The sequence below is a fragment of the Polypterus senegalus genome, chromosome 11, assembly GCF_016835505.1.
Source record: "Polypterus senegalus isolate Bchr_013 chromosome 11, ASM1683550v1, whole genome shotgun sequence".
Classification (NCBI taxonomy): Eukaryota; Metazoa; Chordata; class Cladistia; order Polypteriformes; family Polypteridae; genus Polypterus; species Polypterus senegalus.
In genome coordinates this window covers 45,664,953-45,737,041 of record NC_053164.1, presented here as the reverse complement: position 1 = coordinate 45,737,041, position 72,089 = coordinate 45,664,953, and the positions used below count along the sequence as shown (strand labels likewise).

General features: G+C 40.2%; 1 protein-coding gene and 1 long non-coding RNA gene across 3 annotated transcripts; one reads left to right on the top strand and one right to left on the bottom strand.

Annotated features, from left to right (window-relative positions):
• Positions 1-21,732: 21,732 nt before the first annotated feature.
• On the bottom strand, positions 21,733-52,427 carry anxa4 (annexin A4). 2 transcript variants are annotated; one of them, XM_039768505.1, is made up of 13 exons: positions 52,321-52,427; positions 43,430-43,473; positions 40,880-40,967; positions 37,263-37,357; positions 33,786-33,899; positions 31,630-31,720; positions 30,311-30,390; positions 30,150-30,206; positions 29,978-30,071; positions 28,537-28,632; positions 25,894-25,952; positions 25,203-25,325; positions 21,733-21,936 (listed from the first exon to the last, which is right to left on the bottom strand). In XM_039768505.1, the coding sequence occupies exons 3-13, from the start codon at positions 40,890-40,892 to the stop codon at positions 21,877-21,879; spliced, it is 882 nt and encodes a 293-aa protein (XP_039624439.1). In that variant the 5' UTR covers positions 40,893-40,967; positions 43,430-43,473; positions 52,321-52,427; the 3' UTR covers positions 21,733-21,876. The 2 variants fall into 2 exon arrangements, with proteins under 2 accessions (XP_039624439.1, XP_039624440.1); XM_039768506.1 differs by lacking the exon at positions 52,321-52,427 and adding an exon at positions 47,037-47,046.
• LOC120538909 lies at positions 51,075-71,886 on the top strand. The gene is made up of 3 exons (XR_005635533.1): positions 51,075-51,917; positions 64,862-64,958; positions 71,847-71,886. It is a non-coding gene; the product is annotated as an uncharacterized LOC120538909 (long non-coding RNA).
• The last annotated feature ends 203 nt before the right edge of the window (positions 71,887-72,089 follow it).

Below are 72,089 nucleotides of genomic sequence, written 5' to 3'. Positions count from 1 at the left end.
TTCACAAACTCCAGCAGCAGCATACTAATAAAGAACAATATTAAATTAAAGAGTGATAACAATGCAGTTAAAAAGGACAATAACTTTGTATAATGTTAACATTTACCCCTCCATGTAGAATTGAAGAGTCGCATAGTGTGGGGGAGGAATGATCTCCTCAGTCTGTCAGTGGAGCAGGACGGTGACAGCAGTCTGTCATTGAAGCTGCTCCTCTATCTGGAGATGATCCTGTTTAGTGGATGCAGTGGATTCTCCATAATTGATAGGAGCCTGCTCAGCGCCTGTCGCCCTGCCACAGATGTCAAACTGTCCAGCTCAGTGCCTACAATAGAGCCTGCCTTCCTCACCAGTTTGTTCAGTCGTGAGGCGTCCCTCTTCTTTATACTGCCTCCCCAGCACACCACCGCGTAGAAGAGGGTGCTCACCATAACCATCTGATAGAACATCTGCAGCATCTTATTGCAGATGTTGAAGGACGCCAGCCTTCTAAGGAAGTATAGTCGGCTCTGTTCTCTCTTGCACAGAGCATCAGTATTGGTACTGCACCCTCTGCACACAGTCACCTCTGATGATCACAGGGTCCATGAGGGGCCTGGTCCTACTAAAATCCACCACCAGCTCCTTGGTTTTGCTGGTGTTCAGGTGTAAGTGGTTTGAGTTGCACCATTTAACAAAGTCCTTGATTAGCTTCCTATACTCCTCCTCCTGCCCACTCCTGATGCAGCCCACAATAGCAGTGTCATCAGCAAACTTTTGCACGTGGTAGGACTCCGAGTTGTATTGGAAGTCCGATGTTTATAGGCTGAATAGGACCGGAGAAAGTACAGTCCCCTGTGGCGTTCCTGTGTTGCTGACCACAATGTTAGACCTGCAGTTCCCAAGACGCACATACTGAGGTCTGTCTGTAAGATAGTCCACGATCCATGCCACCAGGTATGAATCTACTCCCATCTCTGTCAGCTTGTCCCTAAGGAGCAGAGGTTACAGGACATGCGTGGCTGTGGTTATGGCAAGTTACTGAGCCCAAGGAATCAATTACTTTTTAGATTGCATACCATTTTTTAAGCTGGCTTCTTCTTCTTTCAGCTGCTCCCGTTAGGGGTCGCCACAGCAGATCATCTTCTTCCATATCTTTCTGTCCTCGTCCTCGTCCTCGTCCTCTTGTTCTGTTACACCCATCACCTGCATGTCCTCTCTCACCACATCCATAAACTTTCGCTTAGGCCTTCCTCTTTTCCTCTTCCCTGGCAGTTCCATCCTTAGCATCTTTCTCCCAATATACCCATCATCTCTCCTCTGCACATGTCCAAACCAACGCAATCTCGCCTCTCTGACTTTGTCTCCCAACTGTCCAACTTGAGCTGACCCTCTAATATACTCATTTCTAAACTTGTCCTTCCTTGTCATACCCAATGCAAATCTTAGCATCTTTAACTCTGCCACCTCCAGCTCTGTCTCCTGCTTTTTGGCCCTTTTTTTTACTTAGCATCAAGTCAAATTGTTTTGGAGTTTGTTAGCTTTTGATTAAATTTGGTCTGTAAGTTTGCAAGAAAATATAGGGGGCAAATACTTTTTCACTGCACTGCAAGTAAGCTTATTAATTCTATGAAACAGCTCGGCTCAATTTAGGGAACGCTATTTAATCCAACATGCACATATGTTCCTGCCCAGTTATGTGAGTGGGTCTCGGGGGCTCAAGACCGAGGGGCTCAAATTTGTAATACAGAGCACTGTGTGTTTTTATCATTAAAACTCTGTAGTCTGACTACTCTGTTCTGTAGTCATAAACTGAGGGGCACGGATTTGTAAAGTGCATGTATTTCCTTTGTCCTGCTGACTAATTACACGGCATTTGATGAGAAGACCCTGAAGAGCTCACTGATCGTTCACACAGATGTACGTTACTCGCACACTTTTGGAGCCCCATTCCTTTGCCAGTGTTTTTGGTGGTCTCAAACACCTCTTCAAATCACCCCACCCACATTCACAGTTGAAAGAGCACCTCACAGATGGGAGCACAGTTGGAAGGTGGTTGAGGCAAGTGATGAGATTAACAGGAAATTGGGAAATTTGATCTAATGTTCCACTGAAGGGAGATGAAAAACACAAAATGAGTCCAAAGTGAAGGTTAACATCACTTAATTGTGACAGCAGCTTAAAGTGAAGAGGGGGATCAACAGGAACTGGGTGGGTGGATTTGTTTCTTGTACTAAAGAAGTTGTTGAACTATGAATGTTGGGCCAAAAGCAGCTCCAATTCCATTGTAGACCTGATTGCTAACAACCACAAGACAGCTTACAGAGTAGACATTGTCCTTCTGACATTATGATGTCAACCACATCTTTGATATAAGCAAAGCTAAAGAGGCAGATCTCACTCTCATCTACACCAAAAGGGCTGGGACAGAGGAGGTCAACAGCTTCAAATGTCTTGGAGTCATCATCATTGACAAACTGAAGTAGGCTCATAACATCCTGGCTATTGTCAAGATGGTTCCTCAACAACTTTACTGCATTTGACGTCTGAGGAAATTGAGAAGGATCTGGCTGCAGGCATCCACTGTCAGGCCAGAAGTCCACTGTGGTGACAGAAGTGACGTTTGATTGTTTGTGGAAATTGGGCCACTTCCATGGTTAGGATAGAAGTTTAGCATGGTGATGAAAGTTATTCCTGATCTTTTCAAATAGATAACATTTATTACCTACAGTGGATTCAGAAAGTACTCAGATCCCTTCACGTTCTGCACACTTTATTGTGTTGTAGATTTTATTTGAAATGGATAAATGTGCCATTGTTACCCATCAATCTACACTCAGTAACACATAATGACAAAGTGAATATGCATTTTCATGAACGTTTCCATATTTATTAAATATCAAAAACTGAAATCTCTCAATCATGCAGATATTTACTATGGTACTCCAGATTGTGATCTGGTGTATTCTGTTTGCTTTAATTAGGCTTGAGATGTTTCTAGATCTTGATTGGAGTTCACCTGTGATAAACTGAATTGTGGGGACATAGTTTTGAAAGACACACACTTGTCAGACTCCACCATTCACACTGCATGTGAGGACAAAAACCAAAACAAAGTCCAAGGAACTCTCTGTAGACCTCCGTGATCAGGGTGTAGATCTGGGCAACGGGATGAAACTATTTCTAAAGTTTTGAGTGTTCCCAAGAGCACAGTGGCCTCAATAAAAGTTTAGAACCAGAAATGGAAGATGTTTAGATCCAATGAGACTCTTTCTAGAGTTGGCCCTTCGACCTAACTGAGTAACTGGGCAAGAAGGTCTTGGTCAGACCTTGGTCAGGAAGGTGAGCGAGAACCCAATGGTCACAACGCTTCACAAGACCTCTGCTGAGAAGGGAGAAGCTGATGGAAAGGATGACCATCTCAGCAGCACTCCATCAGTCAGGTGCTTATTGTAGAGTAGATCAAGGTCCCCAACTCCAGTTCTGGAGGGCCACAGTGGCTGCAGGTTTTCATTCTAACCCTTTTCTTAATTAGTGACCCATTTTGGCTGCTAATTAACTTCTTTTGAATTAATTTTAATTGACTTGTTTTTTAAGATGTGTTCCACTGATTGCTCCTCTAAATTGCTTCAATTCTTTCCTTAAATAGCACCCAAACAGAAATGAAATGTGACATGATTGAGCCAACAGAAGACCAACTAAGTCAGGGTCTCAAACTCCAACCAGTTGCTCACTTAGGAGCCGATTCTTGTTGTTAATTAATCCCGTTCTTTAATTCCATGACTTGTTGCTGCTCTCATTCTACAATAGCATACATTCCCAAAATTTTTGATTTTCTCTATTCTAAGAGCACTGTTTAAATGTTTTCAGGACCTGAGCAGATCAACATTCATGAGACCTTCTTATTTCTTTATTTTCAGATATTGTATGATTAACACACTTTGCTTGACATGTTTTGGCTCATTATGCTCACTAGGGTGATTTTAAGTTATGATGTATTGCTGTCTTAATAATGAAGCAATCCAAATAAAATAAAGATCACAGTATTCCTGGATAAAAGTACAAATGATTCAGACAAGGCTCTCTTTTTGACTTATTTTTGAATGAACTGGATGACTGTGAGATCGGTGAAGGTTATTCACAGCAAGATGAGGCGACCTGTCATGCTCGCAGCATGGCACAAATTGAATCGTTTTTTGGCAATCGGGTCATTTCAAAGGGATTTTGGCCACCTTGTTCCCCGGACCTGTCTCCTCCATTGGGTAATGCTAAAAAGAAAAGTCTACAAGAACAAGCCTCATACCCTGGAACAATTACAGCGAAACATTGAACAGGAAATTGCTGCCATCACCGCTACAATGCTTGCAGATACTTTTCCCAATATGGAGTGCTGTGTCGATCTGTGTTTGCAAGAAGAAGGTGACCATTTCCAACACCGAATGTGATTGGGTCGTTTACACATCTAACAAGGTATGCACTGTATTTATTTTGTTTCACTCGCTCATTATTACATGAGTAACACATCATAACTCAGGGTCCTACCCGTTAGAATCTCCCTCTACTTGGTAGCTTATTCCAAGTGCCTATGGTTCTCTGTGTAAATAAAAACTTCCTAATGTTTGTGTGAAATTTACCCTTCAGACCTGTCCCTGTGTTCTTGATGAACTCATTTTAAAATAACAGTCTCGATCCACTGTACTAATTCCCTTCAAAATTTTAAACATCGATCCTATCACCACTTAATCTTCTTTTGCGTAAATTGTGAAATAAAACAGACTTGACAGACTCCAAAAAGGTTTGGGGCAGCCACCTGTATAATATTCCTGGCTGCAAAAGGTTTTCGAATATCACAGAGATGTTCACAATACTGAGTCCAAAACAGAACTGCTTAATAAAAGAAGGGAGTGTGGTTTTAGATAGATAGATAGATAGATAGATAGATAGATAGATAGATAGATAGATAGATAGATAGATAGATAGATTGATTGATACTTTATTAATCCCAAGGGGAAATCCACAAACTCCAGCAGCAGCATACTGATAAAGAACAATATTAAATTAAAGAGTGATAACAATGCAGGTAAAACAGACAATAACTTTGTGCAATGTTAACGGTTACCCCACGTGTGGAATTGAAGAGTCGGATTGTGTTCGGGGGAAACGATCTCCTCAGTCTGTCACTGAAGCTGCTCTTCTGTCTGGAGATGATCCTGTTCAGTGGATGCAGTGGATTCTCCATGACTGACAGGAGCCTGCTCAGCGCCCGTCGCTCTGCCACAGATGTCAAACTGTCCAGCTCTCTGCCTACAATAGAGCCTGCCTTCCTCACCAGTTTGTCCAGGCGTGAGGCGTCCTTTTTTATGCTGCCTCCCTAGCACACCACCGTGTAGAAGAGAGCGCTTGCCACAACTGTCTGATAGAACATCTGTAGCATCTTATTGCAGATGTTGAAGGACGCCAGCCTTCTAAGGAAGTATAGTCGGCTCTGTCCTTTCTTACACAGAGCATCAGTATTGGCAGTCCAGTCCAATTTATCATCCAGCTGCACTCCCAGGTATTTATAGTTCTGTACCCTCTGCACACAGTCACCTCTGATGATCACAGGGTCCAGGAGGGGCCTGGGTCTCCTAAAATCCACCACCAGCTCCTTGTTTTTGGTGGTATTCAGGTGTAAGTGGTTTGAGTTTTTTTGAGATTTAACAAAGTCCTTGATTAGCTTCCTATATTCCTCCTCCAACTCACTCCTGATGCAGCCCACGATAGCAGTGTCATCAGCGAACTTTTGCACGTGGCAGGACTCCGAGTTGTACTTGAAGTCTGATGTATACAGGCTGAACAGGACCGGAGAAAGTACAGTCCCCTGCGGCGCTCCTGTGTTGCTGACCACAATGTCAGACCTGCAGTTCCTGAGATGCACATACTGAGGTCTGTCTGTAAGATAGTCCACGATCCATGGCACCAGGTATAGGGAGGTTTGCGGAAGTGATGTAGTTCTCGGAGCTGGGACAGGAAATGCTGTAGTCCTCAGAGTTGATGAGCAAGTGACGTCTTTGTATTCCGGTGGGATTTCCCGTGTATGGTCTGCGGGGACAAAATAAGAGGGCTGAATGCACCCCACCACCCCCTGGCCTGGCATGGATTTCCCTTTTTTTGGTCCCTGTGGCTGGCTCCCAAGTGCATGTGTGTGACACCGTAAAGGCTCAGCTCTTTTAATCTTTCCTCATAATTCATCCCCTGTAGCCCTGGAATCAGCCTAGTCGCTCTTCTCTGGACGTTTTCTAGCGCTGCTATGTCCTTTTTGTAGCCTGGAGACCAAACCTGCACACAGTACTCCAGATGAGGCCTCACCAGTGCATTATGAAGGTTGAGCATAACCTCCTTGGACTTGTACTCCACACGTCAAGGCGCTATATAACCCAACATTCTGTTAGCCTTCTTAATGGTTTCTGAACAACGACACCTTCATGGGGTGGCTGCAGCTACCATACAAAAATACTGCCCCCACCACGTCCCATCCCACTCCAGTTTGCTCCCTTTGATAAACTGACTGCGGTGAAACTTTCGAGGGTGTGGAAGCGGTTTTACTGGTAACTTTACTGGTAACTCACTGGTGTGAGTCCTGCTGCTCCTGACAATACTAGATGGTTCATCTTCAAGGACGGTTGTGATGATGGTGGCTACTTATGATGCCAACTACAGCTACAGAAGAGCTACACTAAGTAACGTGACGCTCGATAAGTTAGTGTAACTGGCAAGCAGAGTTTATCTGCATTACGTAAATGACTGTGGTGTAGCCGTAATTAACGTTCATTTTTTTGTCCCGGGACAAAGCAGGTATGTCACACTCGTAGCTCAAGGCCATGCTTGTATGTATTTTTTTTCTTTTGGCCATGGTGATCTCGGTGTTTTCCGCTGCATGCTTTGCTGTTTTGTTTCATCAGCCATAATAACCCTGTTAAACGTTTTCATTCTCAGAAAGATCAGTCGCAGCTTCAAGCGGCCACTTCTTCTACTCACCTTCTCAAGATTGGAAGGACCACAAGGCCATTCTGGGAAATAAATTGTCACGGCTGTACACTTCCACCCTGTAACATCATCACACAGCCACCCAGACGTCTGGGTTTTAATTTCCAGGAAAGTCGAAATTCTCCATTAAAGGTTTTTCACAGATCTTGTGCTCAGCTGTCCATAAGCAGTTTACGTGTTCCCTCCATGTCTACATGACTTGTACTCTCACACTCCCAAAGACACACAGAGCGCAGGAGTGGGCTTTGGAGTGGGCTGCGTCCCGTCCAGGGTTGGCTCCTGCCTTGTGCTCTGTGTAGCTGGGATCGGCTGCAGCTCCCTCCAGCAGAGGCTAGCTAGAGAATACCCTGTTATCATCTAGATTTAGTGTCCTAGCAGCCTGTCACCAGTTAAACCAGTTTAGAGTCACAAGAAAACAAAGCGAAGTCAGGAGCTTCTTATTAAGGAAGTGCTGCTAGTGTTTGTTTCAGCGTGCATTGCTTAAAGCTCGGCAGGCCTTTGTTCCTCTTCAGTTTCTTAGCGTGCCATGATGTGTCGTTTGACATGAGACTGACTGCCTGAACATTTCCTAAATATTTAGTCACTAAAATTGAATGTTTGACTGGATTACAATAACTAATGTCAATGGTTTGTCAGCTTATTTACTTCAGACATGACCATTTACTTTACGTTATGTAAACTTCAGGCACATAAACCATTTGTTTTTGGCTATATTTCATTTGCCTGCTCAACTATTTTAGGAATCCCATTCGGCGTCACAAAGGCCTCCGGCAGGTGTGAGGACCTCCCGCACCTGAAGAGAATTTGTGAAAATGTGAAACTAACCTCATAACACAAGATTACAAGCAGTAAGAAGCAAGTAGTTGTGCGGCCAGCAGTCAACAGGACAGACACCCCGTCCAGGGTTGGTTCTGCTGTTGTCACTCACTGGGCAGATTATGAGGAACAACCTGCTTGTTGTCATGTGGCAGCAGTGCAATGCATAAACTCCCACAGGTGAAGGTCAGGAGCTTCAGTTCAAGTTCACATCAAACCCCAGAATAGGGTGACGATGATCTCAGTGATTTTGACAGTGTCTGTGATTGTTTGTGTCAGACGGGCTGGTTCGAGTATTTCTGTGACTGCAGAGTTTACTCAGAATGGTGCAAAAAACTTCCAGTGAGCGGCAGTCCTGTGTGCAGAAACGCCTTGTTGATGAGAGAGGTCAGAGGAGAATGGCCAGTCTGCTCTGAGCTGATGGAAAGGCTACGGTAACTCAGATAAACACAACCGTGGTGAGTAGAAAAACATGTCAGAATGCACAACATGTCAAACCCCGAGGTGGATGGGCTACAACAGCAGAAGACCACGTCAGATTCCACTCCTGTCAGCCAAGAACAGAAAGCTGAGGCTGCAGTGGGCACAAACTCAAGGCTGGACAGCTGAAGACTGGAAAAATGTAGCCTGGTCTGATGAATCTCAGTTTTTGCTGAGGCACACAGATGGTGGGCTAAGCAGCACAAATCCATACACCCGACAGGCCTCGTGTCAGCTGTCCCTGGTGGTGGTGGTGGTTTAATGGTTCAGGGAATGTTCTCTTGGCACACTTTGGGCCCATTAATACCAATCAGCTTGAATGTCACGCTCTATCTGAGTGTTGTTGTTGACCGTGTGTATCTCTTCATGGCCACAATTTACCCGTCTCCTAATGACTACTTCCAGCATGCTAATGCACCATGTCACAAAGCAAAGGTCATCTCAGCGTGGTGGAACGGGAGACTCACAGTCTGAATGTGCAGCTGAGAGATCCACAGAAATTATGTGATGCTATCATGTCAACATGGACCGGAATGTCCAGGGAATGTTTCATTGAACCTTGTGGGATCCATGCCATGAAGAACTGAAGCTATTTTGACAGCAAAAGGAGGCCCGACCGAATATTGGTACAGCTTGCATGCTGATGTGCTCTGTGAGTGTAACCTCTGGGTCCTTGTAAAACTATTATGAGTTGAATGGATGTGGAGTTGGTAAGAATTACTTCTGATCGCCTTGAAACATTGTGAAAGAAGACACCAGGACACAAGGACGTCCAGACACACAGAAGTCCAAACACATGTTTTTATTTCATTTTCTCACTGCAATTTCTTTGCTCCTCTCACACAGTGCACAACCCACCAGCTCTACTGCTCTCAGTCTTTTCTTTCCTTCTTCTCTGCTACCCTCACTCCTCCACTCGCAAGCTCCGACCTCTGATTCCCAACTCCGACTCCCTGAATGGAGTGAGGCGTCCCCTTTTATGTTGCCCCCGGATGTGCTCCAGATGCACCCTGATGAACTTCCTGCAGCACCTCCTGGTGTAGTGAAAGTGCTACCATCCAGAGCTCTGAGATCATCCAGGTGCCCCCTAGAGGTGGCCATGGTGCCCAACAGGGTTGAGCTTCAAAGCACCCAATCCGTGACCCTGATGTAATCCAGGGGGGCTGCCCTCTTGCGCCCCGTGGAAGATATTGCCCCTCTCCCGGTCCTTCCCTTCTCCAGGTGTCCCGGTTGGGCAAGGTCCCCGGTCATCTGCCATAACATCTTCAATTTGTTTCCTGACTCACAAGTACAAGAAAGCCCCCTGCAGCACTTTTGAGCACAATGGACACTGGCCGGGGAGCTTAGGGGTCCATGATGTTTCTGATGCCTATACAGTGGTATGAAAAACTATTTGCCCCCTTCCTGATTTCTTATTCTTTTGCATGTTTGTCACACAAAATGTTTCTGATCATCAAACACATTTAACCATTAGTCAAATATAACACAAGTAAACACAAAATGCAGTTTTTAAATGATGGCTTTTATTATTTAGGGAGAAAAAAAAATCTAAACCTACATGGCCCTGTGTGAAAAAGTAATTGCCCCCTGAACCTAATAACTGGTTGGGCCACCCTTAGCAGCCATAAATGCAATCAAGCGCTTGCGATAACTTGCAATGAGTCTTTTACAGCGCTCTGGAGGAATTTTGGCCCACTCATCTTTGCAGAATTGTTGTAATTCAGCTTTATTTGAGGGTTTTCTAGCATGAACCGCCTTTTTAAGGACATGCCATAGCATCTCAATTGGATTCAGGTCAGGACTTTGACTAGGCCACTCCAAAGTCTTCATTTTGTTTTTCTTCAGCCATTCAGAGGTGGATTTGCTGGTGTGTTTTGGGTCATTGTCCTGTTGCAGCACCCAAGATCGCTTCAGCTTGAGTTGACGAACAGATGGCCGGACATTCTCCTTCAGGATTTTTGGTAGACAGTAGAATTCATGGTTCCATCTATCACAGCAAGCCTTCCAGGTCCTGAAGCAGCAAAACAACCCCAGACCATCACACTACCACCACCATATTTTACTGTTGGTATGATGTTCTTTTCTGAAATGCTGTGTTCCTTTTACGCCAGATGTAACGGGACATTTGCCTTCCAAAAAGTCCAACTTTTGTCTCATCAGTCCACAAGGTATTTTTCCAAAGGTCTTGGCAATCATTGAGATGTTTCTTAGCAAAATTGAGACGAGCCCTAATGTTCTTTTTGCTTAACAGTGGATTGCATCTTGGAAATCTGCCATGCAGGCCGTTTTTGCCCAGTCTCTTTCTTATGGTGGAGTAGTGAACACTGACCTTAATTGAGGCAAGTGCGGCCTGCAGTTCTTTAGACCTTGTCCTGGGGTCTTTTGTGACCTCTCGGATGAGTCGTCTCTGCGCTCTTGGGGTAATTTTGGTCGGCCGGCCACTCCTGGGAAGGTTCACCACTGTTCCATGTTTTTGCCATTTGTGGATAATGGCTCTCACTGTGGTTCGCTGGAGTCCCAAAGCTTTAGAAATGGCTTTATAACCTTTACCAGACTGATAGATCTCAATTACTTCTGTTCTCATTTGTTCCTGAATTTCTTTGGATCTTGGCATGATGTCTAGCTTTTGAGGTGCTTTTGGTCTACTTCTCTGTGTCAAGCAGCTCCTATTTAAGTGATTTCTTCATTGAAACAGGTGTGGCAGTAATCAGGCCTGGGGTGGCTACGGAAATTGAACTCAGGTGTGATACACCACAGTTAGGTTATTTTTAACAAGGGGCAATTACTTTTTCACACAGGGCCATGTAGGTTTGGATTTTTTCTCCCTAAATAATAAAACCATCATTTAAAAACTGCATTTTGTGTTTACTTGTGTTATATTTGACTAATGGTTAAATGTGTTTGATGATCAGAAACATTTTGTGTGACAAACATGCAAAAGAATAAGAAATCAGGAAGGGGGCAAATAGTTTTTCACACCACTGTATGTGCTTCTATTTTGCTGTCAATACAGGGGCCCTGGCACACTATTGCTGTTACGACAGCCCTGCATGTTATACCATTTGACATGTCATGATGTCTACTTAGACAAGCTTTTTGAGGTCATTCCCTATTTTTGGCCCTCTATGCACAAAACAGCCCTCATTTGTAGGTCACTTTTGAACCATGCAGCAAAAATGTTTAGCTGGACTTGAAGCTGTGCAGACCACATCAGCTGACCCCTGAGGTTCACCCCCTAATGGAATACGAGGGGTCAAAGTTACTTCTTTTTACAAAACTGGGGGCATGTCAGGTATCAGTTTATGCCATTTTGAGGTTTCTGATCATTTTTGATATCTGATTTTGTACTGGTGGTCCTTTAAGAGTCAACCCAGAAGCATGTGGTGTACCATTTTAGACTATTTGAAGGTCAATGATTATGAATATAATGTTATTTTTGATTTTTGATCAGTTACTAGGGGTCTAGGCCGCTGTGGACCTCAATCAGAGGGAGAACAAATGACACATTTCTGTTACAACAGAGAATATTTAGACTTAAAATGTTTAAATATTTCAAATATCTTGACGCAGCTATTCTTGTTTAATATGTAGGTCTTCGTCTTGAAGTAAATTACTGCACTTCTTACGAGGACCCCCAATTAGGGCGGCTGAGTGTTTGGGGGTCAAATTCTCCGTTTGTTCCTGCCTGGAGAAGCTCTGGCCGTTGGGAAAAGTGGGCCGAGGAAATGGACTGATGGATGGCGCTTCTAATTGTTTTCAAATGCACGAGAGCAAGCAGCAAGAACGGCTCATTTTCGGAGATTATTGCCACCCCCCTCCCTTAAGCACATTCTTTTGTTGAATCCTCACAGGAGTACAACAGCATGTGCAGAATATGCTTTAACGTTCGCTAGAGTGGAGATTCCCCAATTCACACAGGAAACTTTCTCAGCTGTTACTTAATCCACAGATCCAGAAAGAAGTCAACAAGCTGGTTACAGTTAAATCGGTAGAGCGCCCGGACTTGAGAGATGTTATAAATTCTACAGCAAGGCCCCTGACCTGTGCCCTCAAAACCAGATCCCAAAGGGATCACTGGAAAATAAACCAAGTTAAATAATGAAGAATAAATATTGGCATGTAACTGTTTTTAGATAGAGAGAGAGGGAAAAAAATTACGCGCTGCACCCCGCAGGCAGCGCGCACCGTGTAACATTTGGGAGAACAGCGCCATCTGCTGGAAATGACATGTACAACCATTATCGGTATAATGCAAAAACCAATTCGGAATAAGACCTTAACAAAAGTTTCATCTGTTCTTAATCACGCGTACAAAGCATCGGTAACGTGGTAATTCATCTCTGTGTGGCGTGTCATATTGTACGGCAGTGTATTAGGGCCACGGTGGGAAAAATAAATACGGACACAGTGAAGAAAAAAAAATCTAAATGTCGAGATTAAAGTCAACATGTTGACTTTATTCTCGACATTTCCACTTTATTCTCGCCATTTATGTCGAGATTAAAGTCCACATTTCCACTTTATTCTAATAGTTTATTTTGTCAGTAGAATGTCGCAAACTAAACTTTATCTTAAAAAGAATGTTTAATTTACTAGATTTTCTCAAACCCCGTCATAAATTGATGTAGCACATTAAATGCTTTATATTAAGCGTTCCCCGACCCTGTTGTTAATCTCTACGGGTTTCTTAAACAGACTTCCTCTTGCACTGAGAGGCGCAGACAGCGATCGCCGCACATTGACTTCATGATATTCCTGCATATGAACATTCAGAATACTAAGATAAATATTTGATATCTTATTCACGATGAAATGTATTAAGGGTGGCGGGGGGCGCGGTGGCGTGGCTGTAGTGCTGCTCCCTTGCATTAAGGGGTCCCCAGGTGTATGTTCAGTGTAGTGAACTTTATGGCAGGTGTGAGGAGGCTCCAAAAAACTGGAAAAATGAATGGGTATCGCACAGGTTTAACTGGATTATCGTGTAAATTTTGGGTTCGTGATGTGGTGGTCGGAGATACGAACGCAGAATTCAATGGATGTTCTTCTGAGCGGTCTTTCTTTATTGCATGTGTGCTGTCTGACGTACTAAACCACCACTTCCTATTCTTGCTTTTTCTTTCTGCACATAACCAATCACCACAAGATAAACGTCTTTATGAAATTAAAACAAGTTACAAATTTAGACCTCAGAGTTTTCAGAACTTTAAATTATTAAAGCATGTGGGGGCACGGTGCTGGCTGGGATGGAGTTTTCAGAAATTAAAAAAAATCTTCATCCTACATGTTTAATTATGCCATCCATTCAGGGTTGCGCCCACCCCAGCAAGCATCTTGGAGGAAATCCTGAACAAGTCGCCGAAACATCGCAGGGTGAATACGAGCAACACATAAAGTAGCAGGGTCAATAATACATAACAGACCCCCACATCCTACATGTCTTTGAAAGGAAACTGAAACACGCCGAGTAGACCCACCAGAAAAACATGCAAACTCAAGGCAGGGAACACCCGGGACCCCCTTGCTGCGAAGCAGCAGTGCAACTACACGCCACCGTGCCCCCACATGATTAATACATTTTAAGTTCTGAAAACTCTGTGGTCTGAGTTTATAACTTGTTTTAATTTCACAAAGACGTTTATCTTGTGGTGATTGGTTATGTGCAGAAAGAAAAAGCAAGAATAAGAAGTGGAGGTTTAGTACGTCAGACAGCATGCAATAAAGAAAGCCCGCTCAGAAGAACATCCATTGAATTCCGCGTTCGTGTCTCCGACCACCACATCACGAACCCAACATTTACACGATAGTCCAGTTAAACCAGTGCGATACCCATTCATGCATTCAGTTTTTTGGAGCCTCGTCACACCTGCCATAAAGTTCACTACACTGAACATACACCAGGGGACCCCTTACTGCGAGGGAGCAGCACTACAGCCACGCCACCGCGCCCCCCGCCATCCATATTTAATACCTGCTTTAATGCATTTCATCGTGAAGAAGATATCAAGTATTTCTCTTAGTATTCTGAATGTTCATATGCAGGAATATCATGAAGTCAATGTGCGGCGATCGCTGTCTGCGCCACTCAGTGCAAGAGGAAGTCTGTTTAAGAAACCCGTAGAGATTAACAACAGGGTCGGGGAACGCTTAATATAAAGCATTTAATGTGCTACATTAATTTATGACGGGGTTTGAGAAAATCTAGTAAATTAAACATTCTTTTTAAGATAAAGTTTAGTTTGCGACATTCTACTGACAAAATAAACTACTAGAATAAAGTGGAAATGTCGAGAATAAAGTCACCAGGTCGACTTTAATCTCCACATTTAGAATTTTTTTTCCTTCACTGTGTCCATATTTTTTTAGGTAGGTATAATTATTCCAGAATATGAAAGGTTTTAAACAAACTGTACAAAATCAGGAGCAATAAACCAATCAGCCACTTTACTGAGTAGGTCCCCACCTTGTGCCGCTCTGACCCATCAAAGCAAGGACTCCACAAGACCCCTGAAGGTGCTCTTTGGTAGCAGAAGATCCTTCATGGCTTGTAAGTTGCAAGATGGGGGTCTCCATGGATCAGACTTGTTTTACCGGCTCATCCCACCGATGCTCAATCAGACTGAGATGTGGGGAACTGAAAGGTCAAGTCAACACCTTGAACTCTTTGTCATGTTTCACAAACCATCCTTGAGCAATTGTTTTTTTCTTGCTGAAAGAGGGCACTGCCATCAGGGAATACTGTTGTCATGATGAGGTGTGCGTGGTCTGCACCAATCTTTAGGTAGGTGGTACGTATCAAAGAAACATCTGCATGGATGTTTTCTAGTCAGAACTTAGCCCACTGCTTACGCTACCTTGCATTCTTCACATAGTGCATCCTGCTGCCATCTCCTCCGCTGGTAAGCGATGCACATACGCCTGGCTATCCTCAAGATCTAGAAGGAAATGTGATTCATCCATCACTCACTGGTTCAATTCTGAAGCACACATGCCCATTGTAGGCGCTATCAGGAATGGACAGGTGTCAACATGGGAACTCTGACGGGTCTATAGCTACGCAGCCCCATATGCAGCAAGTTGCGATGACACTTTCCTCTCATGGCCAACATTACATCTTTCAGCAATTTGTACTACAGGAGTTCTTCTGTGTGATCAGATCAGATGGGTTAGCCTTCACTCCTCACGTGCATCAAAGAGCTTTGGGTGCCCTTGACCACTTTTGGTGGGTATTGACCACTGCATACTGGGATACCTGCTATTTTAGACATGTCCTGATCCAGTCATCTTGCCATCACAGTTTGACCCTTGTCAAGAGTCGTTCACATCCTTACATTTGGCCATTTCTCCTGGTTCCAGCACATCACTTCTAAGAACTGACTGTTCACTTGCTTGACCAAGTATCCCACCCCATTGACAGGTGCCATTGTATCGAGATAATCAGTGGTACTCACTTGACCTGCCAGTGGTTTTAATGTTGTGTGTCTTAGAGTTCTATTTACACCCAGAAAAATGAGCCAAAGCTTTGAATTTTTTACAACAAAGATGTCATTACGTGTAACGGGAACACATATATATCAAAACATCAACACAAATACAGAAGGAAAGGTATGTCTAGTGCCCACTGCTGTAATGACGCAGATTCAGTACACGTCCTTCATATGTTATACTTTGAAAGTCACCAGCGCACATAGGCCTGTCTGAGTAGATGTCAAAATGTACTTTTGTAATCATTTTTCTCTATGAAGGTAGAATCTCAATGCTTGACCCATGCAATGTTATTATAGTCCACTGCAGCACGAGGCTAAGTGACTTCCACGCTTCTTATGATAGTTGCTGAATTGTGGACAGTGCTGAGGAGGCAGATGTCTTTCTTGTCCTCCACTTGATCACATTTTACCTTTTTGCCACACAGCTACTGCACCACAATGGAGCTTGACGCGTTCACACGAGCGGAGTCACCAGGCATCTAATGGTGGCTAGGTCGTCTGTCTGTCTGTCTGTCTATCAATCATACAATGCCTTTCCTATCTATCTATCTATCTATCTATCTATCTATCTATCTATCATATAGTGCCTTTCCCATCTATCTATCTATCTATCTATCTATCTATCTATCTATCTATCTATCTATCTATCTATCTATCTATCATATAGTGCCTTTCCTATCTATCTATCCATCTATCTATCTATCTACAGTGTCGCATGCATCTGTTTTTCTTTAACCTAAAATTTCAAGCGGTTCAGGTGAGGTATAGAAACTGTCCCATCATTGTACGGTGACCTTGGTCCACCAGTGAAAGCACAGATGAAGTAGCCCCACTGTGTTACTCGTGCTTGTCATTTCACTTTGTCCCTTGTCTTTACATTTGCAGAGTATCTAGTTACAGTTGTACCCAGACCTCGCTTCGCACAGCATGTAAAAGTTCATACTGAATAGTGCCTTGTTTAGTTGCGACAGCCTTCCATTATTACCAATGACACTTTCGTCAATATTTGTGTCATGCTTCGTAACATACACCTTCTGAATGTTTTGATCGATTGCGTGATACACATCCCACAGTTCATAGAGGTTTGGCGCCGAATGGTTGGCTTCATCACAGTCATCGTTATTAGTGAAATGCAGGTATTTCATAATGAGTGAAAAACAATAGTCATTCATAACTTTAAATGGGTGTCTGTAACAACCAGTTTGTAGACCATTTCTGCACTGGTCTACCCATCATGCCATGCTGTGCAGTAAAACTGAAAAACATTCACATGTAATTTGCAGCGACAGGCAGATGGTTTACTGTCACTTTTCCGACTCTGCTCAGCACAGTGGTTCATTTCAACCATTATTTTCTACTCTAGACTATCATCGACAAATCATAAATAGTCCAAATGATCAGCAGACATCTTTAGACATGGGGTTACCTGTAAATGGACATGCAGGACTGCCAACAGTAGTATGAAGCCAAAATCACTGAAACTTGGCACATCAGAATTTACCAAACCAGTGTCAGTTTTGCTGGTCAAGTGAACATCTGCTGACCTACTCACATTGTCATCACTATCACTTGATTCGAGGAAGGGTTCAGTTTCAGTTTGTTCTAAAACTGGTTTTATGGCTTTTCGTTTGCCAGCTCCATCTCACTCCCATTAGTATCCATGAGTCACCATAAAGTAGCAGAATGAATCGTCTATTCATGATTATTTGCAGCATGACGTCATGTCATCCACTAGATGGCAGCAGCACACTATCTCAAGAGTTATGCAGACCATGTGAAGTGAAATCATGAGATGCCATCACAGGTCTGACTCAGGCTTCAATGTATGAGTCACACTCAAGGTTAACGCCAAGGAGGTTATGCCACGTCTGCCCATTCCGAGAAGAAGTTATTGGAGTAGGCCACACTGAAGAGATGAACTGCCACTGTACTGATACTTTTGCAAGTGTTATTAAGACCAAAAGGCACTTCTGTTAAGGTCTTGTTACATAACAACAGAGGCGTAGGTGATGCACGTTTGCAGAAGCTAAAGTGTTACCCCGTTTTCTAAACACATTTCACAAGGACTGATCTGGCGCATGGAGCACCAAACGCTTGTCCTGTACTTCTGGATGTGGAGTACTCACGACTCTCATACCCTTAGGACAATCATGGGTACAAAAGGATGGCTCCTTTACCTCGACTGTGCATTCTTAGTGCTGTATTAATTCACCTATCGGTTGTGTGAATTTGGGCTTGTACATTAGTGTGCCCAGTGATAGACTGGCACACCATCCAGGCTTGGTTCCTATTTTGTCCCCATGGCTGCTGTTAGGCAGCCCTGAACTGGACAGACAGAAGACAGAATGGACGGGTCAACACAATTATACAGGAGTGCTTAAGCTAAGACCCGGTCTCGTCTCTGTGTGTTATATTGATGAGATTTAAAAAATGCACATTTTGTGCATATTTCGTAGATTCATATTTTCAAGTGCTGTGACCGTCTCTCCCCGTTTTGTAAAAAATGTTTATTTTGGCTTCAATGACGTCCATCTTGTGGCCACATGCAACAGTACAATGCACTGTGGTTTCTAGCCACACTTTGATTCCCAGTTATGGCTTCAGCCAGATACTTTACTTTCTCTAGCCTGGGGTTTCCTCAGTGGAGTTGCCTCCTTTCGCATTAAGGTGATCCTGAATGGTCCTGACCCAAATGTGGCCTAACAATCTCCATGCTAGACTGCCATCTCATCTAGGAATGACTTCTGCTGGAGCTGCCTCTGGCTCTTCACAATCCTAAAATTTAAAAACATTCCAAGCAGATTCTGCACTTCGGCTGCTTGCATTTTTTTGTTGTAATTTATAAGCAGCATATGGAAACCATTTAGAGTTTGTTAAAATCAAACCCATTCATTGCAGAAATTTCTAAAGAGTACTCTTTAATGGTATACTATAACTGAAAATGCCTGTAATGGACCAGCATCTGGACCAGGACGGTTTAATCCACTTTCTTTCTCCACATAACGAAGACTTGTATTGCTCTGCAATGCAGCAAATTATTGTGATGTGGATATGAGAGACTAGAATGATGCAGGAGACGCCAGCACAGCCACTGCACATCTACAGGTCCACATTAGGGTCAAACTCATAGGACTTGATATTACAATCCCAATATTCGCCACTTTCTTGATGTCTTGAATGGGTATAGGGTAACCACTTCGTTGGGGTCAGCAGGTGGACACCCTGCTTCATCAGTGTTTTGTTGATATGCCCACACCACCACCGTAGGGTTCAGCAGCTCCACCTGGCATTCCGCTTTTACCCCTTGCTTGATATTTTGCAGCCCTGTTGAGATCCTTTCTGTTCAGCCAAATCCAGTTGTTGCTTTGGTTGGCAGCTTCTGAAAGGGACTTGACGGCCTGCCCTCGTACTCCCATTATCTCCAGAAGCCCAATTGACATGCTTACAAACCCTCTACAACCGACCTCTACCCAGAGAACATTGGCACATGTTGTTCTGCCTCAGTTGCTATGTCTGCATACTTGTTGCACGGATATGCCTCATCAACTGCTGCCTCCCATGGCACCGTTGACTCCACGATGATCAAGAACTTATGCAAGGTGGATCACAAGATTAAGTCAGGGCCAAGACTAATAATACCTGCCAGAAAAATTAGCTTCCAATTTAGATCAACCTGCATCTTCCAGTACCAGGTAGTGCACAGACAGTTGGTCCTTTTGTTGTGGACTGCCCTGGAGGTTGTCCTGCTCTTACAAATGGGATGGTGTTTGTGAATTTGGTAGTGGGGGGAGAGAGGGCGTTGGTGGGAGATCTCCTTTCCTCCAGGGTAATCACTAGTTGTTGTAGAACCTAGTTATGGCTCCAGGTACAGCAACTTTGGGACAGACTGATTTTACAGCCAAAGAGGATGCTGGGTTTGGCAGATAGAAGATGATGGATCTTCTCCAACCAACTGAAATAGGATCAAGGGTGTGGGAAGTACATCACACAGCAGGTGGCTCTGATGCGGACATTGATTCGAATTTCTTCCCCCACAGATCCTTCCAGGTGAGCTTATGATGCTCAAGATTTTCCCAGTTAGGCCACTGGCCTTCTTTGGACTGGGAGACTACCTTCGAGTGTCTCTCAGCCTCCTCTTGCTGGCACCAGCTGTCTTCTCTGGGTAAATGTATGCCATCCGGGTTGACTTGTCCTGGCCCAAACCCACCTCTTCCTTGCTGCACCTGTCCCACAATGTCTCTGTCTAAGAGCAGATATTGCTAGCTGTACAACGTCAGACAGAAATAAAGGATGGACAGCCTTTCCCATTTTTGCCAATCGGGTCAGATTAAAGAGACGATCTATAAGCAGCATATGGAAACCATTTAGAGTTTGTTAAAATCAAACCCATTCATCTTTACGGTCTTTTCTGCATGATTTGTTACATACATATATTGCCTATAAAAATACACCCAGTAGGCTCTCATGTTTTATTATAAAATGTTCAATCACAGTGGATTTGTCTTTTTTGACACAGATCAACAGGAAGAGACTTTTAGATAATTGACCATGTTAAGTACTCGCACCCTTCAAGTGAGCGATTAGCCAATGCACCTTTGGCAGCCATGATAGCCTTAAGTCTGTACTCACAGGCCTCTCTCTTTCAGCTTTGCACATCTGGGCACTGACATTTTTCTCAGGCTGCAAGAGGACATAAAGTAAACAGCCAGTTTGATGTCCAACCAGCCTCAAATGGACCAAGATCTGGGCTCTGAAGCTATTTCTGTGCAGCTTTGACTTTTATGGTTGTGGTTGTCATTCTGAAAAAGAAATCTCATCCCATCTCAAAGGTTTCTTGCCAACTGCATCATGGTTTTCTTCCAGGATTTTGCATTCATTTTCCCCCATTAAGCCTTCCAGGGTCTGCTGCAGAGAAGCAGTCCCACAGCATGATCCTGCTACCACCATGCTTTACGGTGGGGATGATGCGTCTCTGGTAATGTGCGGTGCTTGGCTAACGGCAAACATATCATTTAGTCTGAGGGCCACAAAGCTCAATTTTGGTCTCGTAAGATAAAAGCACTTAATTTTCCCCAGCTATCAGTCTTCCACAGGCTGACCAATTCTAGCCGAGATATCACGTACATTTTTTGTTTTTTAACACCCTCCCTTAAAGCTGAGACTGGTGAAGCACTTGGGTAACATTTGTTGTTTGCACAGTCTCACCAATCTCAGCCACTGTATCTTGCAGCTCGTTCGGAGTTCTCCTAGGTCTCTTGATAGCCTCCCACACTCTTCTCGTTGCACGATCACTCGGTTGTTATGGCTGGTCTACCCTATGCAGATTTACAGCTGCGCCATACTCTTGGTTTGTTCATGATTGCTTTCAATTCCCCATTCATGAAGATGTGTGGAGTGTTCTTTTGTGGTCAATGTGTGGATCAGCCACCCATACTGATTTACCCCAAGTTGGACCTTCCAGATAAGGTTTGTTTAGACAATAAGCAATACAAACCACAGACAGGTGACCTCCATTGAGCTACTTATGGGAATTCTAAAACTATTGATGATTTGGGGTGTCCTATTAAAGCCAGTGAATACTTATCTGATCACTTATTTTGCTTTCTATATTTGTAATTAATTCAGACCACTTTACAGAGATCTGTTTTCACTTTGCCATTGAAGAGTCTTTTGCGGTTGACTGGTGTCAAAAAGGCAAATTAAATCCACCGTGATTCAATGTTGTAAAACAAAATATGAAAAACTTCTGACAAAGTGAGTCATTTTTATAGGCACTGCACAAGTTACAGCTGGGATAAAATGTGAACACAACATAAAATTCATGAGGAAGGTAGAAACCGCAATCTTTTCTGAAATACAGGACCGTCGAAAACTAACTAAATGCCTTTCCTAAAGAATTTCAAAAACAGTAATGCCTTGCTGCCATATGTTCAATAAGGTTTTACTAATGTAAAGAGAAACAGAACACAAGATATTGCTTTTAATTGTAATAAAAAATTCCAGTTTTGAATAATTAGTATTTATATAAAAAGAGAGCCCGACAAAAGCAGTGAGCCCATGTGGTTTGCTGTAGTGACAAAATGGCCAGGCTGAATTAGTTGACTCCACCACAAAGTGCCACTAGAATGTTTCGATAGTCTCCTGAGCAATCACCCTGCAAACAAGAGACAAACCAATCAAAACTACAGAAATGAAACATTTAAGACATCAACAAGCAATGATATGGATTTTTATCAAAATGCAAGTAAAGAGGAGAATTAAAGAACATTACATATCAATCATTACAACAATGCCGACATGTTGCATTTGTCATCCAATGCATAAAAACTAACGGTCTGAAAAAGAATGCTCCGATTTAAAAGTTTACTATAATGGCAAGTTATAGACAGGGCATGATTTTACTTAAAAATACGTGCAAACTTTCCACTTTGTATCTTCAAATGGAAATTTTTAAATTGACTGCAGATAAGAGTTTTTCTTTTTGTTTTTTTTTCCCCTGAGAATATTCAAGTGACACGATTGGCCCAGTTCACCAATTGCACAGAATCCTGCCAGGAAACAATGGAATGAAACACTCAAGCCAGAAATTAACCAGAAGAGGCCTTTTCGATATTTACAGAAAGAATACATCCTGAAAGGTCCAGATTTGGAAAAACTGTATTAAAAGGATAAATGAGAAACATCCACTCTACATTTATATTTTCCAAATCAGTAATCAATTAGAATTGCATTTTCAGTGGATACTATTTCATGGCTTGTGGGCTGCTAAACATTCAATGATGGCTGCTACACAAGTGTGTCAGCAGCAAGAACCAGAGGCTTAGTTAACTTGATGACAGAATCTTGAGGCCTGAGGCCGCTGTCTAATTAGGAATCCATGGACCTTAAACACACATGGTGGCCTCCTTCAACATTGGGGAAAAAAAAAAACAAATATGGAAAGTTTCAAGAAAAACAATAGTGCTCCAGAAAAAATGTGGCCAGTGCAGTATGGTGAGTGGACGCCTCGGGGCACTGCTATCACCACTAGAAAGATGCAACAGAGCTGTTATGCCCAGCATCAGATAGAAGCACTGGCATTAAAGCAGCAATGATAGGTTTGTCTAGGTATAAATTGCTCATAAGCGAGACTTGCAATCAACTGTGTAATCACAGGGCATGTTTTACACTAAGAGGGTCTCAGGGAGACTACACCTGTAGAAGATCAGGTGCGAGGCATAACTTCCTTTGACAGGGTAGCTGTTCACTGTAGGGCAGCCTCATGGCAAAACCGGCGTCACTATGGAGCTATACATTTGAATACATTTGTTTATCATTACACCGAAGACTGGTGAGGTTTTACATGTTAGCTGGACATGAAAGAAAGAATTTCACTGTACTCTGTATGTGTCATGAAACTACCACTACTAGTTATACATGGACCTAATAAATAGTTGACATGCATTTGAGGTATGAGAGGAAATTGCATTATCTAGAGAAACCTGACCAGGAAAAATGTGTACATTCTATGCAGTGATTGACCAAGCCAAGAAGTAAACTTGGTTCTCCAGAGAGTGGAGGACGCTGCTTTCAGCATTGCACCATTACCTGAACTATAAAGCTAGACAAGCAAGATTGCGTACAAATTTTAAATTAGATACACTTTGGGATCAACCAAATGTAAACACACATCCCTAGAGTTTCATCAAAATGATACAATTTATATACTTTGTTGGATTTATTTTCCTTTCAGCTATACAAATACAGGGAGTGCAGAATTATTAGGCAAGTTGTATTTTTGAGGATTAATTTTAATATGGAACAAACACAGTGCTATCAGTCAATCCAAAATGTTAATAAACCTGAAACCTGAATGTTTCACAACGGAAATGTGAGTGTGAACATCATCAGGGGAATACATATGTGCGCACAATTATTAGGCAACTATTAGTGTAGAGATTTATTATGCAACTAAAGGAAAAATGAAAATTTTCCCATCTCACTTGTTTATTTTCATCTGTTATAGTGAGAATAATAAACAAACACCTCAAAATTTACAAATAAACATCTCTGACATTTCAAAAAAAATAAATCAATCAATCAATGACCAATATAGCCACCCTTCTTTCCAATAACAGTCATAAGCCTTTCCATTCATGGAGTCTGTCAGTTTCTTGATCTGTTGACGATCAGCTTTTTGTGGAGCAGTGACTACAGCCTCCCAGACACTCTTCAGAGAGGTGTATTGTTTTTCTCCCCCGTAAATCTAGCATTTAAGAAGTGCCCACAAGTTCTCGATAGGGTTTAGGTCAGATGAGGAAGGGGGGCCATGTCATTATTCCTTCATCTTTAAGGCCTTTACTGGCTGGCCACGCAGTGGAGAACTTCGATGCAAGTGATGGAGCATTGGCCTGCATAAAAATCATGGTCTTTTTCCTGTATCACTGTTTGAAGAAAGTGTCTTCGAAAAACTGGCAGTAGGTTTGGGAGTTGATTTTGAGTTCATCTTCAATGCAAAAAGGTCCAACTAGCTCATCTTTAAAAATACCAGCTCATACCAGTACCCCACCTCCACGTTGGAGTGGAGCTCTGTGCCCATTACTGATCCACAGGTCCATCCATCTGGTCCATCAAGAGTCACTCTCATCTCATCGGTCCATAAAACCTTTGAAAAAAATCTGTCTTCAGATATTTCTTGGCCCAGTTTTGACGTTTCAACTTATGTTTCTTGTTCAGTGGTGGTTGGGTTTCAGCCCTCCTTACCTTGGCCATGTCTTTGAGCACTGAACACCTTGTACTTCTGGGCACTCCAGGTAGGTTGCAGCTCTGGAATATGAAAGTACTGGAGGATAATGGGTTCCTGGTAGCTTCACGTTTGATTCTTCTCAAATCTTTGGCAGCTAATTTGCGTCTTTTGTTCTCAACACGTTTCTTGCGACCCTGTTGACTATTTGCAACAAAATGTTTGATGGTTCTGTGATCACACACCAATATCTTAGCAATTCCAAAAGTGCTGCATCCCTCTGAAAGACTTTTACAATTTTTGACTTTTCAGAGTCAGTTAAATCTCTTTTTTGGCCCATTTTGCCTGAGGAAAACTAGCTGCCTAATAATTCTGCACACCTTGATATAGGGTGTTGATCTCCTTAGGCCACACCCTCCCTCATTACACAAATACACATCACCTGACGTGCTTAAATCCAATAAGCATTCAAGTTAATACAGCTTGGAGTTGGAATATACGCATAAAAATGATGATATGGTCAAAATACTCACTTGCCTAATAATTGTGCACACAGTGTACCTTTATATGGTGCAGTAATGCCATTATTTTCCTTAGTCTGCAACTTTTACCAAAGTAAAGCACTGACATTTTCTTTATGACAAAAACAGCTTTCTCATGCCTAATAGGTAAGTGTAGATACATAATTATGTTCGCACCTTGATAAACGAGAAAAGTGTCTTTCCATACATCTTCAAAAATTGTGCCTTAATGTCGAGCATGTCGACTTCACATCGAGACACCATGACTCTAATGAGGATACTGTCAGTGGTTCCCAGGCCCTGTCAAAAAAAACACGAACAGAATCAAACAATGAAGCCTTCTCAACATGGACTTTGGTCCTTCTGTGATTTTTGCTTAGCATCCTCTTCCAGACTTTGAAAAGTTCGGGGAAAAAAAACCAACATAAAAATATACAGCACACACCGCCAGAGGACAACATTCTCTCTGTATTGAACTTGCTGCTTTATTACCCACAAAAATAACTAGGGACACTTTCCAGCAAATATTTTTAACACACCAGAAAGACATCAACTACAAAGAGCAAAATATCTCATTAAATGGCATGACCCATTAATCAGAATAACTGTCTGAAAAAAGTCAGCAGCCAGTGCAGGCCCAAGAGGATGGCAAGAAGGTTCTGAATTACTGCATATAACAACATCTGCAAGAAATTCTTTCAACTGTTTAATAAAAATTGAAAAGGAATGTGAACAGTTCGCTGACCATAAAAGAAAAAAGGCTATACTTAGATTCCTAAAACTAGTCTTGCACAAACTTTTTACATTGTGTAGAAAAGTATGACATTTGTATATAAACATAAATAGGAATTTTAGTACAGAAGCTTACCTTCATAGATTTGTAAAGACGTTCTGCAAAGTAGGCAGGCTTGTTCCTAATGCTTCTTACTGAAACAGAAAAGATTGTTACAAGTTACAAATTGGTCAAACTACAGCCATCCTAGATATCCTAATATAGTACCCAGGCAAGCGACCCGTCTAGCCAAGAGAGTCAACTTTTCAGATTTTCAAAGCAGCATGCCACAAGCTCCTTGCATATATCATGAGTGACTTTTCACTTCACAATAGTTAAACAAAAAAAAAAATTTTTAAATCCTACTGCAGATTTATCAAGAAGTAACCAAAAATTGAAGGCACAATGTCAGCTAGTGCTCTTTCCTCAAACAGCAGCTTTCTACCACAGCACCATCTTCCGTTAACTGTATGTAATGCAAGGCACACAGTCATTTATTTTGTCATAAGCAAATGCCTTGGCCAGTAATTCATGTCATGAATCTCCCAACGACCTATCATTTGTGAGCTTCTGGATCCCGTAAAAAAAGTACACAGTAAATTAATAAAAATAAACAAATAAATAATAAATTAAAAAAGCAAAAGTATTGTGGAAGGATGAAAGGTCAAGCACAGCTCTGACACCCAGACTGAACTTCAATAGCAAATCAGCAGTAGATAGAAATACAGTGTAGTAGGATTTGCAAGCAAAGAAAATGATACTTAATCGTAAAAATAAGACTGGAGGGGGACAGTTTTCTATTTTGGGACATGCATCTTGGGTGGGGAATGGAATCTTTACACAGTTCATCCTCATTTGCAACTATCTTTAGCAATGGTTATTTTAAGAAGGGTTTTCCCTAATTCTGCAATTGACCAGAAATGTACATAATTTTCAGCAAGTATAAAAAAAAAAAAACCTGCTACAATTTCTGTTTTTACAGTCTTACTGCTAAGAAAAGCAACTACTTGCCGAGTAAACAGTCTTAGTCTGCCGGTTCCCATACTAAATTGAACCATTTTCAGTCTCTACAATTAGCAGTCATCTAGTCTGACAACACATGGGAATGCAGTTAGGAACAGTGTGGACTTGTTTTGAAAATACAGAGTCATGGGGAAAGAAATACTTAGCCATTTGGAAGTGTGTGGGAATGTACTCTCTAGGGATCTTGCACTTAAAGGAAAAACAACTATAGCCAAGCCATGCAGGTAGATCAAAGCCAGTACAGCTTAGATACAAGCAGCTTCTGAATGCAAAACTGCACCTAAACTGTAGCCATTTCCAGCTACCCATGCCTCCCTGAAATCTAGACTGGAGTCTGCCATAGCAGCTTTCCTACAAACACCCCAGCCCCAAAAAGGTGTGCAAAAGATAAATGGCAATGAAATTTGACAGGAACCTTAAAAAAAAAAAAAAAATTCCTCTAGTAGTTTGATTTGTAGTGCAATAATTTAACTAGTAAGGACAATGATCCATTTTCTTGACAAGGTTCAACTTGGCTATGACTGATACTTTTACATACATACAGTATTTACATTTAACTTACATTGGAGACTTGATGGAATGCCTAATTACAGGTTTACTAGACCTTACCTATCATTGCACTTTAATGCAATGCTAATATGCACAATACTATGATACATATTCGAATGAAAGTTGAAATGCAGTATGCACACAATTATTTTCTGCATATATGGTGCATAAGCTTCCTTACTGGTGAAGGGGAAGAGACACACACACACACATACACAATTCTTAATATGTTAAAAAGAGCACTTATTTCAAACTCCCTCTTTTGTTAGGGCCACAAAAACCAAGTGGTAGTTTAAACTTGAATTTGTTCAGTAATACAGACTTACTCAAATGTTTCATTATATTGCATAGCAACAGGTTTGAAAGTTTGCATTTTATTTTCAGCTTGTACATTCCTTAGTTGTATTCTTCAGTGTATAAAATGTTTGAATCGGGTCAACATTGGTCTGCCTCATTTTTAATTCTGTGTATCCAAATAACAGCCTGTCGGCTGCTGACAGCATGTTGTACAGAAAAGTATAAGAAGTGCCTCTTTATCCAGCAGGAACAAGAATAAAATTACATACTGAAGGGACTTGAAACTCATCTAAACAAGATGAAGTGTAATTTAATAAATGACAAAGTGCATAAAAAAAAAAAAAAACAAAGAATGGAAAGGTTGCATCTGTGTTATGGGAGATAAAGTCCCATTCCTACATTATAGTGATTTTCTAGAGGGTTTCAAAACAAAAGAAAAAAGAAGTTAAAAACATCTATGAATTAACACGTAAAGAAAAGTTACACATTTTTCCTCTATAATGCTTTTGATTATGCAGTGCCTATATAAAATGAAAAAGAAAATATCACACCCCTTAGCCACTGTATGCAAAGCTAAACAAAGTCCTCTGGGACACTTGCAAATGAGTATTTGCAAGGCTGTGGTTGTTAATTCCCAACAGGGCCATTAGCCCCAGCTGCACTAGAGCTACTCAAAATTAATTTCTCAAGTCACTTGTGGCCTCTTTAGGTATTTCCTGCACTACTTTCTTGTACCCATATTAATCTTCATGTACGCTGCCAGTTAACTGTAGTTCTGTGTTCCATTACCCTCACTGACCAAATAGTAGTCACCTTGAAATATATGGAATATTCAAAAAAAGAAAACAAAATCTAAAAATGAATGTTTACCAATTGCCAGGAACACATCTTCCAGATTGCCAGACATCTCCCTTTTGATGCTCTCTTCAATGTCCCGGTTGGAAATCTTCTGGTACTCTTCAAAAACTAACAAGACAAAAGGACAAGATAATGATGGCCCGTGACAAAACTTTACACAATTTGGGCAGGTTGGTTTAAACTCACAAAACATTATGTAAAGTCAGCATAAAAATTTCCAAGACTGCAATACTAATTCATTGGCAACATGTCAATGTATTGCAATTAGCAAGAAAACCTTTTGACCGAATACACGTACTTAGGAACCTCCCAAGTAAGACTAGGGATAATAAGTTATGGTACATGGTCTGAATGGCCGAAAACCTTGTCAGATAGCCCTGATACAAGGAAACGTGGACTTAATCAACAACTGGGATACAGGATGTGTGTTAATGTTAGACTTAATTTTTAAAATGTTAAGGTGACATACTGACCAATATTGCTGCATTTTCACAATAAATTGTTAATTTTCACACATAAGCAAAAAATGTTGAACACTAATCTGTTTTCAAAGTCTGATAACAGATTTAATATGAATTAACCATAGAAAGAATCTTGTGATGTTTCATGCTTTTCACTCGCCATCTTTTTTCAATTTTAAGTAAATAAGCTTTCTTTTGAACTCAAAGCGTTTTTGGCTGCTGTGGCTAGACTTGCACTTCACATTGAGATGAACTTTAGCTAATAAAGACAGGAACAAACAGGCATTTACAGGAGCTTGCAAACACTACAGTCAAATGTGGCAAGCAATTTCATCTATGGATTCTTGCCGCTTCGCTTTCTCTTCGAATATAATCAGTTTATGAATTCTAAATTCAGAACAAATCAGCCTTCGAGTGCTCCCGGAAGCTGGAGTATGACAGACACTGCTAGTTTATTGTTTGTCAGAGTATTTAATTTTAAATATGTTAATACTTGCAAACTGCATTTTTCAATTTAAGCGCTTTTTTCACTGTAGCACTGTGAAACACCTGAACCTGAACAACCAACTTAAATGTAGACTGAGCATTTGGTACAGGTATATTCAGTTGCAATATAAAACTGTGCAGTACACTTTCTGTGGGAATGCAAAAGCCATGCATATCTGCTATGCCAGTACCAAACAAATGTATGGCTCCTACATTCCCACAAACTGCATATTGTAAACTTTAACACAGATTCCTATATTTGATTAAAAAAAATCTCAGTATATTGATAATATTGTGACAAAAATATTTAAAAATACTATAGGACTTTTTAAAACAATGTAATACTTCAGCAATCTATATTTACAGCTCTTGTTTGGCCAGTAAGAGCACAAGCGAGAACAAGGAAGCTCAGTACAGGTAGACTGTTGAAGCCCAACATTATCATGCAGTGATGACATCAGCAACACTGTAAAGCATAATTTTAATATATTAAAATGCCACTATACCTTTTACTAGTTGTCTTTTGTTTCTGGTGCAAAGAATCGTCAGGAAAGTCACTTCATCTGTGCCCCAGCGTGCTTCACCGGCATCAAAAATAGCCTAAAAGCCATGGCAGCAAAGTTATTGCCACATACAAAAACTACCAGAATTATAAAACTGCACAGAGTTTGGTCTAACCTTGGCATCCTCTTTGGCCTTTGCAGCATCCACATGTTCACTTTCATCTCGATTTGCCTGAGAATGCATAAAATAAGACAAAAATAAAAATCACTAATCATATGTAGACTCACACTGGCAAAAATAAGCTGTAATACGAGTTTCATCTAAAGCCTACCTACCGTAAGAAGGGAGACTAGAACTCTTTGAAACATCCCAGAGGTGTCCGAGCAGATATCATCCTCAAGGTCCTTGCCAAACTCTGGAATAGAGGAAGAGTTAATAAAATAAAATAAAACAAAACAAAACAAAAACACACCATTTCTATGGAGCTAGATTTAGTTTGCCAGGATTGGGCAGTGAATACCCACCCTAGTTCTATACTGAACAGATTTATTTAGCATTAATCTTTATTTTTCAATCACTTGGTACAAAGCAGTATGAAAATAAAAACAGCTTTCAAAAGCAAAAAAAAAAAGTTTAATTCTGCAAATATACTGTAAATGGATCTGCCTAAGACAAACACATAAAATTGATTATAAGCGGCTGTGTGTGTGTGTGGGAGTAAGCCCTGGGATGGGCTGACACTGCTGTCTAAGTTGGGTTTCTGCACTCAATGGAGTCAGGAATGGCTTTGATTTCCCCATGACTCAGAACTGGATCATACAAGTTTGAAAATATATGGCTTATGTTTTATCCTCAATGTACAAAAGTAAGCCAACAGTACAAAAAGAAAAATTCAAACAAGACTTCAAGCCTTGCTACTCCATTTTTATGGTAAATAGAATAAAATAAGAATCCAAGTGTTTTGGATCTTACAAACAGAAGAAAAGCTAGTCTGCTGTCTAGTGTTTTACATACCTCAACAGAATACAAAAATAAAATAAAAGGGCAAACTGCAGCTGAACTTGCTATACTTTTTAATGTTTCACCTGGTGCCTTTTCTATCAGGCAGCACATTATTGGTTGTCACAACATCTGCACTGAAAGTTCAGCACTCAATCGTTAAATTAGCCCTGCATTTTTCTGTCATTTAAACCAAAGTGGTCTGGCGGCAAGATCAGCAGCTGAAGTCGTCGTCTGACATACCCCTTGACTAGTAGTTGCCTACTATGACAGACTTTGGTCGCTTAGCTCCATCACCTAGTTACAGTACTTTGTGCTGCCATTGGACAGAAAACTGGTGTCAATAGCCTAAATCATGGTGGCTCAGGGAAGCTTTTACACTGAGCATGTCATCATAAATAACGCAGTATCCAATACTAATTGTAGCTTATTAAAAGAAATGAAGGAATTAATGATTTTCTTATAAAGACCTACTAGGAGGCAGTACTGCAATAAGATTCGTTTGAACAATGAACACAGGAAAATCAGTTTCTACAAGTACTGCTCAAGATTCTGAAGTTGTGCCTGGTACAAAAAAAAAAAAAAAAAAAAACACAAACTCTTGTGAGAATAAACAGAGCAGGAGAGCAAAAAGGCAGGCAAAAGTTCTTCTTACCCTTCTTGTAAGTAGCTTTAATTTCCCTGATCTGTTGATTCTCTCTAGAGGCAAGGACTTCAATCAGACAGGCTTCATCAGTACCCAGGCCCTGCATTACATGCAAAAAAAGTCAATTTGCATTAGATCTTTTTTTTTTAAATATATAAAGACTCCGATTCAGCATTTGTTTGGCACAAGACACATCACAGTGGAATCGTTAAGCTTACCATCTGAATTATAAAAAAAAAACGCACAACAACTTTGTAATGTGTCATGCAAAAACCCTAATAATTGATAGACCTAGTATTAAAGGACATCGGTCAAATAATTAGCATGTCCCAGCCCTTAATGATATACAGTAAACCTGTTGAAGTTAGAACTGTTTCTTGGCCAGCTGGTCTGAGTATTGAAAAGTACAATCTACAGTGTTTGATATCAGCTATGTTGTGTCTGTTTTTCAATTGAGTAATTATATTTTTATTTAAACATGCTGCCTTTTAAATCACATGCCTGGCAGCAGTTTGAAAGATATTGACTTAAGGAAATTTTCATCCCTCATGCCCCTTTTTTCAGCCAAAAAGCCAACCTCCTGGATAGGCCAAATAGGAGTTTCTCAACCTTTAAATAATGCTGGATTATCATTTTATTGCATATGGACACTTTGAACAAACAATTACAAACTAGTGGTTTAACTTTAATGTTGGAACAATAACCATAACACAAAGGTGAAAAAATAGTTGATAAACACTACAGGAGTGTGATTCCCCTAAAGATTAAAATTTAGACCACGAAAGTTAATCAAAATGCTTCCCAGCTCTGGTCAACCACAAATCCACTACAGCAGTATAAATAACATGAAATACCTGAAAGGTGGTAGAAGGGCATGACAATTTTGTCAATTAAATCATTTTAATTCAAATTAATATTTTAAAGTAATATTAATACCCAATTTTTTAATAGAATTACCACATGTCATTTAGCCACACTAATGCAAAGAATATGGCAAGCACCGCTTCCCTTAGAATGAGGTGAAGTTAAGTCAGTTGTCTGGAATTTGTTTGACATCTGACCTTTCATATCCAAACCAACTAATGTAAGAAGCAAAGTCTGAAAAAAGACAATACCAATTGAAAGTGTCAGCAAATTCAATTTATTTCGGCACTTAAAACAAACACCTAGCAGAATGGAAGCAGTGCATGAAAGCACAGGGCAAAGATAAAAGTTAGTATGTATTCAGTTAGACAGCATGATTACATTAGGAAGACAGCATGCCACGTCTCTGGCTGGAGGAAGAACATGCCAGAGATGTCCATTGTGCCTTCCTGCCCTGCAACAGTGGCTAGGTTATGGTGGGAGAGAAGAAGAAAGAGGCTGCCAGTAAAGAGAGGTCGGACGACTGTCATAGGGCACTTAGAGGAAAGGACTCTTCTACAGCAGTGTTTCCCCAACAGCCAGTCCTCATGGCACCAGTCTGTAGAAACTTTTGCCTGTCTGCGAGAAAGCATGCATTTTCGCAGAGTCATTACCAACTGCCAGTCTGTGAAAAGCAGGCAAGGCGTGTTGCTGGTCCGTGCCGTTCTTCAATGTTAGTCAATCTGGAAGCTTGACCCCTTGTGCGTTTTGATCGATTTAATGTTAGTAAATGTAGATGCACGCAACTCCAAACCCCTCATCTCTTTCTCAAACTGAATTGAAACACAGCCACTCAAAAATCTATAAAGGCCCCCCAAGGAACTTCTCAAACTAAAAATGGTCCACAAGTCAAAAAGGTTGGAAACCACTTCTCTACAGGACCTGTGGTAGTAGCTATGCTATAGGTGAGAGCAGTGAGGAATAAAATAGAAAAAGGTAAAAGGAAAACTGCATGTAAGTGATGCATTTTTAAGGAGGATAAAGTTGTATTTTCAGGCTGCCAAATATGTACAACCTTCTCATCCAACCATCCCAACCAAGAATAGTTGAAAATGATTCATGTTGAATTATTCAAATAAATCAAAAATCATCAATTAAATTTAAAAAAGCCATAGCCCTGCACTAGTCTAAGTGTCAATTTTGATTTTTATAGCTTTTCACTCAGCTATTCCGTTTATGTAGTGCCTTACCATAGTAAATACAAAAGCAACACACTCCTGCATTCTTGAATGGCATTAGAGAGATTAGATAGAACCGCTTACCTTTATCGCATTGTGAAGTTCATGGGCATCATACACTGGGGCAGGCATCAACAATCCTAGCACCACCTTTTCAAAATGCCCAGTCAGTTCAGACTTCATTTCATCAGCCAACTCCTGCAAAAACAATTACTTTTATCCATATAAAATAAAAATGACAACAGATTTAATACCAAACCACAGCCTTCTGTTTTTAGGGCCAATACCTCATGCTTCTATTGAGCAATTCCGAAGAGGGATCGGGGACCAATACTCTGCATACTATATGTGAATTTGGTTTTCTGTCAATTTGCCAGCATTATCTGCAACATCCTCCTATGGTTACTTTTCTCTGGTAACGCAACTCTAAATTATTACTTTGCTAGCACTGGTGCCATACAGCCTCACACTGTAGTATAAATCAGATACAAGTTCAATTTGCCTGCATTGTACACACATGACATTTCTGAATATCGATTCCTCAAAGGCCCTGTCACATTACACATTGTTCTCAGGGTTTATCAATTGCAGTTTTAATTTACTATATTATTCTATGTTAATTAATGTTGACTTATTTTGTTTTCTTATTGTGTCTTTTATTTTTCTATTCTTTATTATGTAAAGCACTTTGAGCTACTGTTTGTATGAAAATGTGCTATATAAATAAATGATGTTGTTGTCTCCGAGAGCCAGAGGCAGATGTTGCACATTTTTGTGACTAACTGTTGTGTAGTCGGACATACCTAGCAACTCCATCCAACCAGTCTACAACTTATGCCAACAAAAGAGACCAACAACTGCAGTTGTCCATTCTGATATCTCTGCTGACTAGACATTGTGCAGTGTACTACCATCTACATGTCCCCAGGCTGTGACCCTTAATATGATTCCATTGCAAAATAAACAAAAAAAAAAATCCATTTAACCACTGGAATGCAGGAAACCCGCAGTATAGCGAGAGTAGACAGTAAGCAGGACAGGAGGAGTTCTTACTTCAGGGGCAGGTTTAGTGGCAAGTAAACCAATTTATAAAGTGAGAAATGATATTCCTCTATCTAATAGTAGATTTAAAAGAAGTGCCATCTCCAAGGTAGGGGGATGCTTTGTGGCACTGAAATGTACCATTTCATTAGTAGAATCCAGGCAAGAAAGGTACAAATTTACACAAGAGAATTATGGATTAAGACAGCATGAAGTATGGAGGGAGGGGTTGTGTTGCAGATGTTGTGGCATATGGTCAAGTGGGCTAGTAGTCTAGCCTCACTAGAAACCAACTCTTAAGCAGGTCCTGTGGAGTTCCATTTATTCATCTGTCATTTCTGGGCTAACATTTGTGCCAATGTTGACACCAGCTACAGAAAAATACGATCTGCACTTTACTGCAAAGTACACTAACAAATGTGCACTATGTCTTAATCTAGTTACAGCTTTGGCCTTTCCATCTGTAAGATACCCTCATGTTTACCAGGCTATGGACACAGTGAAAGGTAATAAAGGTACACTATCATGCAGACCACAAAGGGGATTCATAAGGTTGCATCCTCACTATGAACAAATATACACTTAAGCACTCTTGCTCAGCCTGGTATCAAGGACGAGGGTAAACAGAGTAGCTTCCTTTATTGTAAATCTTATCATGAAAAAGTAAGTCATAAAAATGTAACTAACAGGTGGAGTTTGCCTCTACCGGGTACTGATCAATAAAACTAACAGACAAACATAATTATTAACCTAAAGATGTGTCACCAGCAGAACTAACAGACTGTTAGCTGTGAGATTAAATTCCTGTCTGGATTTCTTTTGAGCTAGAGCTCAAACCAAAAGGCTCCTAGAAATTCAGAAATGGACACAGGAACAGTTGACTGGTAGATACTTTTAAACAAGTGGAGAATTTTGCAATTCATCACACAAGCAGCATATAGCACATCCTTTAAGAGGAGGCAGCCGAATCTGGCTACAACTTTCAGTATATGGGCTTAAAATTACAAGTGCACAAAACGTTTTTAAATCTTAGAACACAGTTTTACATTGTGTCTTTGTTATTTCTAAGTGCTTACCGACTGCCTCCCTGCACAAAATAAATCCAGTCTTCAATACGGACATAACTACACAGCACTTTAATCAGCAATAGAAATTTCAGACCCAGTCCTGTGGACCACTCAAGTTTCTGAATTAACCCATTTTCAGTAGCTGTTTCTGCACAAACTTTAACAAAAGGATTACACATAATAGACTATATATAGCCTATGTATTGTATCGTGAAATTAATTTGCAATGTAGTTATAAAAAACATTTCTAAGCACACGGAGTGGTGTATATATGGAAACAAAATGCCTAATTTAACTTAGCTTCTTGCCTAGACATTAAAGAAAACAGCTGATATTAAAGATGACAGGAACTATGGAGGTTCCAATAAGACATCCGTGTTGTAGGGAAGTTCAGTTCATGCGCTTTTTGTGAGAGTAGAAATACACAACAATGTTCCTTTCTGTATTTTATTACTCTATGTACTAAACCTCACTGATCCATTTTTCCCACATTATGTTACACAGAAATGTCTATCCATTATTTTTGTTTGAATTTATCAAAAAGGCGTGTTCAGGCCGTTTGAGCTCTCACGGTCTAAAGTCATTGTCAAAGAAAACCTGAGGAAGAAGGTCTCTTGTAATTTAATTGTATTAAATCAAACAGATCAAAAAAAAAAAAAAAAAAAAGAGAAAAATTACAATGAAATGTCACCCCTCCTCTATCCTATCCCAACCCTGAGAGTGAAGTGGTCCCAACATTAAACCAACTCGCAGCCATTCATTTCCCAACAAATTAACAGCAGACAGCTACTTTGTAATGCCTGAACTGTCTGTATTGCAAATCATTAGGTTACAATATCAACATGAAAATAAATAAGAGAATCTGGAGATTTCCAGCATGTCAACGCTAACTTGGCAGCAATGGTGACCAAGAAGAAAAGCCTGTGCTATAAAACTAAGGAAAAGCAGAGAGGTCTTGGAGGATAAACACATGGGAACAGAAAGATCTATCAAATGAGGATCAGTGAGATAGAGGCAAGACCAAAAAGAGGAGATTGCAGACAGATGCAAATAGTGAAATACTAGGAATACTGAAACAGCAGAAATGGGAGAGAACAGATTGGTTAATTTAAAATTGTCCCGTTACCATCAGCACACACAGGTTAAAATTTACAGAAAAAGCTCATTTAGTGTCATTGGTACCCACAAATATTCATCATAAAAATTACTGTTTTAAAAACAATGAGCAGATCAAAGTAAATGTATTCAACACTCAAGATGTTAAATACTATTTAAAATGTCATGTTTGTGACCAATACAAATCAGACAGCTCACTAAACTCGGGTGTCTCTGCTAGCATATACTGTAGAACATTTTCTCTTTTTTACCATCCATTTTTTATTTTGATTAGCACAGAACATTCCATACAATCAAATCAAATGTAAAGCAAGATAAATTTTGCTTTGCTTTTTACCTTTCCAAAGGATGCTTTAAAAGCCTGTTTGATGAGCTGGCGCTGGGCAATGGTCCTGTGTGCAATAATCTCAATTATGGCAGCTTCATCAGTACCTGTGATTTAAAAAAAAAAAAAAAAAAAGTGCAGAGTATTACATTTGTTGCATGCTTTATATTTTGTAGCTTTTAATATGACAGCTCATGGTCCAACATTTAACAAAAAAAAAAGAAACACTATACAGACAAATTTCAGTTATGTACTAAAAATTAGACTTATCATATGAACATTACTCAATATGTAATGGAGAGGGGCCCAAAAAAAGAACACTAACTACATTAAAAATATATCCTAGAAGTCATTAAACATTCCCATTTCCACTTAAACATCCAAGGAAAAGGCTGATCAAGCACATCGAGCCTACAAAAAAGTGGGAAAAGATGAAAAGGAAGAGGACTAACTGGCTTGATACTATGACTTTAAACTATGGCAGGAAACCAAAACTGCCAAGGGGATATACATGAATTTTCTGGAATATTTAATTTTTTATTCCAATCTAAATACATCAGGGGCGGCACGGTGGCACAGTGGGTAAAACTGCTGCCTCACAGGAGACCCGGGTTCGCTTCCCAGGTCCTCCCTGCGTGGAGTTTGCATGTTCTCCCCATGTCTGTGTGGGTTTCCTCCGAGTACTCCAGTTTCCTCATGCAGTCTAAAGACATGCAGGTTAGGTACACTGGCTGTGTACGTGCCCTGTGGTGGTCTGGCGCCCTGCCCGGGGTTGTTTCCTACCTTGCGCCCTGTGTTCGTTGGGATTGGCTCCAGCAGAGCCCCCCCCCCATGACCCTGTGGTTGGATAATGGATGGATAAATAAATACATCAGTACATTCATTGAAATGTTTAACAGCACTACTTGTAAACATATTAAAAGTGCTCATCAGGCCCTAATCAGCTTTGACATTGAGACATTCTATGCTGCATTACTTGAGCATTTGTAAAGAGATGTTTCACTACAAAATGTGCAACGTAGAAGAGTAAACATGTCTGTGTATTGTTGGAAGATATATGAATGAAGATATTCTTTCATGAACCATTTTAGAAGCTCTTTTGAAAATTAAAATGCATAAAGGTACATTAACCACATGTTCTGCAACCTGGACTACAACTAGTCAATACAACCCAATTATGACATTTTCAGAAGGAAATGGAGCACCTCAAGCAGGCATGTTTCTCAGAGGATGACGCAGAAAGATATCCACATAAATAACCAAACACCCCACCCACTGCCACCACATTCTGAAATCATCAACCTGGTGTTTGTACCCACCTATCCGGACTCCTCCTGTTCATGTGGTTATCTACATATACACATGCCAGTGATTTGATTTTTCATTTCTCTTCCTTGCTATAATGAATATAAAATAGATCCTGCACTGAAAACAATATTCAGTATTGCAGCAAGAATAATGTTGATATTCATGTTGGCCAATTAGATCTCTCTCTGAAAACTTTTTTTTAATTCTTTTTATACATCTAAGACACATTTAGCAGAGATATCCGTAGACACTCCTATTGGATTCTTGAAAAATGATGTTCGAACAAACAAAAAGCACAAAACTCAGAATGGAGTCACATTTAGCTAAATGCAAAAAGTAGCTTTAAAAAATATATTATAGATAGATGGATAGAGAGAGAGAGCGCTCTTGTACCTTCATTGGGCATACACCTAAATGATGTAAAAGCAAGCAAGATAAGGGATAGAAGAGGCTTGGGAAGACATATTGATATGCTTATAATATCCTTTTCACATATAACAATTGCACTCTTCTTTTTTCTACAAACACCAATATTTCCAGCCTGCAAAATTTTACATTATAAATTGGCCATTACCCAGCATTGTAAGCATATTTCAAAACATTGTTGGATATTTTTCTCTATAGTTGATTAAATTGGTTTAAAATCTGGATTATCCTCCACTCTTTTTTCCTGTGTATTATGCTTAAAGTCAATCAATCAAGTGTCTGAAGTTAGGGCTGAAAAAGCTGAAGTCCATATATACAAAATTTTAAAGCCTAATACTTTAACTTTTTTTTTTTTTAAATATTAATTAATTCCAATACTTGAAAGTTTCAATTTTCTTTTCTTCTTTAAAAGCAATAGAAACTACCTCTAGTTTTAAATATTTTAAGAAAGGGAAATCCAGCTAATACAGGCCAGGTAGATAGAAAGGTAACTAAGAAAAGAAAATAAAAAGAAATAAAACTAATAGCTTTGGTCTGCGGTATTGTCATCTTTCATGTGCATTTAGGAAAGCTCTGAAAAAGTATATTAAACAATTAATTTTAAAACACCACTTACCAACTTGTATGGAGCCATTCAATGTAATGTTTCCTGGCAAACTATTTTATTTTGACACAGGTACAGATAAACAGATTCCTGATGTTCCTGGCACTTCAGCACGCCACATACAGTTGCCCAGGAGAAAAACAGGGTGACCAGAGATCAATGTTCACTTTGCAGTGTTTAACGCTACAGTTTTGTTTTTTTCCCCCAAATTGTAAAAGACCGAGTCACTGGATACCATAGCCGTACAAAATCACTAGGTATAATTTGCCAGGGTAACAAGAATCTAAGGTATAGTTAGGGATTCTCCAGTATCATATGTAATTAAGAATGTATATAAGAACCAATGCAGAGCTTCTGCTATCAATTGTTTCCCCCATTACTTAATTTCTAAAGGTCTCACATTCCATTTAAAAGAAGACTGGGACTCCAGCTAGTCCAGGAGCATTGATTTGATCAGAAAGCATGTCAGGCAGGTTGCAATGGAAGTGTAATAGTAAAGATATGCACTTTTTATTTTTATAAAAATTGACAGATTGAAAAGAATTTCTTCTGAAAGCTTACAAGCACTAAAGTCCAAAACATAACCCTGTTTATATTAAGTTTGTATTATGATCATTGCTATTCAAAAACAATGAGGACATCAACATTTTCGACATATGCTTATGAGAGATCTAGTAACATGAAACAACTAGCAACAGTTTCTAGTATGGGTGCTGCAGAGATCGCTTCACTCACTGATGCCAACTTGAACATGGGGAATTGCTCACTGCCTATTTTCATCCACTCATCCAATAACATTGTCGTTACAATCTAAAAATTGCACAATATATCTTTTTACTTTATCAGTCCTCACCAGTCAACCACCACACTATCAGCTATTTCACACTGCACAACTAAGAATGTATTTCAGCAAAGCAATGGTAACATTTACTGCAGCATTCACCTCGAATCTTAATACATAATCCTCCTTGACAAATACAGTGTTTCAGACATATATGCAATTCTGATAAAGGACTATAGCTGGAGGAAGTAGCTGAAGCACAGACCACAACTTAAGCAATCAAGTTTCAGCACTACAGAAGACGGTTAAGCGGACGTGTAAAAAGAAATCGGGTGTATGAGGTGAAATAAAGAAATAAATAAATAAATAAATACACACATACACACACACACACATCTGGAGCTATCTGCCAAATAATTTACAATATCACCTTTACATGATTTGACCACCATTAAAAGAAATCTTATATAACCTAAATAATGTGATTTGGTACTTGTACCTCCACCTTACCTGCACCCTTCATGGCTGCCCGCAGCTTTTAAGCATCTTCATCTGCATTAAATTTTGGGTACTGTGTTACTGTTCCACGTGATCCAATCTGGAGAAAGACAAAAAGAACCATTATATGACAGAGCACTGCAAACCAACAAATACATGATCAAAAAAGTGACCAGAAATTCATTATTAAGACACGGACAATGCTGTACGGCTATTATGTTTTATGTAGGAGGGGGAGAAACCTTGTATACATGCACATACAGTTGTGATATGTGGCACATCTGGCATGAACTGAAGTTCTTGACAATCGGGAGATGACAGTTACTAACGTGTTTAATTTTAGATAGATAAAAAGTTAATAGAACAATGTCCGTCTGTCTTTTATACACCATGTATGTGTGTTATATATTTTGTGACTATGTGTGCTGCTCCTTGTCCCCTGCTCAGTTTCAGTCTCGGGGGAAAAACACTCTTTTGTACAACATTCTGTTGTGAAAGAGATACAAATTTGGGACTGTCAAATGCCAGATCAGCTGCCAACGTACTGCGTAGAGCACTTATCACACATTGCTACAGCCTTTAAAGCCAATTTACTCACCTGTTGTTCAGTTTCCACTCTATCCTGTGCAGAATGTGTGTGACCCTGGCCCAGCCCATGCTGCACCTTACACTCTCTCTATACACAATGAAATACTCTCCAGAAAAACATCTATGGGTTGTTTTAAACTTTAAAAAGAGACAACTAGGGAGTTGCATGCTTTGCCGAGTGTTTGAATAAAGGCTCAAACACTGAATAAAGCTTGAGTGCTGTTTCTCCAAGATCTACTTACTACACCCTCTCCTGACTGTCTTTTGTGCCACACACTTTCTCTGTCTCATATTATATATACACACAAGTTCTAGAAAAGTTATAGAATGCTAGTTATATGGAATAGGAGTATCTTGAGTCAAATTCTAACCACAGTTTTGACTGTATTGAGAATGACACATTTGTTGAAGGACTAGATGCTACTTTTGATTTGCAAGTACTGCTTACAATATAATTTTGAAGCAGTGTGGCTTGCAGTTTTACAGTTTAAGTGTAATGGGTTGAATTACCATAACTTGATGCTGTCTGCTGCACATTCTCCCTACGTTATTGAGCAGTCGCCTTTCAGTTTCAACTTAGAGTACAGGCAACATGTATTTGTGTATCAGCCAGTACTGTTGCACTGTATCTGCACCCTTCAAGCTTAAATGTTAAGATTGAATGACACTTCTCTAGCACACAAGAAAAAAAAAAAAAAGCATTTTCAGCTACCAACTTGTACAAAACACACACATGTCAAAGGCATCAACAGCACCATGCAATATATTTTATCTCATTTCTAATCATGCATGCTTCACCCACAAAGGACAAGCACACTCCCACCCCCTCACAGAATGATTGATTGCAATTACAAATGGGGAATAAATTCAGAAAGTAGCCAAGGGTTGAAGCAAGTGCAATTAGGAATGGGATTTAAAAAAAAAAAAAAAAAAAAGTAAATTATGGAAAATTGTATAAATCTGATGTGCTCATGATTTAGTAAGGGCTACCTGCAACCCAAAATTGGCGAGAAACATGGGTTTAGGTGTACGTAAGGTGTGTGTGTGTGTGTGTGTGTGTGTCTCAGAGGCCCTGTCCAGGGCAGTTTCCTACCCTGCACTAAGAGTTGCCTGCCAGGAAAGGCATCGTCCCACCCTCACAACCCAGCACTGAAAAAAGCTGGCATGAAAATATATTAATGTACTTGCTTTTTTCTCACATTTCATGTCTGGAATAAACGACCAACAAAAAAATTAATTACTAACCATTAATTAATTAATTAATTAATTAAAAAACACTAAACTTGTGGGGCAACTGCAACTGAAGGCAGGAGAAGATGTGTGAATTCCAGCTCAAAAACTCCAATCTATTTTACAAAATGTAAACTTTGTCCGAGTCTAGTGCTAAACAGAAATTGTTTAAAGGACTGGAATGAAAAATAATTTTGAAAGTAAAAGTTTGGTGGAGTACATAATTATACATACATAGTTACAAATGTGTGTATTTTTTGGAATAAAAAAATATAATACTTGTTTTGAGAGACTGTTTAGGCGCAGGAGATTAAAGATTTGCAGAAAGGGGGACACCTTGTGCAAAACCGTCTAACTTTTGCAGTGCTATGGCACATGACATCTAAAACTGGTACAATCATAGCTGACCGATTGGGGCACAAAAGAATATTTATTCCAGGGTTGTGCGTCAAAATGTTTTCATTTCAGAACTAACCAAAAGACAGACAAAAATTCAACCTTTCTTCTCCAAAACAATTTTTTAATGTGAAATATTTAATGGTATAATGAACAGCATTATTCAATTTTAAAAATAGTTGACACAGTCCTCTACCCCTCAGGCAAGCCCATGAATGGCGAAGACTCTAAAGACACAGACTAGCCACAATGAAAGCTGTACATGTAGAAAGTGTTTACAAAGCACGTTCCCCACTAAATACATAACCATTTCACATCAATGGAAAGAAAAGCCATGTCATCACTTACCGCTGCCATGGTTACAAAGGGAATTTCTCGGAATGCTGGAATGCCTGGATAGAGACAAAAGGAAAATTTTACTAATAGGCAACAAGACACCATTTTTTTTTTTGTAAGCACAAAATAGTTTAGCAATCCACAAGCAGAGAGCCTTGAGTAGAGACTGAATGCTCACCAAATGTCAGAAAAGGAAGTGAAAAGAAACGTTACATATTACAAGAGCAGTTCCCACTGAACCCCTCTGAATGGAAATTTCAAATACAAGAGAGGTCAACTCATCCAGCAACATTAATGTTCTTTAGTTACCCTTGTACATACTTAATATTTAGTGGTGTACCTAAACAGTAGAAAAAAACTAATTTCAGGAAAAAAAACAAAAACATGAGCTGTATTTGCTCTCTTCCAATTTAACCCTTTATTTACACTTTAAAGCTTGCTGAAATTTCTGTCTGTTTACAGGCACTCCCCGGGTTACGTACAAGATAGGGACTGTATGTCTGTACTTAAGCTGAATTTGTATGCAAGTCAGATCAGGTACATTATTTTAAATAAATGCTATTGTTGAGCGACTAACCAAGTGCTCTGCCAATGAATGATATTATTTCACCTTTCTCCAACCTTTTCATTACTTCTACTTTATTTTCCATGGTGATGTTTTTTTCTCTTCTTTACTGTATCATCAGCTCTTGCATCAGATTTGTGTTTCAGAGACATTCTTGAAGGGTGAAGACAAAAGGTTAAGATGAGCTCTTCTGCGCAGCGCTATACATGCTATCACAGCAGGAAGGCTGATGTACTGACAAGAAACAACTTCCTGCTGTGTGCGTAACAGTACAAGCAGGCTTGCTATTGAGAATGACTGGGGGTGGCGAGAGGGGATTCATCACTTGCCCACCACACAGTCACTTCCACTACAGTATGCTGCCTGCAGCGTCCGCCCTCCGAGAACAAACACGGTGAGGCCAAAGGCGGGTAGTGAATCGCCCAACCCCAATTCAACAGGCAGCCATCCAAGGAACACTACAATGCTACCCCCCGCCACCCTGTTCACCCTCATTGGCCTCCGCTCAGCCACAACCGGGTCACCGCTTGCAGCATTACCAGCTGCCTACCGAGAACGAACAGGGCAGCCATGTGTGGTGGGCGGGCAGTAAAACGCCCCCCTCCGCTCCGTTCGGCCTGCGTCCAGTCAGGAGCAGTAGCTGCGGCAGCGTAGTGGGCGGGCAGCGAACCATTGTCCTGCACACAAGCGATAGCTGCAGCCCCAGTGACTATTGACCACGGGTCACGCTTGCCGCTGGGAGCCACCCGAGGGACACTACACTGTCCCCACCTCCAGCCTCTGCTTGCAGCGTCCCCAGGCCGAAGATGACGGAGCGGCAGTTACTGAGGCGCATGCGTCGCAGCTGTAGCCCCGTTCGCAAGTCATAGGTCGGATGTCCGTAACCTGGGGACTACTTGTACTTTATATCAGTGGTGTCAAGTTCAGCCTTGGTTTTTGTCCCAATCAACATTTTCTTTTAAATTGGACTACTACTTTAAAAATTTAAAAAAAATATATATGTTTCTTTTGGCTTCTATCCAAAAATTACAAAACGGAGTTTGCTAATTTGTTTTCTGAAATGTAGCCAGCATTTATGTATATTATAAACTGAGGCAAAAAACTAAATTATCATTCAGTGTGTCTAAATGCACTGTAATAGAACTGTAATAGAAACAGAAACCTGGTTTCTAAAATGACATACAAGTCCTTATTAGGGTTAGAAAGCCAGGAGATTGGTCTCTGAAAACACACGTAGATTTCCCTGTAAGTAACTCGGTTATCTAGCCACGTCAACCGTTAACAGAATTACCGTTTATGGTTTTGTAGTCTGTTTATGTCCACTGCACTCAGTTAGCTTCTCATAAGCTTTCAGTGGTCACAGGTTTAAGTATCCACATGATAAAATTTCCAGAGGCAAATGCTCAGGCAAACGCATTATTTCAACCAGTAGAAGAAACAATCTGTCTCATTATCTCAGAAATCGCTAAATTTATGTTGATGAGCTGAATGTTCAGGGTTAAGCTCAGAGGCACAATCTTTGGAGCAGTGTTGGAGCCCATTAAAAGTAATTTGCATTGCACAGTCCGATTTTATTTTATTTTTTTATTTTTTTTTTTTAATATGAGGAAACCCAAAGCAGTACATGCATTTTCCTGAAGTAAAAATACCTGCATTATTATTACCATCGCAGTAGCAATGGTGGTAAGGCAAGCAGCATACGCACTGGTATCACAGGCTTCTACAGGGCTTAATTACACTGTCAAGCAGAAGACTGTGCTGCGTGCAATCTGGTAACAGAAATATATTAATAAAGTGTCAGTTTAGTTACAGTATAATCCACCTACTTGATATAGATTTGTTAGAACAGTGTGATCAGGTGACGCGGTTGTAAGTGTTCATACCGCAAAGCAACAATGCCTTAGTTTGGGGTTGTAAAAAAGGGGATGGACTTTACTCATTTTACACCACATGAAGGACTAAATGTATTTTTAAAACACAAGAAAATTACCACATGCTTTATGCTTGTTTTCATAGTCACAATGGCCAATCACTTTTTTTTGCGCAGTTCAATGATGTCAAGTTTTTTTTTAACCAAAGGTGAACTTCAGAAGTGCACCTTTGCACATAAATGTTTTTTTTTTTTTTTTTTTAAGAAACCAGGTTTCTACCTTAACTGAGTTATTCATCTTATCCCAGTTTTTGTGTGTACTTGTAAATGCACTCACTGACATACTGTAGTACACTCTACCACTGATTTTTTACAAATGCTGTGCTATAGCTGTATAATTTAGATATATCATCTTTCAGGAATTATTTTTCATGTACAAGTTCCATCCATCCATCGTCTTCCACTTATCCGAGGTTGGGTCGCGTGGGTAGCAGCTTCAGCAGAGAAGCCCAGACTTCCCTCTCCCCGGCCACTACTTCTAGTTCTTCCAGGAGAATCCCAAGGCGTTCCCAGGCCAGCCAGGAGACCTAGTCCCTCCAGCTTGTCCTGGGTCTTCCCCGGGGCCTCCTCCCGGTTGGACGTGGCCGGAAAACCTCACCAGGGAGGCATCTTGATCAGATGCCCGAGCCACCTCATCCGACTCCTCTCGATGCAGAGGAGCAGCGGCTCTACTCTAACCAAAAGACCAAAAGGACTTTCTTCAGATATAGCAGTATCTTCCAGTATTACTAACATATACTTGTTAGTTTAATGGGAAACAATAAATTGGTGTTAGTAAGCCCCATTATCCATTCAGTCCAAGTTTGACTACAGCCTTGCAACTAGTGCTGACACAAATGGCTCAGACTTCCTAGGAGCGTTTAAAATTGGGGAAATCAGACCACAAAAATAATTATTAATAACTTAAAAAAACATATGTTAAGGTATTTATGAATTAACCATCCATTCCCATTATAGGGCAGGAAATCTTCAGAAACAGAACAAGCATAATCCACATTATTAGTATTACCTTTTATTTGTTAGAGAGTTTGACGAAAGGGAGAAAAAAATGAAACATGATTATATATGCTAATCCAGTAGAGGAGACGAAAATCAAACAAACTTTAGTTATTACGCAATGGAACCTGTTTGTGTTGTACTCAAAATCATGTCTTCTTGCAAGTGAAACAATCTTGTCCTTCTGGAACACCAATTTAACTAGTAATTCCATAGCAGTTTCAGAGATTTAGTGTTATGCAAACACTTATCACTTAATTGACCCAACGTTGGGGTACGTATACAACTTCATTGCAGGTAACTGTCACATATATAACCTAGGACCAATGTATAAATTACACCTTAGGCAGTTATGGAGAGTTCAGATAGGTACCTCTCCCAATAACCCCACAGTGGGAATAGGAAGTTAACGAAAATGGACGCTGAGGTTCATAAAACTGATGGATATAATCCGCATTTGACTGGAAATATTCGGATTTAATTTTTCACTAAACTGAAACTACAACCTACTGTTTACACTTTTTTACATTCATGAAGCTACTTTTTAAATGAATTTATTAAATGGAAAATATCAGCAAAACTCAAGACACAACCAAACGGACATAGCTAATTAAACCCATAAGTTGTCCCTGAAAATGTCTGTTTTGTTGCAGAGTGATGCAAAAATAAAAACTTTTTTTAAAAATTTAAAACAACAATTAAATGTTCATTAGCTGGACTATCTTTAGTTCCATTGCTTTACATGATCGATAAATTCTAATTAATAATATATAAAATATATATATATATTTTTTTTTTTTTTTTTATTAAATTCAGTCATACCTACACCAAGCCTGCCCGGCCACTATGTCTAGAAATATTTGTTCATAAGGAAAATTAAAATTGAGCCAAAATAAAAAAAAAAACCTCACATGTAACAGCTCTTACTGTTAACAAAAACCAACAGAACCAATGAGTAGTGCTTTAGGTCACCAGTACTTGCATTAAGTCGGTAGAATCAGTGGAAAAAAATCTCGCAAAGTCCTTCAGCAGACAAACGCTGTATATTGTAATACAATCATTTGTTAATTAAATATGCAATATCAGGGTTTGAAACCATGCACAAGAAAGCTAAAATTGTTGTGCAGTTAGAGCAATACGGGGGAGTGATTGTTGGGTTATTTGTGCAAATATTTTTTGCCATTTCTCTTGCTACAATTATCAGCACCAGGCACCTGAAAGTTATAGTGTGTGAAAGCAAACCATTAACTACCAGAAGAAGGGTGCTGAATTTTCTAGTGAATAGAAAAAGAAAATATAAAATAGCATAGAGGGTATTTAGACCGATTCATGAAAATGTAGGAAATGTTACGCCCAAAACAGATAGGAACAGCATTTCACACTGGAGTGTTTATAAAAAGACAACATTGATGATTTATACGCAATGACGTATTTGCAAAATTTTGCAGGTTGCTCACCAAGGGGTAAATACGTTGTGTGACTACCAACTTACATACATGGTCATAAACCTTACAGAGCATTACAGAAGTAAAATGACTCAATGCCATCAAAAATATAAAATGTTCCAGGTTACACAAAACAGAAAATAGATGCTAAAAGCAACCAAAAACTTTCAAATGCCTCTCACTGCCCACCATGTCAGTCAAGGTGACTTGAAAGTATTTGCATAGCCATGCACACCAGTCCATCACTGGCCACACTCACATACTCAAAAGACCCATTCAATCTATGTATAGGTCCTTGGACTGAAGAGAAAAAGGATAAGTGCCCTAAGGAGTTATTAGCCATTTATATTTAAATTAGGACTTATTTCTACAGTAGTTTCTTCAGGGCCACTTCACCATACACTTGCACTGCATATCCTCTCAGTGAGGACACTTGGAATCTGCACTGAACAGTATGTTCATTTATTCAAAGCAAGAATTTTCCAATAACATCTAAGCTTTAACATCATAATCAGGCAGAATTCACAGGACATGCTGAATGGTTGTATCCCTCAGACTGACTGGGTGCATCAGTGGATTTAACAGTAGCTGCCAGCTACCACTACGTGCTTCAACAAACTCTGGCTAGACAGTGTTTTTTCTGTAATATGTAAAAGTTAAATATATTATGGAGATACCGGTTTTATTAAACCATTGTATATTTAAAGATTATTGTATAATGAACTGTATCTTAAAGTGTGAACTGAATCCACTCTCTAAGCAAACATTGTACATCAACTTTAACTTTTCTGTCAATTTAATCTAGTTGTAAAAAAATCCTTAATTATACAATACTGTCTATATTATGACACAATGATGTGCAATATCGCATTGCAGTCTCTAATACAGTAATAAAAATATACATTGTTCCATTATTTTTAAATATTTGAAGAAAATGAACACGCCACTAAATTGAGACGCACACAAAAATGTTGCCGTTTTATTTTCTATTTTATAACTATTAAGGGCCGGAGATGGACGATGTGTTTCATGTTGGTTGGACATGCAAGTAAGAATTCCTCTTTACTCTGTGTACTGTTCAAATGACTATGCAAGAGCTGCTAATATTAGTGCAATATATGGATTTTTTTCCAAGTGAGGTCACTTATTCAAATAAGAGCACAACCTCACCTGTGATCTATTGTTACAGCATCATTGCCCCAAGTTGCTATAATTAATAAAAGAATTTTCTTGTCTCTTTAGGTTGGCAAATCATTATATAGCTTTATTTTGGTCTTTATGGATGTGTTTGTGGGCTAGTACCTGGTCAGCTTTTATGATTTTTTTCAAATCACTTGTGCTAGCTTTGAATCATATATCCTTATGGAGATATAAAAAAAATATAATGATGTTAAAACTGTATATAATAAATAGTCAGTATTTTTATTAACTTGCCATTTGGGAAAGGATGAATCCTACGTTTTTAAGGCAAGGTTCACTTTTCTAGTAATAGCTGCTGATCGTGGTGCTGGAGAGTGATAACATGTCGTCGGTTAGTGTTATTCCCAGTGCTGTTAAATGTGTAGGCTGCCATAACATTGTAAATAAAATATTAGCATGCTGATTTAGATAATATTATTAACTTTTACTGACAGTGTTAGTCCCAAATTCCTCCATCCGAGTTAATCACTTCATTAAATTCTACTCTACTGAATGTTTCTTAGAAAAGCGACAATAATGCTGACATAGCCAAGATATGCAAAAAAAAAATTAAATAATTACTCCAATCACGTTACAGCTTATACTGTAACCACATCTTGTGGTTTTTAGAAAAATATTGGCCAGTACAAATATTAACACTTTAAAATATAGCCTGTTTCACTAAAAATCATAGCCATTTAAATCATGTGCTAATATTATTCTATTTGCACAGCAGTTTGCTATACATTATTGTTTATTTTGTGCAACTAGGATAGTTTTAACTCTATACCAAAGCTTTCAGTAGCCCCCCAGAACAGTGATGCACCCTCAATAAAACCAAAAACAAAGGCTGTTCTACACCAACATGTCTATATACACGAATCATTCTGATTATTTCTGTTGTACTTTTGAGGTCTCCAAGGGTATCACAACTATTCATACTTTGTAGCCTTAGCCAAAAACACCAGCTTCGCCTAAAGCAAGATATTCAGCTTTCCAGGCACCTGGTGCTCTTCCTACTGAAACTTGTGGTTTAAGTTGCCTTGCACTTACCAAATACCTCTTACATAGTTTAATTTACCAATTTAAATCTGCTTTAAATCTGTCACCTTTACTTAAGGACACACACATATTCCCTTTAGCATAAATAAACTAAAAAGTCATTCCTCAGCACTAGGCTATTTATGCATATCCCAGACGTTTAGCACCTCTTAGCATACAGCTGCAGTAGCAGTCGTGTTACATTATTGAACTCTGGACAAGTGACTAAGCCATCACTCCAGACTAATAGATTCATACTCGCCGCTCAGGTAGCTGCCCTATCTACAACAGCAATCCAGACTCCATCTGTTCATTTGGAAACAGGACACTTTCCTTTTAGATATGTACTCCAGGCAAAATCATTTTTTAGATTACTAAACTGAATGTAATTGCACATGTTAAGTTCAAATCCTTGATGTTTTGCCTACAGAATAGTCAAGAGGTCAGCACCTATATGTATGGATACACTTGCGAGGTCCTATGCTCCTTCTCAACCACTCAGGTCAGTTGATAAATGGCCTCTGATGATGCCAACTCTGTGATGGTCTCACATCAAAATCCAGACTCTCTGTCAGGTGTAGCTCCAAGCTAGTGGTATGAGTGGCCCAACTCAATTTAAAACTCTGACTCACAATGTATTTAAGAAGTGTTTGAAGTCTCTCTTGTTTGTTCCCAAACTGTCTCTTTGAAAGTCGCTTTAGATAAAAGCGTCTGCTAAGCAAATAAATATAAACTCTTGAGTAACGATGCAACATGGCACTTCCCTTTTGTATCCTAGGCAGACAACAGCCACACCTGTTGCTGCTCGGATGCATCTCAGACTATCTAGCCATATACTCTCATGAAAAAAGCACACTGGAAGAACTGTCCAAACCGGTCACGACCAGGTCTACCTCTATGGAAACAAATTCAGATCTTTGATTGACACTACCTACTTTTACATGACAGGCTGCGGTCCGTTTTCGGTTTCTCTGTTTCTGCCTAGTCTGCCACTGCTCAGATACATTCCAAGTAGTAGTCACTCTGCATCCCCCGTGCCAAACATGTAAATCTGCTGGGCTGGCGCTGTCCGCCGGGCACACTCAACCGCGCGTCTTTATTTCATGTAATAAAATACCTGGCGATGATTAAATCAAAGCGTAAAAACAGCGACCGAGGCAGACCGACTAGATCAGTGCGGAGTCGCCCTGTCACGAGTAATACGAGGTCCCATGAGGCAGGGGTGTGGAACGGAAAACGGCCGAGGAACGAGTAGGGTCCGAAAACGCCGACGTGGGGCAAGAAAGATCATGAAAACAACAACGGATGGCAAATGGACAAAACACAACAAGCAAAATGACCAGAGTAAGTATCCCTGAATTTCGTCAGGGTACACGTTCTTTAACTCCCAAGTTTTCAGGGATGGGCCGCAAGTACAAATTCGATATTTACTCTCGAAACTCCATCAACCCCGCCAGTTTTTACAGCTAAAAACCAAATATAAGAATGTGAGTAAAGGGGCGGGACAGACTTAAGATATCCAAGAATTGGAAATGAAAGGTTTCAGCCAGAAGCACCTCGTCCTATAGAAAAGTAAAAGCTGGCAACTGGAAGGAGTCTCCATTTTTGACACTTTACTTACACTTTCTTTCGTTTTACATCGCGCAGTACGATCCCCGAATGGTCTCTGCCGTGACAGACCAGGCACAACAAAAACCTGCTTGCTAGATTAAACTCGTAGTCCTCACCTGCTAGCCGACAAACTCACCTGTTTGCGTGAAGACTGACAAAGAGTGGTGCAGCAACAGGTCGAGATATCCGGGTTATAGAAAAGTGGAATGGGTGGGCGTGGAGAATGAACCTCCACCCCTAATACGGAACGCGGAACTGAAGGTCAGGCGCACTGACTTCTTAGCTTATGTTTAACTCGCCGATTACAAGGGGAACCAGTTTGATTGTGTGTACGTAAAGTACTGTAGCATCGCTAAGCACACACCCACAACAGCTTAATTAACATCAAGACATTCAAGAGTCGCCAGTTAACTCACAATGAAAACCCGTAAAAACATACAACCAGCTTACACGCTTATGTTTTAAAAGTGAAAAAAGCTGATTACATGACAAAACAACTGTACAAATGAATAAATACAGAGGAATAACGTTTAGGATGTTACACAAAATGTACTGTAATTGTTTCTACAAAAAGCTTATATGTGAAAATAATACACAGCTTGTTCCAATGCCAATGCCTGGGTGCAAACCAGGAATAAACACGGAATACCTCAACTACAATTCAGAGCAATACTTTTTTATTCATTCATTTTCAACCTGCTTAATCCGCGATTGTGTTGAGTGGGGACGAGGGCCTGTCTCAGCAGTACAATACACAACATTGATGCAGTCCATCATGTAGTTGTTAGAGAAACATGCAGAACTTTTAAAAACCGGATCTGTACACAGAACCTTTATTTTACAAAAATATCTCATGTTGCTTTTTTGTTGTCTTATTTTAATTTCTTATTTTGTGTTTTATTTTTCTTCTTCTTCATTATGTAAAGCACTTTGAGCTACTTTTTGCATGAAAATGTGCTATATAAATAAATGTTGTTGTTTTTGATGCTGAAATCCCTTGTGATGTTAAAAGCAAGCTTGTCAACTAATGCTTTGGTTTTTTGCTTTAGAATTACTTGATAACTAGTTTAAGTAGAAATTGTAATTAGCTGTGCTATTATATTGCTTGGTTATGTATGTTCTTGTTGTTAACTGTAATGCACGTCTAAGTTGTTCATGCTGTTCTTTTGGCTCCAATTTAAGATGTCAGAAGGTTGAACTAAAGCAACATAGTATGATTTTAGTTTTATAAGGTCTTCTTACAAACCCTGTTCCTAGTGTCAAGGATCAAGGAAACAGAGGAAACCCTATGACTATTTGGGATGTCAACATGGCCACTCTATTTAAGTCCTAAAAACAGAATAAACATGAGCATGCGGTGGCGCAACAGAAAAAATGAATGGCCTTGAAATAAATGGCCTTGAAGGCTATTAGGCTTGCCGAAATGATCAACTCTGTCAAGCATGTTTATATATTGGGGAGATCCATGATGCAGGGCCACCTTCCCAAACTGAGCCATCATTTTTTGGGAATCCCTTGTCTTATATGCTCCTGACCAGAAGTGGTGGGGCTTCTTAGAGTGTAAGCAAGTGAATTAAGTTGCCCTCTTTGGGAGTCTTCTGGGCATTGACAATGCTGTTAGCGACATCGCCCCTTCTCGTCCCAGCATAATATTGTGCACCTTATCTGATGACCATGCATGACACTATTTACACAAGCACACCTCACTGTGGCCTCCTGACTCAATATGTATGAGCTCTGAATGCACTTTTCGTAGATAAGAAATTTAATTGTAAAAAAGGCAAAGTTGTTTCAGAGACAGGACGACCACATCATACCTAGATTGGCTTTATAAGATCAGTAAAAAGCTGATCAGAGAGAGGAAGACAGGAGAAAGGTAAATGTAAGAATGCTGTTAATGCCTTCTGATACTTCAAGAAGCACAAAAAATAGGCCACCTGGGAAAACTGAGCATCTTAATAGTACCAGCTGCATGGTGTTTACACATTATTTTACATTTGGTTTATGGCACTCTTAGTTTGAATAATGCTTAATAAATGACTAACATTTTTAACTGTTTGTTTTGGGAAATATTGAACTACAGCATCAGCCAATTCTAACAGTGTGATAAGAGTATGGGATTGGGTGCATTCTGTTAAGGTCTACATTATAAATAGTATAAAGGGAAATAGGGTCACCCTAGGATTCCTCCCATGACAAATCAATAGCACACTCACACACCCACCCACTCTTATTCATACCAGGCTTTGGAATTTTGGGAAAAACTCAAATCCACTTATTCATTCATCCATCATCCAATCTATTTTATCCTCGGAGCAAAATTACTGGTGTTAAATTATCACTTACAGTTAATATATCTTTCACAATTTGCACTTTTATGGGTTTCTTTAACATTATAAGAGTTCATTTCCATCCATCCATCCATCTTCTTCCACTTATCCGAGGTCGGGTCGCGGGGGCAGCAGCTTGAGCAGAGAGGCCCAGACTTCCCTCTCCCTGACCACTTCTTCTAGCTCTTCCAGGAGAATCCCAAGGCTTTCCCAGGCCAGCCGGGAGACATAGTCCCTCCAGTGTGTCCTGGTTCTTCCCCAGGGCCTCCTCCCGGTTGGACATGTCTGGAAAATCCTCACCAGGGAGACATCCAGGAGGCATCCTGATCAGATGCCCGAGCCACCTCATCTGACTCCTCTTGATGTGGAGGAGCAGCGGCTCTACTCTGAGCCCCTCCTGGATGACTGAGCTTCTCACCCTATCTTTAAGGGAAAGCCCAGACACCCTGCGGAGGAAACTCATTTCAGCCGCTTGTATTCACGATCTCATTCTTTCCGTCACTACCCATAGCTCATGACCATAGGTGAGGGTAGGAACGTAGATTGACTGGTAAATTGAGAGCTTTGCCTTACGGCTCAGCTCCTTTTTCACCACAACAGACCGATGCAGAGCCTGCATCACTTTGGACTCCGGTTTGATGGACTCAGGATTGGGTCACTGCTTTTTGCAGATGATGTTGTCCTGTTTGCTTCATCAGGCCGTGATCTTCAGCTCTCTCTGAATCGGTTAACAGCTGAGTGTGAAGCGGCTGGGATGGGAATCAGCACCTCTAAATCCAAAACCATGGTCCTCAGCCGAAAAAGGATGGAGTGCCCTCTCAGGGTTGGAGGCGAGATCCCAAGTGGAGTTAATTTAATATTTATAATTTTGCTATGCCCTCTGGTGTCTTGATAGCCAGAGTCTATCTCAGCAGCACTGAATGTAATACAGGAAGCAGCCCCGGTGGACATCAGTCCATCCCAGTGCACATTCACTCACTCACTTGGAGCCAGTTTGGAGTTGCCAGTCAGCCAAACCTGCATGTTTTTGGGATGTGAAAGGAATCCCACCCCACACACAGAGGGAGAAATTGCGAAAGAGGCTGCCTAATTGGTCTGAAGCTGTAAGGCATTTTTTTCAACCACTGTTCCATTGTGCTGCCCAAATTTGTTTTATTTTTTAAAAAATATCTTTCAATAATAACAAATTGTTTTATATTCTCCACTGCCTTCTGCACTTCAGAACCGATAATCCACCTGAAGCTAAGCATGTCTGAGCCCCACCAGTACTTGATTAGTAATCATATGGAAAAGCTTGGGTTACTGTTGGAAGAGGTATTGGTAAGGCCAGTAGGGGGAACTTACCCTGTGGTCTTGCGTGGATTCCAATGCCCCAGTGCAGTGATGGGAACACTAGGCTGTAAAATATTGCTTTCCTTCGGATGAGATGTAAAACTGAGGTCCTGAGTGTCTATGGTCATAAAAGATCCCTGGGCATCTTTTGAAAAGAGCAGGGTGTGCCCCAATATCCTGGATAAATTGCCCACCCCTGTCTAGTCTTTCTGTCCCCTTATCATCCCATGTCGCTAAGTGACTGAATCTCACTTATCCCCTCACCACCTAATACCTAATGGGTCATGATGAGTGTACTGGTGCAAGACTGGCTGCTGTTGCATCATCCACCTGGATAAAACCCAAATTAAAACCCCTACTGGCCTCTGGGAGATTTAGCTCGTTAACAGAGACCTGATCACAATTTTAACAATGCAGTGCAGAGACATCTGGTGCTTTACTGTTGTACATTATCTCCAAAATCTTGAATTCGGTCGACTGAGACTCAGTTGTTTCATCACCCGAGGAAGGTATTGGATGGTGAAAAGGCCCCTTGCTGTCATGGGCACTCGGGTGTGCATCCAGAATGCCCTGATGATAGATAAGCACCTGAGGTGAATGCTGCACATTAGTGGTGGTCTATGTAAAACACTTTATATAGGTTAAAATATAAATGTAATTAATTAGTTAATTATCATGTTTTGTTTCAAAGACAAGGTGTTATTTTCTAGTTTAAATATTTAATTTTAGGTCTGTGGAACATAACATTTTCAGTTGCAGACCTGTTCAAAACTGTGGTGGGGTGTGGGGATGCAGCCTTTCACACAGCATTAGGGGAAAGCTGGAAACAGCTATGGACAGGGCATTGGCCCATTATAAGGCCCGCTCACACATACACACATCTACTATCACGCAGGCCTATTTGAAATCACCAATTAACCATAAAATGCATGCCTTTGGGGATGTGGGAGGAAACCCTCTGCAGGCCACAGTTTTTATGCTATGGAAAACATTTTGCATCCCAGAAGCAAAGGTGTAAAGCAGTGTTTTCCAAGTTTTTTCCTGTGGTGGCACACGTTTTTTAACCCAATAATCCCAATGCACACCACGATTCTACCAACTACAAAAACATTAAATGTCATATACATGCTATGCATAACATGCTACACATCTCTTTGTGTAGGGCTCATTACTGTATTGTATGCAGTACTGTTAGAGCAGGCTTTCACTCCCTGTGACCTTGTACAGTAATTGGATTAAACAGAGTAATAATTGCATGTATACAGTATATATATATATATATATATATATATATACTGTATACTGTACACAATATATATTGTGGCGGACCCCCGGCTGGGATGCCCCTTTGACACTGGATCCGGGGGAGCAGAATTGGGATGTACACTATGTCCCCCGGAACTCTGTGGTGGCAGCCCTCCTGGGTTACATCGCGGCCACAGGTGTGGGACTTCAGGGCTCCTTCCTGTTGGGCTCTGTGGCCACCACCAGGAGGAGCTGCATGGCTTAACGAGCCTGTGGGCCGGAATGCAGCCACACCCAGAGGTGCAGCCTGAATTAGGTTAATTATCACTTGAAGTACTTCCGGGTGGGCTATAAGAAAAGCCTGCACCCACTACTTGAAGCGCCAGAGTCGGGAGGAGGAGGACAACGAAGCTGCCTAGAAGGAGTGGAAGAAGAAGAATATTTTTGATTTGTTTTGTGTGGTAATTTGTGGGACTGTGTTGCAGCTGAGAGACACTGGGAAGACATGACCACTGAGTGGAAGAAAATACATTTTTTTGTTTTATTATTACCTGTGCCTCTATTGTCAGTCTGTGTTGGGTCGGGAGCCTATATAGTGTCTTTCACAATATATATATTGTGAAGAAGGGAGCTGAACGCACCCCTAGAAGATGTGGTCACTCCTCTGAAACCCCCTCTTAAACGGCGATACAATGGGAAACAAATACAGTTTTTTACTACCTCTTTGCTCGATTAGCTCTGCTGCTGCTGCCATGCCGCGTGATCTGCTTCTCGTGCAGCGCTTAGAACATTTAAAAGGCTGTATAGCAGCTGTCCTTTTGTCTTATTGCCTTGTCTTACTTCTCCCCCAGACATCCTCTGCTTAATGCTTTATTATGCTGTTTACGAATAAAGTGTATGTTTCTTGAAAACCCTGAATAAATCTGTGTAACCCAAGCATGACAAGTGGAACCAGGAGTGGGGTTTTGGAGTAACGGCTGCGTCTCCTAGGGGTGCGTTCAGCCCCCTTCTTCACAATATATATATGTGTCTGTAAAAATCTATCTTACCATCATTTTACAATAATCCTTTTTGCAGATTAGGAAAGAAGTGTGCAAGATCTGCATTTCTCTTTTGCTAATACCAAAAACCTGGATTAATTTTTTTTTGTCAAAAGCTCAAGAACTCTTACATCAAAGCATCTGGCTTTATGCAGTGGCTTACCATTGGTCCATATTAATTCTTGTCTTTTTCCTGATAGTGACTTCTTTTGACTTTATAGAAAATTAAAACAAGTTCATACTGATAGTGACTTCTTTTGACTTTATAGAAAATTAAAACAAGTTCATAGCATATTCTGGTTAAAATGCGCATCAGAAGTCCATGAGAGCTCCATACGGAATCATATGGTGTCAGTACGTGCACAGGTGTCTAAGGCCTCATTTGTAAGCGGATCATCGACTTTTCCTCTCTTTAACATGTGGTGCCCTGGAACTATAAGGCTGCTATTCTTTCAAGATGCATTTTAAAATTCTTTACTGAGAGGTTGATAAGGTAGTGTAGGGTACCGCCTGGTCTTTCTTGTAAATTATTAACACTAGGAACACCCCAGGATATTATGACAGTGCTTCTGGGACTAATCAAAAAACAATGAGGTTTTCTGTTTCGTATTTTGCACTATTGATTTTTCAGTTCCTTTTACAGTTGTCTTTTTATCTATTGATGTATACTTCTGCATGTCGCCTGACACCCATTTACATTTGACACATAACACAGAATTCCTTATCTCTAATGTCAACTTAGGATCAGGATCTTCCTGCCTAGCTCTTAACACATAAAAGAGAAAAATCACTACTTTTGAAATAACTTTTACCTTGGAAAAAATTATCTTCGTCTGAATTATTGATAGTGCTTTTGTATCACAGGCATGATCTCTTACTGAATTCTACAACTTTATCTCTTTATTAAAAAAAGAGGCTCCAGTGAACATAGGAAGGGAAAATCTGTCTGAAGACAAGTGAAGCCCACTGTAATCTGCAGTGCCAATCAAACTGCGAACAGAGTAACTTGACAGACACCGCAAACAGACAGGTCAAAGAGGTCTCTCAACATCCACACTGTGCATGTTCTCTGTCACCCAAGAAAGCAAATGTGTCATTCAAGATGACAAATGTAAGAAATTATCAGCTGTTACAGCATAATTTTATGCAAGTAGATAATAAAACTGAATCATTTTTTGTTTTAAATTAGAACATGATGTAATTCTGGCATTATTTCAAAGATGGAATAAATGAGTTAACTTAGACTGCTAGATCTAGAAAGTGCAAGACAGATCCTTTCTTTAGGAATTACTTTTTTCATTTGATTATCACTTACTAGTCCCCAACAAAAATATGCCTGCTATCACAATGCCCTCCAGAGTATGTGTGTGGTTTGTCCACAAACTCAATAGAGTTAAATAAAGGGAATGATATCTAGTGGCAGAACTAAAGCACATGGGACAAATGCCCACTGACAAATGTGTGGCAAAGGAATCATACGTTGATAAATGTACAAAGGAAAAGTGCATGCAGCAACAAATGTTAGCTGGTAACAAACCCCCTTAATAATCATTTTTCCATTATATATGCAATACATATATAAGTACACATGTGCAGTATATATATATATATATATATGTGTGTGTGTGTGTGTGTCTGTCTGTCTGGCCCGGAAGTGCGAGGCTACAGCATGAAGCTTAAAGAGCCAGCAAGGCGGCCCCAAGTTAACAAGTCAGAGGAAGAAAGAAGTATGAAGCTACAGCATGAAGCTGAAAGAAAGAGACGATTTGAATAGTTTCTAGAATCCTGGGCTTTTTACAGCGTGGACTTATGCAGCTAATATATATATACAGTACAGTAATCCCTCCTCAATCGCGGGGGTTGCGTTCCAGAACCCCCCACGATAGGTGAAAATCCGTGAAGTAGAAACCATATGTTTGTATGGCTATTTTTATATATTTTAAGCCCTTATAAACTCTCCCACACTGTTTATAAATATTCCCCGCACAGTTATACAGCATAAACCCTTTGTATTCTCTTAGATATTAGGTAAGATTCATTGCAATTTTTTTTTTTTTGCATGTATGCACACTGTTTATATACAGTAAAACCTAAATATTATTTTAAAGATATCGAGTGTCTCCGATATCACATATGTTGCAGCCATTACGATAGACAAGCCACCAGCAATAAATACGTACAATGCTAGAAAAATTGTATGAGACTGTGGAAGATTGTGGGTTCTCTTCCTGGTTCCTCCCAGTGTGGATAGCGCTTTGAGTGCTGAGAAGATGCACTATATAAATGTAATGAATTATTATTATTATTATTATTACAGTAAATGTGTGCACAGTGACACTAAACGTACGTACATGTACTAAGTACTGTAAGTAGAAAATTAATTATGGTTACTCACCAACAATGACACGATGACTTGTCCGATAACGATGAGTTTAGTTTTACTGCACAACAAATGAGAGCGTTACAGCTCTTCTAAAGGAGCCTCTTCAGGCGACTGTGTAGCACCGCCGTTGTTCTTCTTCCGGCAGTCTTCAATCCAAATCTCTAAAGCAGATTCCATCCAGACTATTGCCTTATTATATCCACTTACAACTTGTTTTGCACCCTGGTTAAAAGGACACTGCGGCCATAGATCTTATATTCCTTTCCTACTTTTTAAATAAAAAGAATCGTGGTCTCATTGATGTCGTAATGGCGTCCTACAGCGGTGTAGCTTTTCTCTTCCTTCAACATATCCAAAACTTTTACCTTTTTGGCAAACGTTAACATCTTTCGTTGGCGCCTGGGCATGCCTGGTTGCTTTGGGGACCACAGGTAGGGAGCTTGGAAGCTCAACCCTGTAGGGGCCCGTGGTCGCTGCCAGGGGGCGCACTGCTGCCTCCGGAGCCCTGGACCTCAGCACTTCCGCCACACCCGGAAGTGCTGGGGGGAAGAAGACTGGGGACACCCGGAGTACTTCCAGGTGCACAGCCGGCACTTGTGGCACACAGGGGAATGTCTGCGGAGGAGTGTCGGGAAGCACCTGGAGCCCATCCGGGCTTGCATTAAAGGGGCTGCCTCCCTGCATTCGATGGCTGGAGTCGGGTGGAAGAAGGGCGAAGTCTTGGAGGAGAGGAGTGGAGACAGACCAGAGAGAAAGGCATTGGACTGTGAGGCCTGGACTAAAGGGGTGATTGGTGCTGCAGCACTGGGTTGTGCTCACTTTCTTGTGTATATATATATAGTGTTCAATAAACATGTGGTGAAACATCATGTCTTCCTGTCTGTGTCCGGGCTGTACCCCATAATGTCCACAATGTATATATGTGTTTTTTCACTTGTTTTGTATTTGGCTATGGTTAGTGCCACTACTGGTAGCATGATACCTGGACCCTACTGAGGTTGCACAGGTAGTCCAACTTCTCCGGGATGGCACAACAATACATGCCATTGCCAGAAAGTTTGCTGTGTCTCCCAGCACAATCTCAAGGGCATGGAGGAGATTCCAGGAGACAGGCAGTTACTCTAGGAGAGCTGGACAGGGCTGTAGAAGGTTCTTAACCTATCAGCAGGACTGGTATCTGCTCCTTTGGGCAAGGAGGAACAAGATGAGCACTGCCAGAGCCCTACAAAATAACATCCATCAGGCCACTGGTATGAATGTCTCTGACCAAAAAACCAGAAACATTCATGAGGGTGGCCTGAGGGCCCAATGTCCTCTAAGTGGGCCCTGTGCTCACTGCCCAGCACCGTGGAGCTCGATTGGCATTTGCTATACAATACCAGAATTGGCAGGTCCACCACTGGCGCCCTGTGCTTTTCACAGATAAGAGCAAATTCACCCTGAGCACATGTGACAGACATGAAAGGGTCTCGAGAAGCCGTGGAGAACGTTTTGCTGCCTGTAACAACATTCAGCATGACCGGTTTGGTGGTGTGTCAGTGATGGTTTGGGGAGGCATATCCATGGAGACATGCACAGACCTCTACAGGCTTGACAACGGCACCTTGACTGCCGTTAGGTATCGGGATGAAATCCTTGGACCCATTGTCAGACCCTCTGCTGGTGGAGTGGGTCCTGGGTTCCTCTTGGTGCACAACAATGCCTGGCTTCATGTGCTGAGAGTATGAAGGCAGTTCCTGGAGGATTATGAAATTGATACCATTGACTGGCCCCACCATGCTCACCTGACCTAAATCCAATAGAACACCTCTAAGACATTATGTTTTGGTCTATCCGACGCCGCCAGGTTGCAGCTCAGACTGTCCAGGAGCTCAGTGATGTCCTGGTCCAAATCTGGGAGGAGATTCCCCAGGACACCATCTGTTGTCTCATCAGGAGCATGCATACAAGCACGTGGGGGCCATACAAACTACTGAGTACAATTTTGAGTTGCTGCAATGAAATTTTGGCAAAATGGACTAGTCTACAACATCATTTTTTCACTTTGATTTTCGGGGAGTCTTTGAATTCAGCCCTCTGTAGGTTTTTAATTTTCATTTCCATCAAACGATGTGGCATCCTTTTATTCCTAACACATTACCCAGTCAAATCCTCTTCTTGTGAACTGTGGTTTTACTAAAAAAATATACTCTTATGTAGTGGAAAGAAAGTATATTGTTACTGAGATCATGTAAAAAAATGTGGTAAACAAAACTGTGAGGAGAAAAACTATAGGCAAATGAAGCATAAAAAAATGTAGTTAAGGTGTAACCATACTGTGAGGTACTGTGACTGAATGGTCACAAAATACCTCGCCTTATAGGGTGACCAATAAACCTCCTCTCTCTGCAGATCTTTAAAATTAATTCATTTTTCCCATTCATTCTCCCAGTTTATGAAATAAATTTTCTTTAACCATATAGCTGGCCCCCAGGCACCTCTTGAAGACCCTTCTTTCCACAAATCACCCTGGGACTGCTGAGCTCTCTGTTTCCCTGGCCTTGTAACCCAATCAGCCATTAACTAACTGTGCTTTTGTCATCTTTCTAGGTTATCATCTAGTTCTAGAACTACTGCAGCTCAAAGCATCTTATGCTCTAATTGTCTTTTTTGCCAACCACTCAGATGCATTGTATGCATTGTAACAGGAGAGAGCACCTTTGTGGCATCTGTCTGCACTAAGAATAATGACAAAGAGTCGATGATATCAAAGTGATTAAATAAATAACAAAACACACTTGGAAGATAGATAAAGGGGGCACCACATAATAGCCAAAAGCTGACAACCAACAAAATGCTTCTGCTCCTCTAGGCCTGCCTTCACAGGTTGGCATACTCCCACTTGCCTACCTCCGTAGTACCACCATAAATCTCTCTTTTCACCTCCCATTTCACACTCTGTCCTTCTCTCTCCAATGTCCACGGCCTCTTCTATTCAGCAGTGAAATATTTCCCAGCTCTCCTCCCAACTGTAGGCTTATCGAGCTGCACAGCTTGGGGGTTGAGGTCACTTTGGCCAAAGTGGCCTGGTATAGGGGTGTACCATTTTGGAATTCTTCCAACCTCCTGAGTGCTATGTTCCACTTAAATGGCCAGGGGTCTCATGCATAAAACTTATTTACACTCAGAAATTTGTGTAAGGTGTTCCATATGCAAAATTTGGGATTTAAAATGCACAAACTTGGCATAGAAATTTTCTTAGCATTACTTAAAGTCTAGCCGCCCATCTTCAAATCCAACACAGACGTCATTGGGGTTGGCATTTTAGTGATTCCAGGTGTCAGGACAATGGATTGAATAGAAAATCTTGTTTCATTGTGCATTTTAATGACACTTCAGCCATATTGTGATGGTTATGAGCTAATTATATCGTAGTTAATTGACATGCCATCTCGATAAAGTTGTCTTTAGTGTAGGTAATAATGCTTATGCTTAAAGTTAATTGCTTTAGTGTGTAAACTCTCTGTTATTTCTATAATAAGGGTGTGCTGTGTGTTGTGTGACATAACTGGCGATACCAAGAAGTTGACTATCACATTCATCACAACCCTGAAGTCTGCTTCCTTCGCTACTGTTTAACCAAATAAAGGAATTGGATATTCAGCTGAACCACTTTGCAACAGCACTAGCTAGACACATTTAAGCATATCACAATTTAGTTATATATTAATTGAGTGAAAGTGCTTTTACAAAAGTACATTTATTTATTTCTATAACAGTGTCTTGACATGTGTAGGGTGAATTGCACCAATTACATTTGAAAATTCAGCAATTGCTGCAAATTGCCTTTTGATCTCAGTTTGCTCGCCCTTACTCTAAGGAAATTGGATGTTTCTGGGTAGCTTCTTAATTATACCATCTCATACAGATGTCATGGCATGTCTCAGGGACAACAATGACCAGTCAGCTAGTTCATGCTGAAAAACACCTGCCACCAAATACCCTATGACTGTTAACACCTGTGACTGAACAGGGATCATGTGATTTCTGCATGACAGCCTCTGTAATGTAGGCTCCAATTCAGCACACAACTCTAATGGGACGGGTCTAGGATTTATAAGCCAGGTTATAAGACAGTCAGCAACATGAAAAAGCACACAAATACAAATAACAAAATTTAAATGGCAAGAAATGTGTTTAAGTTTGTTTGTCTCTGTATTTTAATTGTGACAAAATAAGTATTTTCTTATTTTAACAAATTAGAAAATGCAAACATAGTCTAACATTCAGGGATGACTTTCTTTTCTTTATTTGATTAATCAAAGAAACAAGTATTACATTTTTGTTTTTCAAATATTTTGTGTTCAGACCACCAGGCAGCTGTTTGGACAGGCTGGCATAACCACCGTTTCACTCTCTTGTGCTGACTACTGAGGACTTGGTTGCCAACAGGAACATCTATCAGGTGTGTAAAAGACAAAAATACTGTATATAATATTTTCAATTTGAAATAACTTCTCTCAAGTTAAATATGAAACAGTGAAATAACCTAAAATTGAAACTGCAGAGTATATTAAGTGGAGCCTACCATGAAAAGGTACCACGTCTCCATATTCAGGACCATGTGCTGACTTGAGGATAAGGACGTGCCTCCAGCTACTCCTTTTAGGTCTTCCCTTTGAAAGGGCAACATGCTAGACAATCCCCTGACTTTTGATCAGATGTTAACCACCCTATTGACCTGTGGGGTATTCTCCTATTGACCCAGGGGTATTTTGGCCTTTCCGCTTCCCTTCATAGCCCAACCTGTTCCCATGATCAGACACCCTTGCCCTAAATGGGGTCATCTGCCTTTTAGAGTACCTGGGACACTTGGCCTGAATCTTCTTTAGAAGCTTTTCTCTCTCTCTTTCTCGCTTCCTCTCTGTTGCTCTGTTGCCCACAGGTATATTATTTCGCAAGCCTCCAATCTTATTTTCTTCCCAAAATTAGCATGTAGATACTCCACTCTGTCTTTCCCAGATGCAGGCCTGGCACGTGTCTTGTTGTGTGCTAAACTATTGCAAGTTTTGCCACTAGCAATCCCTGGCCAGATAAGTAAACATTCACAGTGTACAGAATATTGTAATTTTATTTAAGTAAATACAGTATGCCTACATGATAAATAAGAGTCTGGATCATGTAGGCTAAGTCTATACCAACAGCATGTGTTAAAAGGAAGGAAACCAGACCGGGGCATTGTACAAACTCATCAGAGGGTATTCTCATACGTGCCAGTAACGAATTGAATTCAATTGAATTCAAGGAGCAGGTCTTTGGTATGTGAAGGAAAAATTGGAGCACTTGGACAACAATCAAGTTTTACACTAATGGTGACTCACATGTGAACGCAGGACTCTAGTAATGTGAAGCTGTAGTGCTAGCAGTGCATCAGCAAACCACCCCATAATAATACTACTATAGCACTAATAATAGTAGTCATCTTTATCATTATTTTGCATTTGTCTGAGATGTGAGTGGCAGTTGCACTGAGAAAAGCACACTATGATAAATGTGCACAGGAGAAATGTGTTGGTCTTTCCATCTTGGGCAGTTGCTATGAAGGAAACTGCAGGAATTGAAGTTGATGGACATTTATGATATGTCAAAAAGGTTTGTGAGGATATTAAAATATTATTTACTTGAAGTTATGTGCCTTATGAAGTTGTGCTTGCTGCTTTTGAATAGCTTATAATTGTTTCCTCTTGTGGCTTCTAGGGAGCATATCAGCACTTCCCCCCCCAACCTCAGACCCAATTGCAGCAGAGCAGCCCAAGTTCAATTAGTGTTTCAACAGCAACAATACCTTCTCTACAACACTTTCTCTTCTCTGACTGTTGAGTCGAGTGAAGGCCTTGCCTTTAACTCCAGACCTGGGAATATTTCCGGTGCTCAGCATGTTACCTCTAGGAAGTACTTCAGAGTCTAGCAGGACTCTAATAGTCCTTGTACTGTCAGTATTCCACAGATTCCCTGGCAGTCCCTAAAGAACCCAGCAGGACAGGTTCCTGGGGCCACAACTCCCATGCTGTCCTGCAGGTGGCAATACTGGGGCCCTCCAAATGGGATGCTGCCACCTTGTGTACAGGGTCTCTCTGCCCATAGCAGGCAGTCACCTACTGTCCCGGTGTTTCCAGTACACAAGCCCAATCTATGTGTCATTCTAGGGTTGCTGGGACACCAACCCTGGTGTAGTTGTACCTGCAGCAAGGGAATATCACTACTCTCCAATTGTCCTCCTTTTCACATGGCCTCCTGACCAGGTAAGTGAGCAGGACCCATCCTGGCAGGGACAACTATTGGTCCCTCACACCCTCCAGAGCTAAAGGTGTTCAAATCAAGATATGTGCAGCTTAATTTCCTCCTTTTTGAAGGATAGATGGGTTTAGAATTTTATATTATGTTATTTCCTAATTTGTTGTTCTATATCATATTATTTATACATATTTTATTGACCCTTACATGTTTGTTTATTTAACTGAAATTAAATGTATTTGAATGTACAGTATAATGGAAAATGTGTGAGCATTTAAAGATACTCAAAAGACATTTCTGTCCATCTGTTTAAATGCATTTTCCAATTTTACCCTGGAGAATAAGTCAATTTATGTAAATTGTTCAAAGGGTGACACATGACTCCATACTACAAATATTGAAAGGTCCAGGCAGTTCAGGAGGTTGTGATGTTAACAAGAAGATTTTTAAGTAACAACGACACAGACCGGCTGACCTGGAATTAAAATGTTATCATCATCTCGTCAACCCCAGGGACATGTTAAATGATTTTAATTATTAATTACATGCTGCATCCTCCTCCTTTCTTAAAGCTGCCAAAGGATGGAAGATGGAGATGCCTAAAAAGGGTTAAAGCACTAAGAATAAATTAATAATGACTAGTAATTTGTACAATCATTTCACAAATGTTTTCCACTCCTGGGTATCATATCATTTAAACAAGTAATTAAATATGCAATTTAATTAGCAATCCTTTCCTTTTTAAGGTCATTATAACTTATTCAAACCATATGTTATCTTCAAGCTCCAAAGTTCATTCAGAAAGTGATATCTATATGCCAATTGATTAAAAATGCAAGAATTCACGTTATCAATCTCTTCTCTATAACCACATGTCTTATTGTGCTGTGTTTTCTTAGCGTGTCTCCTCACAGTCTACTTTCTCAGCAGGTTTTTGTTGCATTTCAGAGTGGCTCACTGTATCCACCTTTCATCCATTTTAGGATGACAGTAACAGTAACAGACAGTAACATCCAGTGCTGTGCTGGCACTTACTCACTCTGTGTCCTGTGAAGCCACCAAATCATTGTATTTGCCTTTCAGTAGCAGATGTTGCTGTTGTGTTGTCAGGCCCAGATATATCAGTACAGCAGAGCTGTGTATAAATAGCAGAGATGACCACATCCTGAACTTGACCAAGACTACTTCACATAGCAGAGTTAAACACAAAATTGGTTGATTTTTTCTGCAAAATATAGTCATAAGTGTTAGTAGATTAAAAGAATGAGTAGATTAATGGCATACTTGCTGTTTACAAAACAAGACAATTTCTTGGTTCTTGTTTTTTAAAAATATAATTTAATTCAAAACTATTATCTTTAAGATTTATTGTATATTTCTAATGATTAATATATTTTTATCATTACATTCTTCCCATCACTGAAACACCATTGCATTTGTTTTCCTTCCTGCATTTTAGGACTGTTTTGATGGCCATGGTCATGTTGTGCATTGTCATCAGGTCCTTTCCAGCCATAAGATCATGACATCTTTGCATGCAGCGTCTTTGCACTGACGTTCAAGTGTCTGGGTAAAACTCTAAAAAAAAACAAGATCAATTTAGGTTTCTGAATTCTTGTCTTGTCATTTTGACTTTGATTTTTGATAAATGTTTTGGGTTTTGAAAACTCATTTCTTTTTTGACCACCTAGTAATTTGACCTGTAGCTTTTTCCTAGATGTCGCAGTATATTTAGTTATACATGTGTTTGAGGTAAATTTTTTGGAGTTGAATTATAAGGAATTATTTGTAATGGTTTATTTTTGCATTCAATTAAAATTGAATAAGTAATTCTCTGCTACTGTATTGCATTCAATAGTCCCACGACTGTGAACGGTGGAGTCATCATACATGTGTCAAAAGTGTACTGCAATTAACAATCCATAACGTAATGCAGAGAGGAAAATAAAACCACTCCAAAACAAGACCCAATAAACAGATAAAATCCAATTAGTCTCAGAATCGGGCATACTACCAGACTCATTCCCCACTGTCTCCCTCTCTCTGTCACAAGGCACAGTCAACAGGCCCCTCTGGCTCACTGTCCCTGCTGACTCTGCCAGTACCCACTGGGTTTTCTTGAGTCCTGTTCTCTCTTCCTGCCACCTCATTTATCTCTGTTACCCTTCTCTCAGCAGGATTCATCACCCCTGGAATGACTCCCTGCTCCAACTAGTTCCCTTTCCTTCTCAAACTGGATTATTTTGCATATTCTTTCTTTCCTCGTTTTCCCTCCCCTACACTGACCTACTCAGTCCTTTTATAAATTAACAATTGTAGCTACATCCCTCAATGATCCACCTCTGTGATCTGCCATGGACCCCAGACATTCCATGCTGCTAATCCAAAGGAAAATATCTATGTACAAAACCAAAAATAAAATGCAAAATCTGAAGTACAGAAAAAAATATCAAAACCACAAACCTAACAATAGATCTTTTATTTAAATATGAAACTACCAAAACCTACTTAAGAGTAGTGGGGCCACAGCAAATGCTGAAAGCAGATGAGAGCCTTATTTAATCCTCTCAGGTAACTACAACCCTAAGGGCCGCAGCACACGAGAGTCCTGAATACAAATAAAGCTTCACCCTTGCAGACACTAAGCACAATGTTCAAACTGAAGTGAAAATAACCAACAAAAAAGGACAGTAATAAGGGAGATAGGAAAATGAAAAACACAAGCAAAAATGTTAATGGGGTAGGACATTGATGCAATCCAACAGGTAGGTAGAGTGGCTGCGCATTTGATGTTTTTGTCTTCAATTTATTTTGTACTTTTACAGTCCTTTTTTTTAAATCTGCCCCTGCTCACTTCGCTTGCCAACCCCTCTGCTGCTCAAAGGGTTTCGGGGCGCCCCTCCATTAGAGAGAGTGATTGTATTTAACAAGGTGGTATATAGAAGAGTATGCAGGCCATGGCAGGAAGACAGTATGGTCCTTTGATATAATACATAGAAAATCAGCTACTTTCACTACAACTGTCTATTTTAAATACCAATAAATAATAAAGTGGTAAAAAATAAAATTAAAAATGTAAAACGTAATAAAAAGTAAATAAAAAATTTAATTACATTAGCGACTCATCAAAAACAATATAGTGAATTACTTTATCCTCTAACTTACATTCTATAAACGTTTCTTTTTTGTATTTCTGTTCACATATTGTTTAGGACATTTTTCTCTTTCTTGTTTATTGGACAATTCTCTTTGTTCTTGATTTTTATTATACAGCATGCAGCTCTTTTTTGTTCATTTTATTTTTTTCGACATTCATTATCATTTCTTGTCGCTGTTTTTCTATTGCAGTCTAAAATTTGACGTTCTTGAATAGATAATTTGCTTTTCTGCCTTGCTATTATAACCGACCGACTGTGTTGAAGGGTGAGTTAGCAGCACTTAGAGTGTCACAGGGTAGTATGAAAAGAGGATGTGTGTAGTAGGAGTGATGATTGGGTGAGCAGTATGGAGGAGAGTGATCAAGACTGAATAATTGTGGACACAACAGAATTTTTTTTTAATGTAATAAAGAGATCTGTAACTTGTATACGTTTTATTCTGCTAGTTATAGAAATTAGACACAATTATCATCCCTATATTTCTGCCTTGTACCCTATGCTGTTAGGATCATTGCAGCCCTGAACTGGAGTAAGTGGGTTTGAGAATTTTATTTTACTTTTTAGGTTTAGCATATAAAGCTAAATGTGTGTTTGTTTGTCCAGTATGCAAATCCACATTGCCTAACCTATATCGTCCAGATTTTACACAGGTACCCCATTTGTACAGAGGAACACCACAGGCTGTAAGGGGGAACATGAATGGTGGTGAAGGAGCTGTGTACTTAACCCACTTCTGTTCATTTTACTGACTTATGATTGTACGGCTCTGCACATCACTTAACACTATCATTAAGTTTGCTGATAACAGAAAGGGAAGTACTGTAGGTCTCAACACCAATGGGGATGAGTCAGCTTATAGAATTGAGATTCCACAATTGATGAACTGGTACAAGTGCAGAAATGTTTTTCTTAATGTGAACAAGACAAAAGATAGGGTAGTTGACTTAAGGAAGGCCCATGTTCTCCAGACTGCGCTGTAAATTGGGGGCTCTGCATTATAATTGGTCAAGAAAACCAAATTCCTTGGTGTGTACCTGGCAGCTGTCCTTACTTGATCAATTATCACCACCTCCATAGCCAGGAAGATGCAGCAGCATCTCCACTACCTTCGGGGGCAGACAAAGGCAAGTCTACCTACTCCCTCCAGCCCCCCCATTGTCACCACATTCTACAGGGGCACCATAGTAAGCATTTTGTATCACTGTCTGATTTGGGTACTACAATGTCCCTGACCATTTGATCACATGACTTAACTTTAGATTAGATTACATCGGCACTTTCTAAATAAACAGGATTCTGAGAAATTAATTCATGCATTTATTTCTAGTAGGATTGACAACTGCAATTTGGTGTTCACTGGATGTTCAAACTGTTCTTTATACAGCATCCAGTTAATCCAAAATGCTGCTGCAAGAATTATTACAAGAACAAGAAAATATGAACACATAACTCCAGTTCTTAAATCCTTACACTGGCTCCCAATTAAGTTTAGGGCAGATTTCAAAATCCTCCTTTTAACATGTAAAGCCTTAAATGGCCAAGGTCCAGCTTACTTGTCTGAACTTATCATGACTTACAAACCAAAACGCATATTAAGATCTCAAGAAGCCGGTCTGCTTATGATTCCAAGGATTAATAAAATAACAGTGGGAGGTCGAGCTTTTAGTTACAGGGCCCCTAAACTGTGGAATGGTCTGCCTGCTACTATAAGAGATGCCCCTTCGGTCTCAACTTTTAAATCCCGGCTGAAGACTCACTACTTGAGTTTAGCATATCCTGATTAAAGCTGCTGATTTACTGTACAGACTGCATCTCTGTTGTCAGTCATTAGCACTAACACATAAGTAACGTGGCAGTTATAATTTGATACTAACCCTCACCTATTCTGTTTCTCTTCCCAGTACACAAATGTGGCACTTAGTGCCATGGCCCACCTGCCAAGTTGTTGTGCCTGCTTATGGTAAAGTCATCCCTGATGGAGGATCGCTGGAATCATGGGAAAGAGAGGTCCTTTCATCGGATTGACTGGTCCAGCACTGTTTCAGCTGTGGAATGGCCAAATGGGGGAGGCAGGTTGATGGTTGAGGTCTCCAGGACTCTAAACAAATCCAAATCATATTATGTGATGTCATCCATTATTAAAT

Excerpts from the sequence above, each read along its gene's own strand:
- anxa4 (XM_039768505.1), bottom strand. Across the intron at positions 30,391-31,629 it reads TAAAGCTACTTACAAGAAGG|AGTTTGGCAAGGACCTTGAG; the intron begins GTAAGAAGAACT and ends CCTCTATTCCAG. Across the intron at positions 25,326-25,893 it reads GTCTTTACAAATCTATGAAG|GGCCTGGGAACCACTGACAG; the intron begins GTAAGCTTCTGT and ends TTTTTTTGACAG.